The sequence below is a fragment of the Ambystoma mexicanum genome, chromosome 3p (assembly GCF_040938575.1).
Source record: "Ambystoma mexicanum isolate Mex_15411 chromosome 3p, UKY_AmexF1_1, whole genome shotgun sequence".
In the NCBI taxonomy this organism is placed as follows: Eukaryota; Metazoa; Chordata; class Amphibia; order Caudata; family Ambystomatidae; genus Ambystoma; species Ambystoma mexicanum.
In genome coordinates this window covers 443,923,867-443,995,955 of record NC_090925.1, presented here as the reverse complement: position 1 = coordinate 443,995,955, position 72,089 = coordinate 443,923,867, and positions in this window count along the sequence as shown.

The following is a 72,089-nucleotide window of genomic DNA, read 5'->3' as shown; positions in this document are numbered from 1 at the left end:
CCATGTTTAAGGTCATTTGTGGCACTGACTGCACATCAGTATTAGCTGGAACCACCATCCGACATGGGTTCTCCCCAAACAGAGATATAGGTGAAAATCTGCACAGTGAAGTCGACACAGATGGTAAGCACCCAGTGATAATACTCAGCACCACAGAGCCCCCACTCTGATCCAACACAGACAGAATTATTCTGCTTCCTGTTTAAGAGACTTGGCTCATTTGGCTTCCTGCTTGAGATTCTTGGCCCATTTGGCTTCTCAGACCTGAGCACATTCTGACAATAAGTGCTTCCGTCAATAATTCAGGGGTGTCATCCCGGTGGGAGAATAAGGGCAGTTGTTTTGGTATGCATATCCACCAAGACCCGCCGGGTTCCCCCAACCAAGTCCACAGTCCAGCAAAAAATATGGAAGCAATAGCAAGTTGCTAGGTGAGGAAAATGTCAGATAGTGTGTAAGTATAGGATTCCAGATGCAGATATCCACAATGCTAAATCCCAGATCAAAGGGTAACCCCCAATACGGGAGCCCTGCAGGCTCTTGGAAGGCACCTAAGCAGATACTTTGTTTTTCGAAGTAAAGATGAGCCCACTCCCAGGTCAAATGGGAAGCTCAGCGGCAACCCCTGCATTCCCTGAGCATGTAACTAAGATTAGTCAGCTGCCACTTGGCTTCTGTCCTTACGATGGTTTATAAAGGATTAAGATTCAGCAGCTGAAGCAGCACTCTACAGAAGAAAGAGGTCATAGAGACTAATCCCACGCTACTTACTAGTCAATGCCACCTGTTCCCTTCTCGCGTACCGCAGATTCCACGGGTGGTGGCAAGTTAGTAACCCATTAGTATTCTTTGGCTCCTCCTCCGCACTCGGCAATGCAGACTGCAGACTGCTTTTCCTTTGCTTTCCTTTCGCAGTCCGCTTTGCAGGGAAATTCATTTTGAAGTGCACGTAGAACGCATGTCACGCAGGGCACATCTCCAAACCAATGAGAGCAAAAAGAAGAGGTGCTGCCTCAAAGCGTCCTCTGCAATTACTTCAGACTGCTTTTCCTTTGCTTTCCCTTCGCGGTCCGCTTCGCGGGGAAAGTCGTTTTGAAGAGGAAGCCATGTTTTAAATATGTGTTGGCCTTTCACTGGTGTTAACTGTTGGAGGTCTCCAAGAACAATAACATGTTTTCCTCTAAAGAGCTCTTCAAAATCAGTTTTGAGGACTTCCTGCATTCTTAGATGAATTAAAGCAAGAATTAGGTTCGAAATCTGTTAGGAGGACTTTCATTTGTCATAGATTTCTGTAAACTTCAATCGCAGATTCTGGTGAAAATGTGTAATATTCTAATTTGTTTTGGTATTCTTCTGGGAATAGCAGTATCTTTTGTAAAGTTACATCTCCTATGTTGTAAGCAGCTAGACCTGTGTGGGCTGTTACAACAGTTGAAAGGTTGTTGTTTATTTCTCCTCTGCAAATGTCCTGATTGTTTTAATTAAGATGTTTTTTCCAGAACCAGCTTCACCACCTACATACAAGTGCAGAGGTTTGTAATTTTTACAAGTTTAAGTTTTATTTTCATGTTTTAGCCCATGCTCAATTTCTTCAGTGACCTTGAGGTAAATGGTGAGTTGCTCATCATTTAGCTGTGAATTGAGCACTGGCAAATCTTCTTTAGATAGTTTGGATTGAAACATGGTGTGTTCGACTGCATTCATTGCTATTTCTGCTTCATTTTGAATTAATGGTTCTCCAAGTGGTTCTTGGCTTCTTATAATAGATTGTTGACTCCCTTCTGAAGTGTCTTTATCTAGCATTGTTTCTATGCCTTCTTATTGGTGTTCATTGTCCAACATTTCTTTGTACTGTGTAAAATTTTCAATTATTATACTACTTTCATTTGCCTTGACTGCAGCTTCAAATGAGTTATGGTCACCTGACAATTCTGCCTCTTTTCTCCAAGGTTCCAAGGTTTGGATAGTTGTAGTATGACCATGTAATACTGTTCTCTATGTTCTGTAGTTTTAAAGGAACTTTTTACATTGTTAATTCATCTGAGTATTGAAAGCCTTATTAGGCTTCCTTCACAATTTAACACTGGGTATGTGCCAGTTGTCTCATCTGGCCTAACAATATGCTTTTAGATATAGTGTTGGACTACATGATAAAGGCCCATGTTTTCCAAAGCAGAGCTTCGGTTTGGTTAGTTGTTGTTATATCAACTTTTCTCCAGCATGGGGTCTGGCATGGATTCACATGCTCATGAATATTCCCTGTCGTCAGGCTGGGAATCCTCGGTAAAGAAAACATATGTTTCAGTTTTGTTTCTGAATTGTCTTTCTACTAATAACCAATCACTGGTCTCTGGGTCATACTGCCCCCAGCCAATGACTGCCCTCTACCAAAGCCCCTCCTCTGGCAGCCATCTTCAGATTTTTACTGCACGTTCAAGTGTTGGGAGGCCTTGTGCTATAGCTCTCGAGCTTTTTTACTGCGTAATGCGTTTTTTCAAAGAGTTTTCTCTATTTTATCGGTCAATTGAGCCTCAAGCTCCACCGATTCATCATCTGATTAACGGGGACCCGTTTTCGGAAGCTTCTATGCCCCTCAAGGGCAAATTTTAATCGAACTTTGATTCTTGGAGGATTCCAGAAGCTTCTTGAGGCCTACCCTGCGTGGACATGGCTGAAGATAAGGGAGACTCAATGCCTCTGTTCAGGATATGCCCAGGATGTGGACTACGTAACGTTTTCCTGGAGAATGGGCACTCCTGGTGCCTTTTCTGCCTACACTCAGACAAATCGCATGTGGAAGAGGCCTGTGCATTCTGCAAGGACATGTCCACCTGCACCATGAAGGACCATCGCAAGCGGCTCGCTGAGTGGCTGAAGACAAAAGAAATGTTGGCAGGTCACCCCGGCAACATACTTCTCCCAAGACAAAATCTGAGCGGTCTTCTAAGACCTTTGAGGGCGCTTCAGCTACGGGGGCCCAACAGAAGGCAAAGCACCGCGAGTCTGCAGGCACCGGGAGTTCCATTGGTACCCTGGCATAGGCCGCGGATGCGGGTTCCCAGGATACTTGCACCAAGACGAGAGTTTTACTGCCCGCCCGAAGGGAATCGTCATACGTGCCCATTGATAAGACTCCCTTGAAGATGGCAATCATCTCCCCAAGACTGTCGCCCCTGGCCGAGAAGAAGGGGGGGTGCAGTGGTCCAGCTAGACTCAGAGATCTCTTCTGAGGTGGAGCTTTCAGGTCTGACAGTGCATGAGAAGAAGGGCATCGAGGCCGGGCCCTATGGTAAGGACCCCGACGAGTTGGATGGGGACAGCGATGAGGGAACCGACGAGGAACGGCAGGGCAGGGAGGAACCGGACCCCACACCGCTACCAGATGGTCACCCTTCAGCACGTGCTGGGACAGCTGGAGGAAGGAGATTTCCTATTGTCGCTGGACTTGGAGGATGCTTATTTCCACATGCCCATAAAAAAGGGGCATCAAAAGTTTCTGCGCTTCGTGGTCCAAGTGTAGCACTATCAATTCAAGGCCCTTCACTTCAGTTTGAAGTCGGCCCCAAACTGACTGCAGTTGCACCTACAGGGGATCCACATCTACCCCTATCTGGACGATTGGCTCATCCGAGCGAAGTCAAGGGAATTTGCCGTCGAACATGCAGCAAGGACTGTCCGCCTGCTCACGGAACTGTGGTTCTCCATAAACTATGCAAAGTCCTGCTTGGTGCCATCGCAGGACGCTCGGTTCCTGGGGGCAAGACTCAACACGGTGGCACACCTGGCTTCACCGTCGGAGGACAGGATGAAAGCCAACCTGGGCAAGGTACAATGGCTGTTGACCATGGAAGTTGCCAGGGTGAGGTCCATCAAGTCCCTGCTCGGCATGATGTTGTCATGCATCTACCTCGTTCGGCTGTGCAGGCTGTGGATGTGGTCACTGCAGGAGTTCCTCAACACGCATTGGATACAAGTGTCGGGAAGCTTCGAGGACAAGATCGCCCTCAATGAGACATTCCGTCGAGCGATTTGGTGGTGGGGCGTCCGCGTGCATCTAGCAGCAGGCACCGACTTTCAAACCCCAGCGCATCAGGAGATGGTGACAATGGACGCCTCCCTGGAGGGATGGGGCGCACATACCGAAAATCTCCATGCAAGAGGCCTTTGGCTCCCGGAGGAGAAGTCATTGCACATCAACGTCCTGGAGCTGCGTGCCGTGTTTTGGGCCCTCAAGTCATTCCTTCCATCCCTCAAGGGCAAGGTGTTGCGGGTCTTCACCGACAACACCACCACAATGTTCTACATTCGGAAGCAGGGGGGCACCAGATCCCCAGCTCTCTCCATGGAAGTGCAGGATCTATGGCACTGGGCCATAGCCCAGAGGATGTTCCTGGTACCCTTTAATCTGGCAGGAGTGAAGAACACTGTCGCCGACTCACTCAGCAGGGAGCTGCGTTCTTGCCACAAGTGGGAGCTTTGGCAGGATCAGGTGGACCTACTGTTTCGACGATGGGGCAATCCCCAGATCAATCTGTTTGCGATGGCGATGAACATCAAGTGCCAGAGGTTTGCCAGCAGGTTTCCCCAGCTGGGTAGCATAGGGGATGCATTCTCCTTCCCCTGGGATGGCCTGTTCCTCTATGCATTCCCACTGTTGCCGTTACATCTGCGACTCATCAGTCAACTCAGACGGTCCCAGTGCAGGATGATCCTCATCGCACCAGGGTGGCCGAGGTAGATATGGTACCCGGACCTTATGGACATGTCAGCGATCCCTCCAGTCAAGCTTCCGGCGGACTCAAATCTTCTCGCCAGGGAAGGAGGCGCAATTCTGCACCATGACCCGGGGTCACTGAACCTGCAGGCCTGGCTCCTGCAGTGCTAGAGTTTGGAGGATATGAGATCCCGGCAGACTGCAAGGAGGTACTTGCCAAGGCCAGGGCTTCTTCGACTCTTAGGTGCTAGGGACATAAATGGAAGAGGTTCACCGTCTGGTCCGTGCACAGAAGATAAACCCTCTACGGATTACAGCCCCTCAAGTGCTGCCATACTTGCTGTTGCTGGCCAATGCGGGGCTGGTGCACGCTTCTATCAAAATCCATCTGGTGGCTATCTCCTGCCTCACCATAACTCCGGGGCGGTCGTTGCATCGCCTGGTTAAGGAATTCATGAAAGGAAGTTTCTGCTCATTCCCGCCGATGAAGGCTCCGGCCCCGCGTGGGAGCTCAATCTGGTGCTGACTAGGCTTATGGGTCCCCCTGTTCGAGCCTCTGCCTTCGGCACCTCTGAAATTACTATCGTAGAAGATGGCATTTCTTGTGGCCATCACCTCCGCACGACAATTGGGAGAGATCCAGTACCTATCCTGTAAAGCCCGGTACTTGACATTCCACACACCCCCTCCTTCATGCCCAAGGTGCTGTCGGACTTCCATCTCAATGAGCCCTTGGTGTTACCTGTTTTCTTCCCGTCGCCTTTGTTGCCAGCTGAGTGGACTTTGCACTCTCTGGATGTGGCTAGAGCGCTGAAGTTCTACGTGGACTGCACAAAGGGTTTTCGGAAGACATCACAGCTGTTTGTGAACTTTGGCCCTGTGAACCAATGTAAGGCCCTCTCCAAGACTTCTATTTCCAGGTGGCTCTCAAGCTGCATCACCCATTGGGCCTCATTACGACCCAGGCGTTAAGGGCTAACGCCGTTGTTAACCCTTAACGCCTATTCTGATTTGAATGACTGCTCTTAGCAGCCGTTAAAATCCATGGCGCTAACCTGCCATGATGCTAATTACGCCACCGTAATTTACGGTGGCGTAATTAGCGCCTTCCCCACTCACATTATGCCCTATGGGGCAAAAATGGGAATGGGAAGGGAAAATGGGAAATGGGGATTTACCGCCCCACTCACCTTGGAATGGGGCGGTAAATCCGCCATCCACCATGGTGTAAACATTGTTTACACCATGGTGGTAAAGTTGGCGCAATTAGCGCCTGGGTCGTAATGACCCCCATTGTCACCTGTTGGAAAACCGTTGCCTAGCCGTCCAAGAGCCCATTCGAGCAGAGCGATCGCTGCAAATACAGTATTCCTGTCTGGTGTGCCCCTGCTGGACATCTGCAGGGCTGCTATGTGGAGGTCGACGCACACCTTCACAAAATTCTACTGAGTCGACTGGGATTCCAGGGAGGAGTCCAGAGTTGGCCAAGAAGTGCTGCGCAACCTTTTCGCTTGAAGGTGAGCCTGGTGAGGAGGTAAGAGATGCTTAATGTTGAGATGTTGAAATGCTTAATGTTGAGCCTTTCCAACTCCCGTGGTTGTTGTTAGGGAGAATTCTCCAGAATGGCTAATTTCCCTTATCTATTGAGTCCCTCAGCAGCTTTGCTGGATTTCTAGGGTTTCATTTTTTCACCTGGTAAGAGTGTGAACCTTTTTTCCCACTCTTACATGTGTTTTTGCTATGTGTTGTACATTTTTGTGCTCATGGACTATGGAGTCTCACCCACTCCATGGGCATCATATTTTTACTGTGTGTCACACAGCACCTTTAGTGCAGTGACACAGGGTTGTCTTTTTAGACTTCCCAATTTAAACTCAATTTTTTGGGACTGACTACTGTCTCCCAGAACATGTAAAGTTGCCATTGACTTTATTAGCCCTTTTAAATTTACATACCCAGTACAACCTATCTTCCAATAGAGTACTGCAAGGGTGAATAGTTATCCCTTTTTGTCTGATTCTTATGGAACACTATTTCGTTCCCCTTTCTCTAAGATTTGGCTAGTGGCAGTGGTATTTACCATTTTTATTTTACCGCAGGCTATGAAAATAGCCTCGGTAACGTTAGAGGCTATGGTGGTAGCCTCAAACTCTAACCCGCTGGACCCCTTTTATTTTTATTCGGTTCCGGTTGGGTTTATTCGCCATTTCTTTTTGTGAAGGTCTTTCTCGTGTTTTACTCTGCGCACCAAACCAGGTTTGGTTCCTTTGTTTGCCATCCTTTGGCGGGCTTCTGCACAGTATCTGGGTGGACAGGATGTGAGGGAGGGGTTTGAGGCCCCCTGCACAGGGTCTCCTTGGAGACCCAAGTCACAATCTAGTTTGATTGGCTAGGTGACTGTCCTGCCAGGACAGCCACCCTGCTGTGTGATTGACAGCCAGGCTGTGTGAATGGGGGAAAACTGCTTAAAAGCAGATGTGTGAGACTTGGAAGGCAGAGTCGCCACTGGATCGAGAGAGCCAACGAGAAGCTGAAGGAAGACGACTGCTGCAACTACTGGACTCCCAGTGAAGCCCTGCTACAGGTACAAATCGCCTGAAACTTTGACAACAAAGGAGATCCGCAAGGAGCTTCTCCCCTTGAGCCTGGTGGGACCAACCAGCTCACAAAGGCCCTGGACCTCCTCTTCAGCCTGGTTGAATTTGCTGTGCTACAGGAAACCGGATAGCCAGTGAGAGATAGTCAATTTGTGCTTTTAAGGAGCGCACCTTTTATTCAACGCTTTGCTCTGCTGCTGGCTTCTTCCCTGGGCGGTGCAGGACCCTCCAATCTTCCTCCTTCTTGTCACCATGACAGTCGCTTCAGGAACCGTGAGCCTGCAGGAACTGCCAGGAACAACCACCTCAGCTACAGCATTTTTCTTCATTTAAGGTATTGTGCAAATCCGGTCGTTTGTTCAGTCCGACTGCGGTGAAAGTGTTTGAAATCTTTTGCCTCTCCAAAGGCTTGTCCTTCTCTTCTCCTTTAAATGACTTCTCCTCCGACCAACTTCCTTTTGAACTCTTAGCAAAGACTTAACCACAAACTACTCTGAACTGTGTGACCCTCTGCAAAGACTCTGAACCATTAACATTGGCCCAGGCCTATTGATTTGAATCCTAGTTGTAGTAAACCTTTTCTAGATTGCCCTGCCAATCACTTGTTGGTGTTGTTGATTTGGGATAACCTTGTCTTTTCCTCCCTTTTATATTGCTGGCATGCCATTTTGCTCACACTTCATTTTGAGCTTAACTTGTCCAGAATTGATTGGGGGTCATTGTAGTTTATTAAGATGGTGATTTTCTGCTGCTTCATAATAGTGAACTGTTTTATAACTGATGGTGTGAATAAATGTATGTTCTTTTACTCAGAAACCTTGAATCAGTGTTTGCTTGAATCATAGTAATTGTTGTCCTTTGTGTAACTTCTGATACTGCTCACTGTTGGGTATTTTTGTGGAGATTTGGGGTCTGATGGTATTTTCTTACTGCCAAAATAATCATTCAGATTGGGCTATGTATAACAATAACACAGTGCATATGCATTATTTCAGCACACAGACCTATTTAGATGGCATGCGCGGTTGGTATGTATGTATAGTGGTGAGCATAATTCCTTTGGTTTATTTGTGACCCCAATATCCAGAACCCCTTGTTTTGTTTAGATTTTTCGTGTGATCACTAGAGAGACCTCAGGCCTACATTTCAGAAATACCACATCTTCAGTTTTAGTGTGCCACCATGGGCAATTCCCACTGAATTATTTACAACAGTGAGCTATATGTGGTAATTTTCACTACCTGATATATATGGTAGTGAACTATATCCCGGGTCTCTAATTTTTGCTGACTCATGTACCTTCAGCAAAAGGCTATTTTACACCCAGTCACTTATTATGTTCTGTCCAGAAAACACCCACATATATACTGAATGGAATCATGCACACAACTACCGCCAAGCCTTATTTTTTAGTTACCTTAAAAATGACAATTGCACTGTTTAAACATTTCCCCACGTTTAAACATTTCCCCACCACAAAGGAAAGAGAAAAATAAAACACACTATCCGTCTGCTTTCAGATATTTTTTTGTATTTTGTATAATAGAACGACAAGAGCAGTCTAATTCGCAACTTTAAACATGTTGATAAAACACTGGAATTCCCTCTCCTACACTGACTGAAGAGCTTCGCACACATACACTGCCCCCACACGCTGCAGAGTAATTACCTTATCTATTCCGCATGTATTTTTCTCCGGCTGTTCATTTTCTGAATGTGGCAATTCCCTTGAAGAGCACCCCCAGCGAAAACAGGCATCTGTTCTTAAACCGGGGTTATTGCCTGGAACTCCCAGCTTCTGCAATGTAGTTGGGATCTGCTTCTCCCTCAATTATGAACTGCCCAGCCAGCCAAAAAGGTCCTTCTCCCAGCTCTGCCAAAATCGTCGGCCTTCTACCCCTTTTCAAGATTCTACATGAAAACTTGGTTACCGAATGCTTGTCCAATAAGATTCTATCATGTCATCTCCTCCCTCACTACACAATGGCTTATTTTTTTTTACAGTTGCAACTGTAACAAACTGATTTCCTGCTTATTCGAAGTCTTTGCTTCCTGCAGTTACTGTGGACAGAGCACAGAAAGGCAAAAGAAAAAAAAACCTTGAATGTGTGTTTAAAACTGATTTTCAGAGTAGGCCTCATTTTGCAGTGAAGACACATTCTTTTATTAATGAGTTATAATTATTAGTCTTGTTAGTGAGATTAGTTTGTTAATTACCAAATGTGTCACTTGCAACATAGGCATTTCAGGTGAGAAATGGTGTGCATTTTGAAGGTACAGATGTGTGCTTTTAACTGTGAAAAATGTATTTGCATTTTATATGTAAAAATCGTTTTTGACTGAATAACCTGCCCTTACTTATATGTCCATGTTACACTGGCAACACATAGCTTGAAACAACTGCATCATAGCAATGCACCAAACCCATGCAGTGGTGCTGCATGAAAAAAACATGCTACACATTTATCCTGTGCAGTAGTGCTGTACTCTGTGCTGTACTCTGTGCTGTAACACGCTAAATAACCTTACATCACTTTACTATTGAGATAGGTCTGGCTGCTCAGCCATCGCTACCACTTTACAGTGTAGTACCGGCTTGTACCAAAGGTGAAATTGTACTTACACTTGTAGTCTAAATTGTATGTGGTGTTCCCAAAGGGTACTGCATATGATTCTGCCTAACAGTTGTGCATGTGTGTACTGCTATGTATTCTTTATTCATGAGCATGTGAATCCATGCCAGACCCCATGCTGGAGAAGGAACAAGTTACTTACCTGTAACTGTTGTTCTCCAGCATGGGTCTGGCATGGATTCACATTCGAACCCTCCCGCCTACCCCTCTGCGGCTCTTCTCTTGGTCCTACTGCCACTTTACATGCTACCAAATCTGAAGATGGCTTCCAGAGGAGGGGCTTAGTTAGAGGGCAGTCATTGGCTGGGGACAGTGATTGGTCATAAGTAGAAAGACACTTCAGAAACGAAAATTAATCTAAGTTTTTCTTTAGCTAGGATTCCCAGCCTGACGACCGGGAATATTCATGAGCATGTGAATCCATGCCAGACCCGTGCTGGAGAACAACAGTTACAGGTAAGTAACTTGTTCCTTATTCAACGTTAGGTAGCATACAATAGACACAGAATACAGTACAATATAAAAGTCACATTCTAAACATTTCCGACACAAATAAAATATACATATCTTAAGATAAAACACACACAATATATGCCCAAGGGTACCTTCGATGGTGTATCCATTGGTTAAACATTAAAACAGGTTAAAATGTGCCCGAGTTGCACCTCGATTAGCAGGTATTCACAATCAGCCTTTGTACAAATTCCACATCATACATTGTCAAATAAAATAGCAGTTTCTAAAACAAGTGACACTTTAATATTTGTATCAGCAGCAGCCAAACATACCCACTTAAACAGGTAGCTACTTATGGTTTGGCCAGTGGGAGCCTCTTTAGCAAGGCCCTATAAATGTTTCTTGAGATGAAGTAGACACTGTGCCAATTATACGTCGATTTACAAAAGGCCATGGTCTCATTGAGGGTGCGGATCCCATACAATGTTAGCAGTGGCTTCAGATACCTACTCCTCAAGCATATTAAACAATCACATAGGTACACAAAGTGCATCACAGACTCATCCTCAGCCCCACAGATAGGGCATTTACTGTTGTGCATCTCATCCCAGGTCTGTGTGAATATCCAGACTTTTAGACAACTGAGACAAAACTGTCTAAATAGAGCCCACGCGTACGTGGGGGTTAGGATATCATGGTAACCCTCATAACCATGGGCACTTATTTACAGATATTCGAAACCCAGAGATAGAGACAGGCATGAATTTTGCTGATTGGCTGAATTTTGATGATTAATAGTCACTTTGCTGTTATCTAGCCCTCCCTTGTGATTGCCTGCAGGTCATCACAATATTGTCTTAAGCCCAAAGCAATCAAGTGCTGTTTGACATGCATCAACCAAGGGATACAATGGCCACCCTCTGATGTTATTGCATGGCTCATGGCTTCAAGGTATTTGGAGAGCTGTGGGGCAGCTGAAATCCACAGCCATTAAAAAACAGGTCTAAACTTTGCATCCTCATTGATTGGGAACATTTCACATTCAGAGCACACATGCACATTGGGGGCACTTTGTGGCAGCAGCAGAACAGACTTCAAACATGTATTTTCAGCAGTTCTCAGTGTTTTCATGTGTGTACTTCCCAAATCTCAGATCCAAATCAGGCTGGGTCCTTGGCCTGTGCTGTGTAGACTTCAAATGCTGGTCTTAGAGGACCGCCCCCATGCAAAAAGACATTTGTTTTAAGGGAGCCACTATATTTATCCAAGCTAATGACGTCCTTGAGCAAGTGTGAACCCCAGCTGCTATTGCCTGAGAAATACCACAAGAGAAGGAGTAACTGCTACCCTTGGGTGACAGACAGACTGACTTATATAATTGAAAGTCTAGTAGCCTCACCCCAAATCAGACCAACAAGTGATCACACAAAACCTTTGAGTGCCATCATAGGAAACACACAGTATGCCAAACAGATGTTTTTTTGTGAAAATACATTGTATTGTTATATTGTTTAACAAGTTACAACGGGTTATCCAAAAAACATTCCCAATTATGTAAAACTTCCTTAGAAGAAAAAAAGGAAAAGAAAAAAAAATGGCACCTAAGACAATTATTACATATACATCAACAAATAAAACAGAAAAACAAAGCAACAGAAATGAGCACCAACACTAGAAATCAATGTAGAACATTGGTTATAGAAAGTCAAAGATATATATGTATTCAAAATCAATCAAAACATTGGCACAACATTTTAAGTGAAGCACACAATTCAGTGCCCCATCATGCAGGCAATTGTATTGCATATGACAACCTACATGCATATTTTTGAAAAAAGTAGGGAAACAAGAAAAGAGTTTTTTATAGTTGAAAAACAGTAAACTACACATATTTGTTGGTCATGGATTGTTAACCCTGTGGACACAATTGGCATCTCGTGAGTCCATCCGAGATGATATGATGACCTAGCCTAAACAGAGGTCCATTCTCTTTAGGTAGATGTAATATTCGCCTCACACCTTAGTTTGGGGGCATCATGAGCCGACGTGGCAGGGGGCCCAAGACATCAAATAGCTGAATCTTAAGTTCAAAAATATCCAATAAGGCTACACATTAGAAAGATTATAGGAGTTATACATGTCCCCTTGTCGAAATTGTGTTTCGGTGGCAATTCAGTGAGTAAAGGGAAAGGGCAGCCTTCTTCAGGGCGTGAAGAAAAAACCCTGTAAGGCAAAATAAAATGAAACCTGAGAAAAGCACTCAGAGATTCTTTAAACATTTTTTGAAAACATCAATAGAAAAATATATTTTTAAGGCTAAACCCAGTCCCCAATGTGGAAAAGGAAAAGGCTTACCATGAGGGCTGGGGAATCCCACTTCTTGCATAGACAGCGCCCCTATGTGCACTATTGAGTGTAGGGGTTGTGCAAATGCGAGTGCCCTAACTGCTCTAAAACTGGAGCCTGCTTCAACATATTCCATACGCATATCCCAAAAACACAGGGTGAAAACCAGAATACCCCAAATAAACGTAATATGGATGCATGAAACTGATGGATGTGGGAGGGATCTGCTGTGAAGGATATATGTAGGGTGGAGTGTGGACCACCCTGGATCGATTGTGAAGACAAATGTGTGCCTCAGGGGACCGGGAATGCATAGCACCCTCTGCTGGGAGGACCAGCTATGTCCAAACGCCAATGCACTCATGGCAGACAAGATTGAAACAGAGGGGGAAAAAGGGGCATACTTATGGTGGTAGGAGTTGTTCATTAAGACCATGCTCAAAGGAGTCCAATCTATGGATCCATCTGCATTCTAGGTGAAACAGTCGGCCTATTAAATTGGGACCTGGGCACACCCTTTGAAGAACCCACCATTTTAAATCATCGGGGGTGTGATGAGAGTCAATGTAGTGCTGTACCAGTGGTGATGACAAGTTTTTACATCGGATTCGAGAGCGATGCTCTGATATCCGGATCCCTACATTGCAGGTTGTGTGCCCCACATAGCATAGGCTGCAGGGCCATTCCACGCAATATATGACATGGTCGGTTTTGCAGTTCAGTATGTCACGAAGGGTCCACATTCGTTGACCCACTTGGAATTGCCGGATCTTCCAGGTACAGCGACAGATGGAACATGAGCCACAGGGGAAATGTTCCGTCATGATCCGTAGATTCCACAGGCTGGTCCGTTGGGTGCTTTTCTTCTTGTCAAAATTGGAGTGGACCGGGTATTCTTTTAAATTACAGGATCTCTTAAAAACAAAGTGTGGTACTTGTTGATCAGGCATGTTAAGCCTGACAATTGGGCAGTATTTGTAAATATTTTTTTTAATATCAAAGACAAACTGACCATGGGTGACCTCTTGGTTCTGGGAAGATATTGTTTTTGGAATCAGAAGACAGTCATGGTTCGTGAACCTGCCACTTTTTTTGGATTGTGATACAAGTTGCTTGGGGTATCCTCTTTGTCGTAATCTCTTGCTCAGAGATACCGCATTGTCGTAGAAATCTCTCAAAGAGGTGCAATTTCTCCTAAACTGGAGAAATTGCCCTTAAGGCAGGATTTCCTTAATGTCTTTAGGATGATTACTTGAAAAATGTAATAATGCGTTGCAGTCTGTGGGTTTACGGAAAAGATTGCATATCAATTTTCCTTCACAGTGAATGATTTTAAGATCCAAGAAATGAATCGTAGAGTTACTGTATTCCATAGTGAACTGGATGTCACTACTACATGTGTTCAGCCAGGAAAAAAAGGTTTTAAGTGAATCTTCACTTCCTTCCCAGATGCAAACAACATCGTCGATGTAACGTCACCAATGTTTGATGTTACTACACCAGATATTTATTTGGTTGTAAATATATGTTTTTTTGAAGGTGGCCATAAAAAGAATAGCCAGACTTGGGGCAAACGTAGTGCCCATGGCGGTCCCCTTAGTTTGTAAATAGAACTGATTATCAAACAAAAAGAAGTTCTTACACAGAGCTAGTGTCATTAGCTCGATAATGAATGATGGTGGAACCCGTGAATGTAAATTTGTTTCTGTTAAGTGCTCATACCCACAGTCAATTGCAGCTTGTTGGGGTATGCTGGTGTATAGGGACACAATATCCTTGGTTACCATATATTGATTGCTAGGGTTGAAATCCAAATTCTCAAATATTTGTATGCTGTGCAGGGTATCTCTAATATAAGATGGTGTCAGAATGCTCATAGGCTTCAAAAAATGATCTATAAACTTACATATTGGTTCCAATAGAGATCCGCATCCAGAGACTATGGGTCTGCTTAGAGGGGTTTGGGCATTTATGTGGATCTTGGGTAAGGCATACATACATGGTGTACGAGCTTGAGATGTAGTGAGAAAAACAAATTCTTTTTCCGTTATCCAATCACGTTCCAGGGCAAAAGTTACCATTTCTGATATCTCCAATTTAATTTCTTTCGAGGGATCTTTCTTCAGAGGTCGATAACTGTTGGTATCACCTAAGAGTTTCAATACCATGGGGGAATATTGTTCCAAGGTCATAATAACAATGCCTCCCCCCTTATCGGCAGGTTTTATAACCAAATCTTTGTTGTCTGCAAGTTCCTTTAGGGCATCTCTTTCTGGTTTAGTAAGGTTTTGATGTTTTCTGGGTTGTTTCTTCTTCCTTAATTGTTTAAAATCTCTCAAGATGCATCGTTTAAAGGTCAGTAAGTCTCCCAGGACCGGATTTTCCAGTGGAGTAAAGGAAGATTTAGGATGGAGACCTGTGTCTTTTTCTGATGTGCCTTCCTCATTTTCATGAAAGAATGATCGTTGTCTCACGGTTTGTAAAAAAACGTTTTAGCTCTAGTTCCATGTTGTACCAATCTGAGCCACAGGTGTGCACAAAGGATAAGCCTTTAGAAAGGACTGAAGTTTGCACTCTCGTGAGGTCAATTTCTGCTAAATTAAAAATCAGCAGATCTAAGTTGGATGAATATTCCATCTCCGCCGTTATCTCTGTCGTCTGTGGTATCCCTGGTAGGGTGGATTCAATATTGGTGGCCCCCATCCTCCTCCTGGACCTCCTATGCCTAAAAAAGGCGGTGGTAAGAGTTGTAACAAGGGTTGACCAAATTAATTGTACTGGTATGGTCTAAAGTTATAGCCTGACCCGTCGTCGGACGAGTTACTGCTCGAACAAGAGAAGGTGCCCCACCTTCTCCTTGGCCCTTGTCTTCCTGTTGTGGGGGATCCTGAGGTAATCATACCAAGGGACTTGTTCCAGTTTCTCACCACTGACTCTGACACGTGGAGCTGGTTTTTCCCATGTGGCAGGCTGAATACCATAACTTTGTTTTTTGTGGTATTGATGTATAAGCCGAACTCGCCACATTTCTCTTAAAAACACTGAAGACATGCACATAAGTCTGCCAGGGTTATTGACAGGACTACGGCATCATATGCGTAAAACAACACCAGAATCCTGTCATCCCCAAGGCGTGGTGTGTCTTGGTCAGATGCAACACATTCCTCAATGAAGCAGTTAATGTAAATACAGACAATTAGAGTGGCCAGAACATAACCCTGTCTGACCCCTCTAGCTACATCCAGTGGATCAGTTATGTCACCTGCTAGATATGATATGATATGTTATGATATGGCATTTGTAACGCGCCTATACACAGGGGTTTCAAGGCGCGACGAGGCAGGGAGGGGAGGAAACAAGGGGAAACAGACAACGATCCTACTAGGCCAGGTGTCATTCAGATCGCGCAAGTGCAAGGGTGGGGGAGGGGGAAAAGTGCAAGGGGAAGGGGAGGGGGGGAAGTGCAGTAAAGGTAAGTGGCGTAAAGTAATAAATAAATAGGGCCAACTGGTGGCAAGTGTAAGGTAAGTGCAGAACAAGTGCTGGAAAAGGGGGGGGGCTGTAGGGATACAGAGACAGTCCCGCAGTGCAGAGGGGTTCCAGGGCATCAGTGCAAGTGGAGAGTGGCTGGGCCCAGGACCGAGGCCGTTAAGAGTGGTCCAGTTGCAGAATCAGTGCAGTATCAGTGAGGAATAATTGGCTGTTCAGCAGGGGAAAGGGAGAGAGAAAGCAGAGGCAAAGAGGAAGGTTTTGAGGTGCTTCCGGAACCGGAGATGGTTCTCCTCAAGTTTCAGGGAGGCAGGAAGGCTGTTCCAGAGGGAGGCCCCTGCCGCGGAGAGAGATCTACCCCCAGCTCGTTGCTTCGAGAAGCGGCTGACCCTGAGGGAGTTGGAGGCGGATGAGCGAAGGGCTCGGGAAGGAAGATATTTGGGAAGAGAGAGTTGAAGGTATATAGGACAAAGGCCTCAGAAGGCCTTGTGGACAATGTAGACTCAAGCGTACTACCACTGTGTTATTACTATGTAGATATTGGACCGGTTCCAGAAGTTTACAGTGTGCCCATCCAATTGTTTTTTAAAATATCTTGTCTGTTGGGATCATTTGTGGCTATTGATTCACTTTCTTGATATGATTTCAGTACTCTTTTTCGTGATGAAGCTGGAACAATGTTTAGCCAGAGAATATTTTCAGATTTCCCATGTAAGGCTGTACCTGTTAAACGGTCTGCAGCTTTGTAGGACCCTCAATCTCTATGTGACAGCATTTTGATACCAAAGCTGTACAATGTTTGTGAAAGGATTTAGTCAGATGATATGTCATCCCAAAGGTCTTTTAGTTCAGTCTTCTCAACTTTGGTGGGGTAGGCTGTGACATATCTTGCAACGGCAGTTGAATTGTCTGCAATGTATTGAATGTCTACATTAGTATTGCACAAGAGGGCAATGATTGGATTGTAATCATTGATATACTTGGATGCCTCATTTCTTTAAATGTAGGTGTTTCTGGGGGATTTCCCTTTCACACTGTGCCTAGCAGAAGACATGACACTGTTTACTTGGTGTTTGGCAAAAACTGGCCTAGGGAAAGCATAGTAACATTTAGTGAAGTATTTTCCTTTTTTTATCATCACTGGCAGTATTTGCCACACTTATGTCTTTGGAAATGTAAGCTGTGTGTCCATAGGTCATTATGTATGTCTTTAGAAGGGATGTCAGAGATAACGCTGTTTTCAATAAATTGCGAAACAGTTTCATCACTGTCATCACTGCCATGGGCAAATTTGGGAGCACTTTCAATCCACAAAAGCATGTGGCTGTATGGTGCTCCTCTGGATTGATATACTTTTCTCCGAAAGAGGTGTTCTACTTCTCTGAGTGGAGGACAGTTTTTATTGCAGATGAAGTGAAGCATTGCAATACAATGATGGTGAAAGTATCTTGAGACATTGACAGGATCAAGAGAATAGAGTTCTCCTGGACTTTGGGCCTCATTACGACCCTGGCACTAATGGGTTAACGGCGCCGTAAAAGGCTGCGACGCCGTTAACCCATTAGCGCCTAATTACGAGGTCCCTTTGCTGGACCCGACCTTAATGGCTGGTCTAGACCAGCCGTTAAAGTAGGCACCCGCAAAGGGACCTTCGCAGTTAGTATGGTACCGCAATTTGCAGTACCGTACTTAGCGCCTTCGCCATTCCCATTATGCCCTATGGGGCAAAAATGGGAATGGGGAAGGGTCATGTGGAAATGGGGAAATACCGCCCCGCCAACCTTGGAATGGGGTGGTATTTCCCCATTTCACCATGGCGGACACGTTACGATACCGGCACCAACCATGGTGCTAATAGCGCCATTGTTTAGCACCGGTATCGCAATGAGGGCCTTTATATGTCTATTCCTTCTTTATTTTTGTTTTCAGTGCGCAGAAAGTCATGCAAGTTATCCCATACATATTCTGCGCAACTTAAAGTAACAAACCATGTGGGTGGGCCCAGGTTCCTAAACGTGCAATGTACATCAGCATGAAGTTGGAACGAGTATTTTTTTGTACCATGCATATTTGCCAAGAAATGTGTTTTACTTGAATGCAACACTTCATCTGTGTCTTTAATCTTTTGCAGGAGTTGGTTAGAGTTGGTTAATTGACATGATTAGGAGATGGGTGCCTGTTTTTAGTGAGTGTGCAACTACTAGTTCGCTTTCAAACAATACGTGGAAAATGTATTCCCCATTTTACCGGTATCGTGGATCTTCAGAATACATTAGTAAAGAACGATATTCTGATGCACTTATTTCAGTGGGGCTTTCATTGCGTCTTCATCCTTTTGTTGTAGGAAAGAGAAATGGAAAGAAATGTGCTTCTACATTTGTTTCCATATGCTCACTGGAGACCCTTTGTATTGACGCATTTTACATGTTTCTAATGCATCTTCCATGGTGTCTCTGGAACGTAGTGGGTGAATTGCGTACTGGTCTAAAATGTTGTCCATACTAATAGGATAAACATGTTCAAATTGACCGAAATAAGGTGCATTTTAAAATATTTGGGTGGTTTTCTTCTGTGTTTATATCTTTGTTGTATGTCTTGCTGTGTTTAAGATGTTCCAGGACTTCTTTAACTTTAAGTTAACTAGTTGTTGCCACTTGTTTGTCTTTTGTTGGCACTTTATTGATAAAGATTGTTGTACTGGTCACCCTACCCTAGTGTTTGTACATTTGCATTACGGTCTAATGGTAAATACACTAGTTTTTTACAAATTACTTTGAGTAATTCTGATGGTGTAAATTTGGTAGTATTGGGTTGGAAACATATAATAGATTGGAATGTCTGCTATGTCTGAATTATGATCCTCTCATGAAGGTTAAATTGTTGGAGAGTTTATGGAAGTGAAAATATTTGCAGGTTATAATTTATAGCCTGTGATGGGATTTGGTTATCATGAAGCTTAGTATTGCAGTATCTGCATACTATTAGGGGATCAGTTATTTTATATTCATGGTCTGCTGTTAAATATAAAGCTAACCTGAACCGTTGTGATTCCTCATTTTCTTCTATTGTATAGGCCAATTCTACTACTTGTGTACTTTTTTTATAGAAAGTTTTGCGACAACAGATACAAAATCTGTCTGGAATTTCAGCAGGTGTGTTTTGAAACTTTGCTATTTCATGTTGGTATGTGTTTGTAAGCAGTCTACTTTGAAACAATTTTGCTAATTATATAAGCGCCTAACAAATGACCAATAAATAAATAAAAAAAGTTGTTAGTTTATGTTTTCTAAAGTAACTGTATTTTCTAACTCTACTTCATTTCCGAAATATTTACATTGCATGTGTTCTATTTAGGAGTTTGTCATTTAGTCTTTGTAGTTCTAGAGTTGGGCTTTTTGCATTGTACAAACTATGTACAAGGTTTCGGATTGTAGAAAGGTGTGCAGCTAACATTTTTATATAACGGATGGTACTTTTACAACCAGTTTTTAAAAAAGCAGGCTTATGAATGTCTTCAAAGTCCAGTGTGGATATGTATTGGGCATTGAGGAATAGTCATAAACATTTGAACGACTGTCGGTGCACGTTGCATATTGCGCTGTACGTCCATTTGTATTTTGGATGATTTGTCTGAACAAAAGGAACACTTGTTAGAAAATTTGGTGGGAAAGATTTCTCTATTAATGTTTCTTTTGATATAATGATGTCTGCTAGCATTTCATAGACTTGTCCATTAGTGTCTATGGCAATTATTTGTTTTGTTGTTGTTTATATGATTTGTCATTGAAATATTGTTTCATACTACTGGTGTGAACCATTCACCTGCTCAGAAGTTGGAAAAGGTATCTAAATTGACATTCTGCATGTTTAGAAGTTGTTTCTGTAGTTTTTTAATTAATTTAGTTAGTGGTTTCATTCTGTTTAAAGTTTTCATAAAAACATTATTTTTAGTTTGAATCAAAGCTTCAAGGATCATTTTTATATGGTAGTTTTTAAGTGCAGAACTTGCCCTTTCAGAAGAAGGATATTTACTGTTGTTAGTGCTGACTGTTGTAATTTGCAAATGTGCAGTTACTTGTTATGTTGCTTTTACATTTTATATACATTGGGCCTCATTACGATTGTGGCGGCCACAGTATGTACGGTGCCAGTAAGGGACCAGCACCGTTCAAACCGGGCTGCCCCATTACGAGTTCTGCAGCTGGTCCCGCTCTGTACGCCTGGTCAGACCAGACGTGCAGAGCGGCACCCGCTAGCAGAACAGGATGCTAACAACGGACCCGTCATTAATGGGTCCGTTGTTAGCATGCTTCCCATTCTCATTGAGTACCGGGTCCGGGTCCCGCGACTGGGAATTACCATGTTTGGGGGTAGCCATGACACTAAAAATGGGGCCCATTGTTTTAGTGGTGGGTGACTATATGACTTTACCTTTTTATCTGCATCCCTTCCTTGTTTTCTGTGGACCTAACATTTAGTAGGCATTGTTTACTATCTGTTAGAAAAAAGAAATATGTATTTTAAATTTTGAGAAGTTTTATATGGGTGTTATTGTACAGGGATGAGGGTTGTGTGGGTGTAATTGCAGAGGGTTGACAAAGAGTGATGCAAGATTATGTAGTGGGATGTGGAAGATGAACTCATAGATTGCAAAGGTGGTATATCCGTGATATAGTATTATGGGGAAGAGGGAGGTGAAGATAATTAAAGTAATTTGTTTGGAGTAATGGGTATTGTAAAGGAGGGGGGATGGAGGAAGGAATGTATTAGTGTTTGCAATGTGATATGAGAGAGAGAGTGTTTTGAATATGAATATATAGATAAATAATGGGCAGTGTAAGAGGGAGGGGGGTGTTGGATAATGTAGAGTATAGCTCCATACTATGATGTGGAAGAGGAATGTATTGATAATGTGTGGTATGTAGTCAAATTACTCTATTGAAAGAATGTGTTGAAGTGTGGCGTAGTGGTATGAGGAAGAGGGTTTTGGAGATTTTGTAATATAATTTGATTTGAGAAACACTATAAGGATGGTGACATATACAAATATACATATACAAATGAACTTGGAGCAAAGGGCTGCAATACTGTTTTGCTATGATTTATTGCAAGGGAAGGAGGCCATTAGCAGTGTATCCAGAGTGAAGCGGAGAGCTGTTTCCTTAAGGCTACCCATACTGCCTTGAGTACTTTGAGTGAGCACGCCAACGTGCCTATATACATTGGACCCAGTATCGCCCTTGCAGCGCTAAGCCCTGTGCAGAAAGGGCTGCAATACTGTTTTGCTGTTTGGCTGGAGGGCACAGGAAAGTCGGGACTCTAGAGCAGCCCGCATAGAGATCACCAGTCGCTGGGCCGAGGGGTGGGGACGCGGGACTGAAACCCTCCACAAAATAAACAACATCACCGGGTCCATCGAACAGCTGAACGCTGAACACCCTGAAGACCTCAACATACCGCGAGCTGAGCTGAGCCACCACACGGGAGAAGCAAACAGTAAGATAAAGTTGTAAATAGACGCTTGGGTGTGGCGGAACACGCATTCTGCTAAGGTAGAAACTAAGTAAAAGGGGCTACGGACTAACCACTAGAATACTTACAAACTATTGTTTGTATTGCTCACTGTTTACACACCATCCATAGATTGTTTATTATTGGCCGCATTGGATAACAAAGTGGGAAAGCGTTGGTTTTTCTTTTTCCGCTTGTAGGCGGAAATCAAACGCAATTTGAACATAAACTCAGTGGTTCTCATTCTTATTGTGTAAAACAATCTGGGTGCCCTTCTGGTCAAGGGCGAGACATCTGAAGTCGCTTCAAGTGAAGTGGGACCTATACGCTCCTTAACAAGCCCAAAACTGACAAACAGAGTGGTGGATTGGTAATTATACCAGAGTAAGAAGTGATATTCTTCAATTAATCATATAATTAACAACACAATTATTAGCATCAACACCATTCCAATTTCGTTAAGCAGGGGTATTGATAATTCTACCCAAAATGAAACTACGGAGTACAGTACACGCAGACACAGAAAAAGCACCAGAATGGGATGGATCATACTTGGAACCCCTAGCACAATCAACTGTAACCGGAACATCTTTAGTGTCTGAAAGTGGAATTGCACCAAGTACAACGCCCTTGATAACTACGGCACAAATTCACAGAACTAGTATCCAGGACCTAGATGAGGAAGAAGGAAATTACATCCGTAATGAACTGACAAACCAGTGGAGACGAGGTCTAGAATATACAGTCACCATGAAAAACATTCATAAAAAAATCAAGGAGCACTTTGGGAAAAGATGAAACAAAAGCCTGAATGACGTAAGCACTGAAGCAGAAATAATATGTTGCCTGCAAAAATCACCAAGGGAGGAAGGGCGCCACCACCACTCAAGGGAAACGTTATCGCAGGTCACTCCCATAAATGGACAGAACACAAAAGGCAAAGACAAGCCAAATGAGACGACACCAGTGAGGGGTCCAGAAACAACACGAGAGCCACAAATGAAGGAAATCACACCATCATTGGGATGTAAAACCACCCATAATCAACAACCAAATGACGTCACTTTGAAGGCACTCAATTTCTCAACTCACTGGCCTCGGTTTTTGAATTGCTAAAATGAGAGGTGCAATCACAAGCAGGGATCCTCCTTGAGCTATCAAACAAAGTGGCTAGAAATGATTCATCAATGGTGGCCCTGAATAATATAATTAACAACACAATTATACCAACGGTGAATGACACTAGATTGGAAGTGACAAAACAGGGCCTTGTCATCTCAGTCAACCTTGGCCACCTCAATGAAAATAAAACTGAGGAGGAAAAAACAAGAAACCAGTTGCAGGACATACTGAGGGACGTGCACTCACTCTTACCACGTCAAGAGCCCCTTGGGCTAGAGATCAATGTTTGCTCTCAAGCCTTCGATGACACACCGGTTTCAGAGTGTGTTTTGAAAAAGTTCAGGAGGCTAGCCCATGTGATGGAAGAACAACCAGACCTGGAAGGGGTGGCTGTGTCCCCTCAGAAAGAAGAGCATGTAATAATTAGAGAAAAAGACGATCAAAGTTGGATTGCGGCGTGTAATCAAAACCACAGAAGGAAAAAAAAGGAAAACAGAAGGGAAGAAGAACTCAGGAAGTATCCCCGGCAGACAAACACAAAGAAGGAGAAAAAACTAGAAAATCAGAAAGTTAGCAAACAGAGAAGTACTGGTGTACATAAGTTCCTGGATAATATTACAATACCCTCTGCAGAGAAGCATAGGGAGATGAAACAGAAGAACCTGGATAAAAGCTCAGAAGAGATTGAACTAAAAAAATACTAGTCAGGAACACATTAAAAAAAACACACACATGAAAATAACCCATGACAACCCAGAGATTGTGAGAGTGAGTGTTGGACTCCAGACAGAATCTCAAGAGAATGTGCCCACAGACCTTACAGCACAGAGAGGAAAGGCAGAATCAAGAGTAGCAAAACATCTGCCTGTAGCAGTTAGCAATCTCAACCTTATTAGCCCTGGATCTCTCAGTGGCTCTTGTGGAAAAATCTTGCAGCTAGCCCCAATATTCAAGAGGACCAAGGGGGCACATAATAAACACACTGCTACAGACACAGGACCTGCTATTAGGACTCAAAGACCGCATACAAAATAGGCACCGATATTCCTGAAGAAGAATAGTTTGGGAAAGACAACCCCAGGAGTGGAGCAGCCAAAAGCATACACCAAGGTCTCTATGAAGCTGCGGGTAGGGAAATGTAAAAACCTCCCAGGTGAAGTAAATGGAGCAGGGAAATCGAAAGAGGTTGAGCACGGCCAGGGTTGCAGTATTCTGCGACGAGATGAGCTGAGAGAAATAGAATACCTCAAAGAAGATGCTATCACTGGTTTTGAAATACCAAGAATATTGCTAAAATCAGTATAAAAGAATAAAAACCAGACATCACTAAGTAGATCAGTGATTGTATCCATACTCAAAAAAGTCAAAAGTCTTTTTTCTATTCTCCACCGTAGACACAGAATATGTAAAATGTCCAAGTCTCAAAGATCGGTTCTTGGTGGAGGTAGGCTAATTCTCGATGAAAGCCTACTCAGCCATACTAACGGCCACAAAAGATTTAGAACAGCAAGGCCTAAAAATAGCAAAGGACCCGTTTGAAGCAATTGAAGAGGAACTCATTCAGAGCTTGGATGCTGTAAGGAGTTGTATGGAGAGAAACGGAAGAGGAACCACTGGCCCAAGAAATGAAGAAAACAAGAAAGATAGAGAAGGTACCACTCATGAAAAAGTGATAGCTGCTCTGCCGGAGATATTGTCCCAAGTTCTAACAAACATGGGACTGGGGCTACAACAACTTTAGTCGGATAGGCTTTAATATGGCTAGCTGGAATACACAGGGCTCAAGCATACTCAGACTAAGGGAATTAAGGGATTACCTACTAGAAGAAATTGACGGTCTCTGTTACAGGAGACCTTGTTGGTAAACCCTGTAGCACTGGAGGGTGTTACAATATACTGCCTACCAGTTAGTCAAAAGCCAAAAGGAAGGTCGGCTGGAGGGCTGCTTGTGGCAATTAAAAACAGCATAATAAAGAGAATCACTCTGCTCTGTAAACATAGTCTGGGAATTTTGGCTTGCAAAATCCATCTAAAATTGAAGATATATAAACCAGTGTTAGTAGTCATAAACATCTACTGGAACCTGCATCCTCTGAACTCCACATATTTATGGTCGACTGGCTATGCTTCTAACAAGAACCAAACTAGAAACGGGAGCAGCCAACATTGTAATAGCGGGAGACTTCAATGCTGACTGCACTCAAACAAAACGTGGGAAAGGGCCAGCAACTATGAAAAAGACAGCCAAAAAGGGACAGCGTTGTATATAATTCATGGAAGAATGGGACCTTAAAATGATAACTGAGAGTAACAGTGGCAATGAGGACCCCAGCAAGACATGGCATAGAAGTAACTCCTCGTCAACCATAGATTACATATTTGCTAGCCAGGGCCCTCTACAATTTGCCTCCAATCTGTTGGTTAAGCAGGACCAAGGAAGTGACCACTCTCGTCTAGAAATGTCATTCCCAAATCTACAGTTGTGCCCAAGATGGTGTACAATCATAAAGTAAAAGGAGAAAATGGATGAATCAAACTAGTGAAATACAGACATGGAGGGACGGATTTAAACAGAGAACTAAAAGAAATCTCACAACACGGGCTTCAGGAGTGACATCACCCAGAGAATTTTGTTAACTTTGTTTGGTCCATGGTCCCCCCAAAAACAGCAAAAGCGAACATCAAACACAAACACATTCACGAATTTGATGAAAGTACATGGATCAAAAAGCGGGAGCTAAGAAGAGACATACGCAGGATAAAAGTGCCAAATAAAAATGAATAAATATACAAAAAATAAGTAAAAGAAGTAAAAAATAAATACAAGCACTGGTCAATAAACCATAAAATGATACGACTTCACAAAGATGGGGAATTAATGCTAAAACCCCTAGCAGAAACCAACACAAGACGCTTTTGGTCAATAATGGGAGATCTAGATTCACAGTCACACAGTACCTTGTGCAACCTGGTCCCAGAGGAGATCTGGGTACAGTATCTCTCAGAAATCTTTAAGAAACGGTAAGGGTCAGAAGAGCAAAGACCACCAAACCTGGAGTGGAAGTTGTCGATTAAGGAAGACGACATTGCAGAGACTAATGGCCTTAGATATCAAGTCCGAAAAATGAGGTAGTGTTATGGTCCAAACTCCTAAAACAACTATATGAGGAGATACTGAGGACAAAGACAGTTCCCCCATCATGTAAAACAGCTCTCATCATTCCATTCTTTAAGGGGGGTGATAGGACAAAGCTGGAGAACTTTCGACATATCGCCCTCTTGGACATTGAGAGCAAAATATTCATGAAATTGCTGCTAAACGAGTAGCCTGGCAAGTGAAGCAGCTACAGAAAAATGGGGAGCACCAGTTTATGGTGCATGGATAGACTTTGCCAAGGCATTCGACCAAATTGATAGAGCGAAACTCTGGGCCAAATTGAAGGCAGAATATGGAAAGAGGCCTTGAATCTACCATCAAGTACCCCAGGGTAGAACCTGCAGTTTGAACTAGGGCTCAAATCATTGGAATACCTGGCGAAATGGAATTTAGTCTCATTATACAGAGAAATTATAAACCCCAGGAAGAAGTCTCTATATAAGGACATTCAGAAAATGTTTGCCATGGAGTTGGATAGATTCACGTCTGAGCATCTATGGATCTATGGAATAGGATGATATTGGGCCAGGAAATCCTTCTTACATCGGCAGTGGTAGAAATAATGAGGGCTCTTAATCTCATAAGGAGGCCAGACAAACACAGACTGGAAGCAAAAGACGTGAGAAGGATAACAGTGACTGTGATCTAATAGAATACAGCTGATCAGAATCTTATCACGTGGACATGATTACTCTGTTTTTTGTTTGTTTTATCTTCTTGTTATTTATGTATATAAAAGAAAGCCAATGAAGAACATTTTTGTAAAGGTTTAAATGTTTCCAAACTAAATATAAATAATAATAAAAAACAATAAATACAAATGAATGAGTTGCTGGTTGTGCAGCTACATGGGGGAAAGTATTGTGTAGGAAAGAAGATGCAGAATAATATTTATTACTAAGATAAGGAAAAAGGTTTGTTATGGGAGTAACATGAGGCAGAGAGATGTGGATATGATAGGCGTAGTAAGAGAGCGTGTATGGAAGTGTTGTGTGGAATAAGCTTGTGATGGTGAATGTGTGATAACGTGTTTGTTGTAGTTTGTGTTGCACAGTGGTGGTATTAGCGAATAAGGGAGTGGTGGTATTATTGAACATGAAGGATTGTAGTGCTGTAATTGGAAACGTAAATAAAGTTATGTGATGGCTCCTGAACGGTTGTATGTTAAATGGAAGGATGTTATGTTATATTGATTTATACTGTGCACGGCGACCACCTGAGGACAGTCCCCAGGATGTATAATATAGTGACAGAGGAAGGGGTTGTTTTGTTTTGAGAGATGGAATTGTAGTCTGGGTTGCATACAGCCATCTGTAAGCTGAAACTGTTGTATTAGAGTACATATAGGGATACATGAGACTAGCTAGTTGAGACTTTATGTTTATGTTTTTTTTTTGTGAGGTGGTGTTAAAAAGTACATTAGTGATGTCAGCAATTTTGGCTTTATGTATAAGGATATGTTTTTTTCTATGCAGTGGTATGGGATGGCCATTTCGTTGGAACATTGTACAACTGCTCAGATTAAGTGCCATTTAATAGTGCTATGTGACCGTTTGGCACGTGTGTTTAAGTGTTTTGATAAAAATGTAAAAATGTTGTCACTGCTAATGCACTTACGAATTATGTGTCTTTTGGTGAAGTGGTAAAACTGTAGCATTCGTCTGTGCCTCTTTTTAAAAGCACTTTAGAAAAAAGACACACAATGCATTGGTTAATTAGCAGCACTAACATTTTTAAATTGATTGAAATAAGGAAAATGCACTTGCCCAACATTTCTATAGTACTATTAACTAGCACCTGATGTAAGCAGGTGCACAATTGGGCAATTAGATTGCTATCTGATAGCAGTGGTTAAGAAAACAGAATACCCCTGTAAGATTTGATTATATACAGAAAAAGTTGTACAAAAATATGTTAGAAAAAAAAGCATACCTGTAGAAAGTGTTCTTAAATGTAGATTGTGTAATGTAGATCTTCTTGAATCTGCAAATAGAAATCTTCACAAGTTTGCACTGTAGTTTATGACACAGGAGGCTCTTATTCACAGCACAAAAGCTCTCTCACAGTTGAAAAGTACATCTGAACTGTTACACTGCATGACAGGGTTGCATGTAGAGTTTTCGGATGTGATTGGTGGATGGATATGTGAGTGTTCTAAAGTAGGCAATGATGGATTGTTAGAAAGATAAAGGTAAATATGGTAAAAGGGCTGCCCTGAGTGCTGATGTATGTGGATTTCCACAGCTGTTTGTGGACGCATCGCACATGCCAACTGGACCCATTCATCATGCATCGCATGGAAAGAGTACTGCATAGGCTGTGGACCTCTTGGATGTCTGCGGACTGTGAAGGAAAATCCAATCAGGCTTTCGGTTTGTGGGGGAGGAGTTAAGATGAGCCACAGAGGAGGACAGTTTAGGAAGTACTTCATTTCTCGTTTGAATTGCTGCAAGCATGAATATCAAAATCAAGGATATTTGGATGTTTGGAGATTTGTGGGTTCCTTAGCCGGTCAGATAGCACAGCGAGTAGAGCACTCGCTTTGACATCTGTGCAGAGTGTGCTGACACAGGTTCGAAAACCAGCAGGGCCAAACTCAGCCTTTCATCCTTCCGAGGTCGATAAGTGAGCACAACACACTGTGGGTAATAATAAGCAGAGCTCAGATATCTGAGGGTTTGTAGCGCTATATAAATGCTATATTATTATTATTAATATTATTATTAGTTGAAGATATTTGTAAAGCAGCTTGGCACCTCTGAGAATCTTGGATTACAAGAAGTGGTGGTTATGGTATCGAGTTCGTGGAATGAAATTGAGTCATGTGTGAAGATATGGTGCATTTGAACCATACAGAAATGATTATAGTAGATTGTGGAGGCATCAGAGGAGGACAGTTTAGGAAGTACTTTAGAATATGTAACTGGAATATCTTTGCAGTATGCCATGAAATATACTTTCAGAAGGCTAATGGAATTTATTACAGCCACAAAGATTATTTTTTATTCACAAATTACTCAAAGGCAAATGTGGAATAGATTAAACTTCTTTTGTCCACAAATTGCAAAAGGAAGGAAGAATATCAATAAAGCTGAATATGCATTTTTAGAAGATGTAGTTATGGTATGTTTTCACTATGAGAATATATGACATGGTGGAGTGAAAATCTTTCGAAGAGATGGAGGTCATCTAATCAATCCTCACCTTCCCCCAGAAACTCAATGTCTCCAGAGCTCTGATACTCTCTAGGCTGGACTACTGCAAAAGCCTCTTTCATCAATCTGCCTAAATCCTCCCTCTGCCCTCTCCAACTAATCCAGAATAAGACTGCAAGACTTATCCTCGGCCTCAAGCCCAGGGACTGCATCTCTCCAGCCCTAAAATCTCTCCATTGGCTCCCGGTTGCTGCGAGGATCAAGTTCAAGACCCTCTGCATCATCCACAAGGCTTTCTGGGGACTGGGACCCCACTACATCTGACTCACTCTCCCTAAATGCCTCCCTGATAGAGCCCTTCAATCTTCTAGCTCCAACTCTCTGCAGATCAGATGCTTTTCCAAGCAGAACATGAGGGGTAGATCTATTTCTTCTGCAGGATCCTCCCTCTGGAATGGCATCCCTGCCCCTCTCAGACCTGAGACGGATCTCCTTAAGTTCTGCACGTTTCTCACTACCCTCAATTTCCCTTCTTCCTTCCCTCTCGCCCTCCCCTGCTAATGTCCCGCTCTGCCGCATTTGACTGGGTGCCTGGATCCTTCCTATTCTCACAGGGCACCAGGCCCTCCTTGTCCAGTCTACCCCAGCTTTTCGGCCTCCCCTGACCCCCCCTCCCAACCTGCACTTCCCCTACCAGGCTCCCTACCCCTGCACTAGCCGGTCTGGCCTGCATCCCTTTTGAGCCCATTGAACCTCGTGTTTGAACTTAGCATGAGGACCTTCTTTCCCATGCACTCTTTGCATTCCCCTGGCTCCTGTCCACCGGGCATCCCTTTAGGACTCACCTAGCCTACTGTCCCCCTTATCCCTTCCTATTCTCCCCAACACTTGCACGCTCTGCACTTCCTCTCCCTCCTTAGCACTAGCGCATTCCTATCTGACCGGCACATCCCCCTTCTCCCTCTCTCATGCAGTTCTTGTTACTGCACGTGCACAATCTGAATGACACAAGGCCTAGTGGGACCGTTTTTGTTATTCTTAATCCCTGAAACCCCCAGCCCACTATTTTGTCTTGTTGCACCTTGAAACACCATTTGCTATATAGGTGCATTATAATTACCCAATGAATAAATAAAATGAATAAATACATCTTGGAAATTAGATTTTTATAATATTCAAAATGCTTTCAAATAGTTTCTGTGAAAGAAATCAAAAAGAAACCAGAAGAGTATGGAGTTAAACATGTGTTAGTAGATACAGTACGTAAAGAAATTAGGGGGGGGGATAAATGTAGAAAAGGCTATTTTAAGAGCCAACATTATTGAAGAAAGGAAGCAGTACACTGAAGTTAAAACCCCTTTTGTTTACATTGTTTGGTCCATGGCCATGATCTCTATCCGCAGACTCTGGTGGGGCAGACAAGTAGAGGAAGTCATAGTCATAGTGTACGGTGGTGTAATGTGAAGTATGAAAACCTTGAGTATTTCGAAACTCCTCCTATGCACATTACACTTTATGTTTTATATTTTTTGTATGGTAGAGAAAAGTAGTTGGTAGAGAAAATGATTTCTCTCATTTTCTGTTCATCTCTACTATACAAAAGCTCCAGTATTTGCGTTAGCATACAATGTAATGCTAATGAAAATGTTGGAAACTCTGATAGATTCTAACTACTTTAAGTAGCGGTGTCAAGTAAATGGAGTTTACAAGTATATTTTTTAGTTCTATTTTTTAACTTTAAAAGGCAGAACTTTTTTTGTTTTGTTTTTTTGGGTACTTTTGGTGGAGGCTGGTGGAGGTAAGTATGGAGGGTGGGAGGAAAGGGCCACTAACAACTGTAAGGTAGGGACAGATGGACAGCGGAATATGTAGGGCCTGTTGTAAAATCTAAGATAGGGGCAAAAATGTGTTTGCGCCCTCACCACCACCTCAAAGGAGATCTGAAATTGCTACCCCCTGCAGATGAGTACATTACAGCACACACAAAGGATTGTTGACCATGAAAAGGTACAAGTCAACAGCCTCTTGTAGGGCCTGTGATGTGGCAAGAGGAATGAATCCTCTGCCCCATTACAGTGGAAAGAGTGGTGACAGGAGCAGTTGAGGAAGATGTTGTAGAGGAGGTCACTCTACTACAGGAACTGCCTTCCTCAGGACAGTCTGGTGGAATGTGCGGGTGTGGTGGCGCATCGAGGTAGTGCCAAAAGTGTATTGCCACTTTTGGCTGCAACTCAGTGCAGGTACACAGACAGTCTGAGCTTTTGGCATCATCCCACGGTGGTGAAAAACCTCCACACCCCCAAATCCTTTGGACCCCACGACCTAGTAGTCACCACCTCTACTACTTCTTATTCCTACACACACAGCTCCTCTGCTGCAGTGCTGCTGTTCCACTGTCTGGGTCCTCCAGATGGTCATGGAGGTTGTGTTATCCCCTGGGGAGGAGGGGTGGCAATAGCAGATGCCATTATAGGTACAGATAGAGGTGTCAGCTCCCAACATAAAAAGGTACTCTCCCAAACTCTGCCAAGTATAGAATGAGTACGAGAAATGGTTGAGTCCCCTTGGAGGAACCTTCCATAGTCTTTCCTCATGTCTGTGGACCTCAGATCCTAAAAAAGGCATTGGAAAGTTGTGTAAAGTTCACAGATCAACAAAGAATGGTTACTTCAGTTGTGGAAGGAAACAGTTTCAACTTGAAACTCCCTACAATGGCCAGAACTTGCAGTTCAAGATGTCCACAGGACCTGGTCTCGGACGTGTTATTATGCTGCATGGGTGCGGTCACGTGATGATGTTTGCAACATCCGCGTTGACATCACAATGTTTGCGAAAGTCCTAGATGAATAAAGTGTGTAAAAAGTGGAGAAATGTTTGAAGTAACACTAAGAATGGTACTAGCAGTTGTGAAAGGGTAACATTTCAACTTTAAATTCCTTAGATTGCCCTAAAATTGCATTTCAAGATGTCTGTGGAGCACAAACATTAGTCGCAGGCGTGTCATCATACCACATGGGCTCAATCACATGAAGTTTGCGAGTATCCGCAACGACATCATGACGTTCACGAACTAAAACACACCCACATACCATCACTCATATGCAATGCGACAGCCGCGACTGAGTACCAATGTTCCCGAAATTATTTAAAATGTGTGATGGGTTACGGACATGTCAGTTGATTGAGAATGTCATCGTATTGAGTGACGTCACCTGGTGTTCCAAGAGGCACCACAACTGTATGCTGATGTTTGCAAACAAATTAAATGTACATAGATAGCGTCGTGGATGGGGGTGTATTTGTAGTGTATTTGTATTTATTTATTTGTAAAGCGCATCGAGCCCTGGGGCAACTGAGCGCTATTCTTACAATACATAGTTATCATAATTACATAATTTTTACAATTTGCATATTTACAATTTTTCCACATGACACCACAATATATACAGTCAATAAAGTAAGAAATCAAATGTACACAGAGGAGTAAAGAACATACATCGATGCAAGTATATGACTAGAGTAGATAAGATTGCCGACCTATACAAGGTGGACATGGTACGTTTGCAAATGTCAGACACCCACCTGACATCAACATGATGGGCTTAAGCGGACACAAATATCTAGTCTGCAGATGTCTTTTTTTTACCTTAATTTTACACATATATACATGAGATATTTACATTTAGGTAGTTTAAGATAGGGATGAGGAATCGGAGTGGGAAATTATCATGATTGGGTGACTTAAGGAAAGACATTTCATCAAAACATTAATGATAAATATTTTCTGGGAAGGATTGGGGTGATTGTTCAGAGAAAAGGTCACAGGTACAGGTGGCACAGTGAAAATCAGTATTTCATATGACCTGATTTTTGACGTATGTGGATTGTTCTGTAATTTTATTTGTAAATTCAGTAATTTGCACCAATAATTTGATTTGAAAGGTTATGCAATTTGTCATTGCAGTATTCGACTTGATGTTCCTCATGATTATTTTCCTGTGTTTCTTCTTGTTCTACATTCTGGAGAATACGATATACAAGAAAGAGATATTTTAATAACTTGCATTTGTTTGTGTTGTAACATATACAGTCTACCATTAGTACATTCTTCATCAGTTATATCCTCTTTGGGAAAGTACTGCTCCAGCCACTCAAGTGTGGCTTGCCATTTCTATTGAAAATATATAATGCATTTTTTTAGTTACAGTGATAATGTTTAGAAAAAAAGAAGGTATTGTTTACATACTAAGTTTGACACAATGTTATATTCTGTTAGATTGGTGTACTTCAGTGTATGTGAGGTGTTGAAGTGAATTGTTGACATATTGTGTGCAGTTATGTCCAGTAGTTGGTAGAAAGCATGATATAGAGTAATTATGTATTAATTTGTTTTCTATTTTGAAAGATAGAATTTAAATTACATCTTCATTTGTGGTTTTATTAATTGTAGTGTTTGTATAATTTTTGTATGAAAAGAAAAAAAATAATTTTGTCATTTGCCCTGTGATTTTCGGTAATAGAGATGCTACCTGTCCCCAAGGTACGTCCGTGGACCTGTGGTACTCTCTGTGGTCCTCATATGTATTATATGACAAGGGAGAATGATTTTAGTTGAACAGATTAAATATAGAAATTAGGAAGTTACAATAAAGTAGGGTATAGTGCTAAAAACCTATGAAATTCAGTGAACAAACTTGAGTTAAAGGGACGTTATGGTTAAGTTGCATACAAATAAATTATGATATTCAGTTAAAGGAACGTTAAGTTTGGAAAGTAAAATCGAATAACCCAAGAAATCTGCCAGTTATGGTAAGCTTTGCAACCATAACTCGCACCACCGCCATGCACTACTAGGACTAACACCCAGGACATCAAAGATGACATCACAAATGGCATCATCAATGACATCACTGATAACATCACATATCAGTGGTTCTTTTTGTTCAGTGACAGTGAGCATTTTAAACAGAGGACTTGATCAGGCCATCCTGCATTGAAAACAAAATGCACATATTGTAAAAGTGCTGTATATATAGACCTTAACCATGTGCTGAGGGGTAATATGCTATCACACACAGCGTGATACTGTGACAGAAGGGGTATAATGGGGATCCCATGGTCAGCCTCACCATTGCCCATCTCTGTAGCAGAGGACTGTGACTATGAATGTGCATATACTATGTTCATACCTTTTAAAACTTGCTATGATATGGTTTTAGGATTTGTCTTGAAGAACGTGTGTGTGTTTGGGTAGTTGGGAAGAGGGGGAAAGGAAAGAGTGCAGTGCTTTGCATTGAGGTTGCAGATTGGAAGAACACTGAGCAATGCATGCTTGCACATTATGTAGGTGACAAGTGCAGGGCTATCAGAGGCTGTGTGTCCTGATGGGTAGCCTCATGCTAATTGTGTGTGCCTGTGTTGGACATGGGCTGAGTATGTGGCATGTAGTTAAAGATGTATGTGATTTGCAAAGTGGGGGGAGGGAGTCATTTATTAAAGCTCTGTGTGAGTGTCAGGTTTGCATGTCTGTCTGGTGAGTAAGGGGGAGAGATATTAAATGGTAAAAAGGGTGATGTCCCATTTGTTGGCCATTGGTCTGAGTGTTGCCCCTTCTTCCTTGATTGAATACCATTTGGCAAAGATTTAAGACAAAATGTGAATCTACGACTGCGCTCTGAGCACTGATCAATTGGCACTACGTCCTAGATATGTACAATACACTCATCAAGGTCTATCTGGGAACAGCCAAAGTAGTTATCTGACTAAATACTATTCTCTTAGATTGGTACAATTCGTACTACATCTAAGGTTTGATATTCTACCGGTGCTGTCGTACACTGGGGTCTGGACGGGAATACCACGCAAATTTAGAATCTGCAGGCTCTGTGGTGACACAATTGAGACTACACGACACGTCCTGACTCAGTGCCTGAGACTTCAACCTATGTACGACAAGGGGTATGCGCCATACAACAATATAGGCTATGATCAATTCTGGAGTCTTCTGTATGGGGTGGATGCTCTTGTACTTACTGCGGGGGCTTATTATAATTGGGGAAAAGTGAAATTCAGTTTAAGTGATTAGGCTTCCTTGTTTTTTCAGATTTTTTTCTGATGAAAATGATTTTCTATTTTAAGATTTCTGTACCTCTTTTTATATACTATAACTGAATGTGTGTCATTTTGTTTCTATGTTTTATAATTTTAAATGTAGTGCAAAAGGTTAAATTTACCATATGCACTTAATTAAACAAAGAAACTAACAAAAACATATCATGTTTAGTCTAAATATGGGGGGTGTTATTGAGGTTTCCATACTCCTTTTCAAATTATTGATCTTGCTGTCTTCTGCATTATGGAGTGATTGTTGATGCACGAAGATGTCCTGTGTTAAGGTTTAGAGTTTGTGGGAGACAGTGCAGGCACTCTCTTATGATTTTGGCAGTGCCTTGTTGTGAATGTTTTCTGAGTGTTGTGTGTTGTGCTATAGGCAAACGGGGGAAGGTGGTATGGCGTCCCTTCAGTTGTGCCTGAGCGTGAATGTTGTAATAAGTGTTTTTTCTGCTTCTTAATGGGTGTAGGTTAATCCTCCCATGTAATAAGCACTGAAGATCCAGGTTTTTATGTCCATTTAATCTGAGTTGACTTTTAGGAAGTTGGCTATCAGTGGATTATATGTACTTAAATAATGATTTGAGACAAATGGGAAATTCTCTTGCTGGTGGATCTTGATCATGAACCAGAATTATATTGTACCTGCCCCTATGACATCTTATTGCCCCTTTGCCCAAGACCTTTAATTTAGATATCCCCCACCCCCATCTTGGCTTTGCTATTGCTTGAATAAATAATGGACTATGGATATGAACTGTGGACTTATGGACCTTCACATTAAGTACAGACTAATATTCACTCCCCAGTCAAGGCAAATGAGTCAAGTTCGAAGGTCCTCACTCAGCGTACTCAACATGTATAAACTAGTATGACAATTAGACCTCTCATAAGCAACCAGATGTCATCATGGGGTTGGTGGTCTAACACTCCTCTGCCAGGATCAGCAGACTGGACTGGAAAGCATCATAATACATCACTACTGAAAATCGGAAATGAAGCAGAGAGTAAATTAATATATTCATTGTTTTGCTGAGAGGAGGGATTAATATGCCAGAAAGCCTAATAGTTGTCTTTCCTTGATCGTTCGGAGGTGAGGTGACTGGTGCTCTATCAAGGTAAGGAATCTGTAGGATAAGTCTGGGAGTCGGGTGGAGTCCCATTATTTTCTGAATGCAGGTTTCCTTGACTTGCAAGCCAATGAATAAATGACCCTGTTTGCCGTCACCTGAAGTTGAACTGTGAGCATGGTTTCTCTGATAATTCCAGCTCTCCAACTCGAACCTGTCGCACAACATGGGTGCACAGCCAAGCTTGTGGGTATCTTCCTCTTCAGTGCTCCAGTGCATGATTAATCAAGAGGTAAGGAGTCCTGAGCAAAAACTCAAAAGGTTGGGTGAAAGAGGGTTGACCATATCTGGCACAACAAGGGTTTGATGATGCAGACTTGTTTCAGGATTATGATAAAATGGGTTTTTGAATCAGTTATCTAATTTTGCTGTTTATATTTACCTGGCTCAATATGATGATTAAGGGAGTTATGTATTTGTTGTGTCCTGGTATAAATCTCTCAAAGCATTTGCAGATTTAAATTTAGATGATTCTGGTTTTCTAAGAAACAGTAGTCTCTCTGGTACAATCTGGTTTCTCGTATGGTTAAAGTTTGTGGATCGCAAAGAATGTTGGTTGTTCTGGTGTAATGAGTGTTTAAAGGGACAGATGGGGTGAATTCGAGTACAATCACTGTATAAATGGCACAGGGGTACAGTATATTGTATGAATGGCACTAAAACAAAAGACAGACATAGGCAAAAGGCAATCTAAGCAGGTGGAGGCACCACCAAAGATGTCACTTGGTCAAGTTAATGTTATTTATGCGACTACAATAGCACTGCATGTGAATTTTTTGATATCTACTAACACAAGATAATCAGCATGCTCAGTTTCCATTAAATGGTGCAGTTAGCTGTGAACAAATGGTGGCTATGAAAACACAGGCGCAGAAGGGAAAACAGTCTGGGGTTGGTTAAAGGAGCCGACAACTAGACAGAATGCATCAAAGATCTTTGGACTAAAGGACTCCAATTAGTGTCTAAAAGTGTGAATTCAATTTTTTAAGGAGGAATGGAGCAAGTGAAATGGAAGGTCATCCACTGAGATATGTTGCAGAGTAATAGATGTGTAAGAGAACAGCTCGGTGTGCCCCTGTTTACAACCTCAAATACTAGGGCTTGTCATCATAGTAGTTACATAAAGGTGCATCTAAGGTTGACAAGAAATAAATCACACAATGCATTGTAGATAAAAACATATTATATTCATCCCGAGCCTAAATAATGTAGCTATCACCTAATACTACAAATGTCATGCATGTGTAAATCAATGCATACAAACAATATTGATCCCAAAATAACAAAAACAATTTGTGAATGCCATGTGCTTCCCCTTATGTATCATCATGGTGAAAGCATTGTACAATACGTAAAGCGACAATTTATAAAAAACAACAATCAATACAAATCTGGTTCTTATTGTGTCTAACAATGAAAGATACTCAACCAACCAGGTAATGTATACAGGTGTAAGTCCATAACAAAAGTACAAAGAAAGAAAAGATTTTCAAATTGTGTATTAAAAAACAAAAGTCTACAGAAGCGACAAAAAACAATGTTTGTCTTCAATACTGAGCTCTAGCAGGGTCTGGAAAGAAAGTTTTCAGTTTGGCCCAAGATATATTTTCCTACTGATCCTAGGAATATGAACACATTAAAAAATGAGTGTGTTAGGGTAATGATAAATAATTAAAGTGGCATCGACCTAACACAATTAATTAAAGGGATGCCCACTGTTCCAAGGCTGTTGAGAAGATAATAGTGTCCAGTGCACTTTGATTTAAAGTGAATACAGTCCAAGTTCGTAACGAACAGCAGAAATGGGAGCAGTATTTTGTAGACTCAAACTGTTTTCCAGATGAGACCTTCTAGACATTTTAAAAATTTTAAAATCCACAAATTAAATGTTTCAATTCCTTATAAAAGTCTAGGTAATACCTCTTCTTCATTACATTTTACTAATGGGCTTACTGAGAAGTTCCCAAATTTAGAGTCCACACAATTCATTTCATTTACCATGGCAATCCTGCGTGCTCTGAAGCATTCGTTAACTTTTGAAATGTTTGGTTTTGAATACACTGAAATACCTAAATAAATAAAATTGTCCACCCTTTCTAAAACCTCGCCTCCAGATCACCATTAATATTGAGATTCTTTAGTCTTGGATGTATACTGCATAATCTTTTGTTTTTGTGAGTTAATGGCCAAGGAATTTGCACTGGGTAGCTGTTTAATGCGTCTAACAAATATTGAAGGCCCTTTTCGGTACGATCAAACAAGAGGAAATCATCTGCGTAGCTAAGGCAGATTACTTTCAAATGGGATAATTCAGGTGAGGCAAATATTACATTTGTCGGATGTTGCCTATGTCTGAGGTGTATAAATTAAAAAGGCATGGAGCAAGGACACAGCCTTGTCTAACACCTCATTGAACGGGTATCCTGAGTGAAAGAGCACCATCCTGGTTCATTCTCACCTGCATTACAGAGTTCTTGTGTAAACCATTTAACAGCCTTAAAAGACCCAATGAAATTCCCCATCCGTGCAGCGTCTTGCAGAGAAGGTCCCTATTCACTCTGTCAAAGGCTGGGGTAAGGTCAACTATTGCAATGAATGCTAAACAATGTTTTTAGACCATTTGGTTGGCTGGAGACATTTTAGCAAGAAGCCATTTAATGATGTCCCCATCAACTTTCTGAATCCAGTTTGCCATTTTTGGATTCTGCCCGTATCCTGTGACCACTTCTCCACATGAGACAGCAGCAAATCGGCAAACACCTTGCTATCTGCATCAAGAAAAGAGAACAGGTGATAATTCCTTGAATCAAATGTGGGGCCTCCTTCATTCATAGGGATCACAAGAGAAATATGCCAAGTGACAAGAAATCAATTTGTTTCTATCACATCTTTAGTTGGGTCAAAATACCTGCCCATAAAGAGGGGTTGCCACACAAGACCAAATTAGATAATTTATTTGTCCGGGCCCGAGATGTACTGATTTTTCTCAGAGTTTCCAAGATTTAGTTCTTTGTCAACTGGTAATTGGTAACTGTCAGTCAACTAAATTCAATTTGAAATTAATGTTTACATTATCCAAGGAATATATCTTTTGGAAATAGGATACCCAAACTGATTTGGCCACTGCATTTAACTGTTTACAAGATTACTGTTTAAGACTAATGCAATTTTACTGCCCAGGACCTCTAGCATATGCTCACTATCCTGCTGGATTAAATGGGCTATTTTCCCCCCAGCCCAATTTCTATGTCTTAGCTGGGTTTCCTTAATTAATTTAACTGACCCACTTAGATATTTTCCATGCAGTCTTTGTTTTACTCAATTTATTTTTCAGATATCTTTATTTTATTTTTCATTTTTATTAATACCAGCAAGTGTTTTCTAAGCACGGAATCAGGATTCAAACCTGTGTTGCGCTGCATTGTCTTGCTTCCAAGACAAACATGTTGCCCCTGATCTATCCTTCCTCCCCAGATAAATACTCTTAACAAATGGATTGAAAGATTCTACAATTAAAGTATTAACCTTCAATTCCCCGGCAGTCATTCAGCACCTTTTCTCAAACGCATGATTTGCCTGAGAGACTTCAGTACGATTCCAAAAAATACAATTACAGGAACCCCTGACTTCAATATCTTGCAGACCACCCCCCACATCTTTTACCCACTGTACATTAATTTCATTACTCAACATTGAGGGGTCACTCAGTGGGTTTCGGGTGATTAGCAAGGGCATACAAAGAGCGGACATCCGTAAAGATGTAGTCAAGGGTGGAGGCGGCAGTAGCATTGTGCCAAGTGTGGTAGGGAATGCCAGGTTTGGCATTCAGTTGACCCAATTTAACATACCCAGACCAAGACCCTCCAAACGTACACACCATCTCCAAACAGCCATGCTCCATTCTTTTTTAGTCAGGCACAGCTTTTGGCAGACTTGACCAAGGAGTATTCTAAAGAAGGACAATTCAAATCTCCTGCCTGAACAACCCTGGGTTCAAGTCACGCCAACCATTCACACAAAAAGAAATTGCATCCAGCATCATTTCGAGGGTGCAAATCCACACGTGCCAGTAAACATTTAACAGTGATACATTTACCACTTGATATCCAACCAACAACTCGACATGGACACTTAGAAGACCTTTGGTAGTAGCATCTGTAGAAATTATCTTCATGCCCGTATTGTTATTTTAACCCCTTAAGTGCCACGGGCGAGGTATCTCCTCCTTGGGATTACCTCCCTGTTGCCAAGGACGTGATAACTCGTCCTTGGCATTTAAGGGATTAAAATATTAAGTAGACTGCCTACAGGGTGACCTATTAAAGTGGGTTTCAGAAATGTTGAGATTGAGAAAAAACATCTGTGTGTACTTCCTTGATTAGCCAAGATGCATGCAGGCAAATAACAGTGCATTGTCTAAAGTAGTTCCCCAGGCCAGGATCACCTAGTAATTTACAATGGCCTCTGGTGTTCCAGGAGAGCAAACAAAGGTGACCGTTGTTACTAAAGAGGATGTTGATCTACGGCCATTTAGGGTACCTCCCACCCATGTCCAATCACACTCTGTTTGTTTGTCATTACTTAGGTGATTAAAAGAGGTGACTAATTGATCTCCTTTTTTATAAACATTTGTAGAGACCAGTAATTCATTTGGTCGAAGACTCAGGACTATATCCCGACTCTGAAGTCCTTTCTTTTACTGCATCTGGGCAATGGAATTATGTCAAAGCCTGCCTGGCGTAAGCAAAATGTTTCTCTCACAATTAGATCAAAGACCACTTTACAATTAATAAACAACAAAACACGATCAGTACGGTAGAGGTCAACAAAATCAACCCATGCAATTGCACTCAGGGCCGGCACTGTACCAAAATGTTTCAGGATATTTCAGCTATTTAGGATCACCTCCCTATATTCAGGTAAAAGGCCGGTCCACAGAGATTGTTGGTAAGCTCCTGATAACGAGATTAGCTGGGCTACTTGTGAGTGGGGTAGAGTCCTGGCGACTTCCCCTAATGAGGTAGTAACAGATGATCTGAGCCTCTTGCTCCCTTCAAAATGGAGTGGACTTCTTTATGGTAAGCTGAGTTGACGGTATTACTAACAAAACTTTGGAGATGATTGAGATGACACCTCCATTAAAAACTGGCGGGGCAATAAAGGCAGCCTGTTTATGTTCAAGACCCCTCATAAGAACATCCATATATAGGCCATTTCCAGACATCTCATATCCTGCACCAGAGCTGCAAACAGTACAAAGGAATCCCCAGCAGGTCTAAGGGCAGACATGGGGCCGTATCCTCTATGTGATAAATTACCTGAGGGGTTTCCTCCTTCTTGCTAACCCATACCCATGTGCTGCAAAAAGGGAAGCATAGTAGTACTCATACGTTCTGACTGATCCCCACTCCGCCCATCAGTATATGCGGTCTCATCTACGAAAGGCATAGTTTGCATCCCTCTACTAACCTGGGTCTCTATTTCTGCCACCTCAATAGTCTCCAAAGCAAAAGCTGTCAACCTTATTTAGAATATCAGGTATGTTTTTTTTGGGCCTGCATCTTGGGCAACACCTTTTCCAGATTGAGTAAATTGTCTTGGTTTCTGATTTGTAAGTGCTGCCATAACTGAGGGCTGATTTGTTAGAGTTCATAAGAAATTCCTGGAGGATTGTTTATAGGTGTTTTTCTTTGTTTCTACTTGACCCGTGTAATTGCACCTTTATGGCCGAGGGCATCTTTTGAGTCTGTTTCGTTCTTGCTTGTCTAAGTGGGGAATTTTGAGATTGGTATTCCTCACTCGAAGTAATTAAATTGTCATACGCTGCATGTTCTCGTCCTTTGTAACAGTCTCCAGCTGTCTTGGAGAGACCTTCTCTCCTAGACGTTGATATTTTCTTTATGTACTGTTTCTTCTGCGCCTCCCTGGCCCGGAGGTGCACCAATTATCAGACACCAGCCAAGCCGGGTCGCCATGTGGTTCACAGGGTCACCCTTGAGCAATCAGCATCTCCGACATCCTGTGATAGTCTGTGACTTTGTATTCTGATCCAGGAAGTCTTTAAGTTTAAGTTTGTTATGGAGGCACACATTATTGAATTTTAGTATTAATGACTCCAATAGAGTTGATTGAGCTTTTACCCCATCTTTTAGACCTTCACATAGAGAAATCAGGATGCTTAACATCTGGTTAATTTCTTCCAGTACTGGTTGTGAGCTTGTGTCCTCCCCCCAGTAACGCAAGCCTCCTGATTCTGTGGTTGAGCTAGTTTGCGTCGTGGGTGACCAAAAACTGGAGTCGAGGCATGAGAAACATATGAGTCTGATTCCTGTAAGGAGATTTCAGTTAAATTGGGTGAGGTGTGTGCCTCTTCCTGCCAACAGTCGGCATCCTTCAAACTGCCAACTGAAAACTCTGTGTCAGTCCCAACACTCTCAACTGTAGCAACTCTATGCCGTATGGCTGGGGCTTCATGTCCTTCTGTTCTAACGTGAGACGCTTGCCCCATCTGTAATTGTGTGGACATCGTGCACACAGCATAAAAATAATACATGATCTTGCTGCTCGCTGTGCAGCTGGTATGTTATCAGCCGCAATTCCCATGATTTCTGTTTCCTCACATGTGGAGGAACAGAGCACTTGCCCAGACCCTGCGCTTCAAGTCCATTTCCCCGGAGATAAAGGGATCAGCAGATCAATGTCTAGTTGCTTTGTCCATTACCACACAATCAAACCGATCCTGTGCTATGACTAAGTGACAAAATGGGGGGAGTGTCTTGGCGTCACTCCTCAGATCATATAGAGGTGTAAGACAACCGGGCAGTTGTGGACAGACACATGCTCGCTCAGGCAACGGATGGAAAGACACTTAGTGTGATGGTAATATTAGTAGTACAAAATATCTACTCAGCAAGTCTTGATTTGTGTCAATCCTCCAGTTGCATTTTTGACATAATTTGCCTGGTCGTGCCCCATGCCCCCCTTGCTGAACTGCTAGACTGCCAACACACTGCACACAGCGCACATGCTCCGCAGTGTGTGTAATGTTTTAAAGGACTTGAAAACTCCATCTCCGGGCCAATGAAACACTGTAGAAAGACACTGAGACTTGTGCTTGGATGCCGTAGTCTCCTGCCACACTGACATCCCACTGCACATACACTGACAGAAGATATACTGGTAATTGTTTGCCATCATTCTGAAGGCATGTGACTGGTGCTCTACAAAGGTAAGGGGTCTGCATGGTGGGTCAGGTCAGACGGGTGGGATCCTGTTAGGTGCAATATACTTTGGCTTGCACGCCAATGAATACATGTTTCTGTTTGCCATCACCTGAAATTGAAATATGAGCCTTGTTTATTCACTTGGGGTTGTTGCTGAGAGGGGTGCTGAAGTTTAAGCTGTCAGTCATTTTGTATATGCTTTGTGTGGCATCAGAGTCAACATCGCCAAACAGCATTGTTCGGTGACTTATTTGCTACTTATGAAGAACTCTTATATTATCAAACCAAATAAGAACTGATTATATCTATACACCAACTGGAACCACTATAGTCTTGTGTGGCCACTTGGAGTAATGTAATGGCCACCCTCAACAAGCTCATCCTCCAAAATCTAATGGCCTTTGCTAATGTTCAGAATTCTGATTTGATTGTATTGCTGGTGACTTGCCTGGCGAAAGTTAGGAATAAAGTTTCTTTGATAACATTATCTCCCTACATAAGAAATCGGAATCTGTTTTTACCCAGACATTTGTACAGGGATGGAAAACCATCTTCTTATGGGTAACAGGGTAAGAGTACTTTCAAAGCACTCTTCATGTTGATGTTTTGTTTCACTTACTTTTGCTAATTACACATCGTGTTTATGCAACATGATAACCATGATTGCTACTGTAAATGAGATGAGATCTCTAGTAATCCAATGTGCATGTGTTGTTTTTATTTCCTTTTGGTATTAAGGCACTCGCAGAAGATATATCATCCAATTGATCAAGAATTTGGACTTCGGGCAATGGCATGTTTCACATGTTCACGTTAGGCAAGCTCAGGATGGCAGAGTTTGTGCAATCCAGAAAAATGTTTTACTCCTAGCAATGACAATCAGAGGGACAGGTATGGCTATTATTTCTTTAGTTCATTAATAAGGTAACTCCTGTGATGGTTTGGAGAGTATTTGTATTACAAATTACAATATTGTTTAGCCATATGTTCAGTGTCAGAATAATATTGAATTCGGTGCCCGTTAGAATGCTGTCAGTTGTCTGCAACTGGTTAAGAGCAATATGCCCAGATGGATAATGAGAGTCTACTCCATTTACGGACCATGTACCTCATGTTTTCCAAAACTTTATCTATATTGAACCCAGCCATACCTTTCATGTCCCTAGACAAAAATACCCCTAAATATTTCACCTGACAATTTTCCCATTTACAATTCCAATCTAATAATTGTCTATGCACCGGAGTGTCCCGAGCGGGGATACAACTGTCTTCTCTCAATTATATCAAAATGTAATAAAAATAAAAATATCAGGGTAGCAGATCAATAATAAAATGTTATGTTGGCGGAGTTGGATGAAAAAAAGTATATTACTTATAAGAGATGTTTGGGGTGAAGAGGATATGATATCATTTGAGTTTCTGAAGATGAAGTTTGCGCTACATAATAGGGAATTGAGGAGATATAACTTGTTGAAAGATTTGATTTCTGAGATATTAGTAATGCTTAATGATACTTTGTTACAAAGACCGGAAAGGTGTAGTTTTATTGTAGTTGCTCCTCGTGAAGTGTCTAGTTATTTGAATTTGTTCCCGGAAGAGGAAAATATCAGATCTTCATGGAATGCTTTACGTCTTGCGTGGTGTGATGAATTGGGTGGGGACATTTCTATGAAGGATTGGGAAGGTCTATGGAAGGTTCCAGTTGGGATGAAGATTGATCTGAATCTACGGTATATTCAGCAGAGGGTTCTGAGAGGTCTTTTTTGGACTCCAGTTAGAATGCCTAGATTTGGTTTGAGAGAAGATAATAAATGCTGCAGTTGTTCTAAGGATGAAGGCACTATGCGCCGCATGTTGTGGGATTGTTTAAGGGTTAAGGATATTTGGAGTGATGTTTTGGATAGAGTTGATTTGGTCTGGAACATATCTTTTCCAGGGACACCGTCAACGGTACTTCTGAAATCACAAATTGGCACTCGTCTTTTAAGTTATGTGATTCTGTGTTGGGCTACTAAAGTGTTTCTGGTGGTGATTTAGCAAATTTTACGCCTCTGGAAAATGAGAAAAAGCCATGTATTGATGAATGGTTATTGCAGGTGCAGTTGCTTTCAAGGTTTGAAAAGATTAAGTATTATACTTTAAATAGAGGAGAATTTTATAAGGAGCAATGGAATGCTTTTAATGAGCTCTATGTGTGAGTTAAGTGCTAATAGGCTCTGGTTTGTTTTTTAATTGATTTTACAGTGGTTAATTTGCTATAGTATTTGTTATGTTTGTCTTGTGTTGTGTGCTAGTGTGTTTATGTTTTTTATTATTTTTCTCTGATTTTTGACTATGTGTCATTTCAAATTGTGATTCTTACATTTAGTGGGGGTATTTGATTGATTTTGCTTATTGATTCTGTTCTATTTATATCAACTTGTATAATACTATTCCGTTCCGTTTAAATTTTCATTGTTATCATAATTGTTGTTTTGGAATGATATATTTCTTTTGATACAATTTTAAATAAAGTTGTCAAAAAAAAGAGCAATATGCCATCGTATTTCAGTACTGTAAAGTTGTGCTAGAAGCTTGAATAGCATCCCTCGTCTCAACAACATGTGTTGCCATTTGTCATTTGTAAGAGTACTTGTTACATGATTTATTATCTTAACTGATGATACATTTTTTTTTTTTATAAATCTTTTTTTATTGATTTGTTAAACAGAGAACAAAAGAAGAAAAAGAAAGGCAGCACGCACAGTCAGCGCACAAAAGGACATTAGGAGACCTATCATCGAGAACACAACAGATACCACAGCTTAACATATTCCTTGACATAAATCCGCACCCCCCAACCGGCAGCTGCGTAGGGCGTCGCCGCTGTCCCTTGTTTTAGTCTTAGCATTTATAGTTCCCATTTTCCCCATATTTTCTGGAACTTACGGGGGGAACCCCTTCCATTGTAAATTCGCCTCTCCAGGGAGGCGCATCCGTCCATTTCATTGGACCATCTGTCAATGGATATCCTGTCCCCCGATCCCCATGTGGCTGCCGTGAGTCTCTTTCCTGCACCAAGTGCTATTCCCAGAAACAATCTCTCATACTTGTTAACGTCAGTTTCACCTCCTATACCCAGCAGGATAAGCTTAGGGTCTCTCGGGATTGTGGAGCCAAGTATTCTGGAGAGGCGGAGTAAACACGCAGTCCAAAACTCCTGCAGCACCCCGCATTCCCACACCAAATGGTAGAAGGTGCCCTCCGCCCTTTTGCATCGACTGCATTCTGCGTTTCCATCCCCACTCCAACTGGCCATTTGCGTTCTGGAGTAGTAGGACCTGTGCAGGATTCGGAGCTGAATCAGCCGGAGTTTGGCATCTATCCCTATTTCCCTCGGGGACATCAGGGCTTCCACCCACTCCTCCGTCTCTAATGGCCCCAGTTCCTGTTCCCATTTAGCCCTGAGGTTGTCAAGCTCCCTGGATCCAAAGGAATTAATTGCCTGATAGAGGGTGGAGGTTACCTTGTGGGGGATGGGGTGTGGAAGTATGTTTGTTTCCAGGGGAGAGCAGGCGGGTATATCGGCCAGGTTCGGGAGTTGGGTATTAATGGCGTGTGTAAGCTGGAGGTATCTGAAGCGGTCCATGGGTGACAGCCCGTGTCTCGTTCGCAGGGTTTCAAAGTCTGTTATTCGCCCCTCCTGGATAATGTCCGCCAGAGTAGATATCCCTTTCCTCTCCCAGGTTTCGAAGTGGCCCATTTTTTGTATTTCGGGAAGGTGTGCATTACGCCAAAGGGGTTGGATCAGGGTTGGTCTGTCTGCCCAGCCTAAGTATTTGTGTATCTCCCTCCAAACTCGCTGTATATGACGGGACCCGGTCGGGGCTGCTCTTAGGTTCCTTGGGCTATCATATAGTACGTGCAGGGGGGGTGGCAAGCCAGTGTCCCCTGTCTCCACGCGGATGTGTGGTAGCAACGGGTCTCTGTGTAGCCATTCATTTGCCACTCCCGCTTGTGCCGCCCAATAATATGTGCGAATGTTGGGCAGTCCTATACCCCCATCCCACACAGAGCGATAGAGCGTTTTTAGGGCAATGCGCGGCTGTTTCCCTCCCCAGAGAAGTGTACGGAGAGTCCGGTTTATATCTGCGAATATTGTGGCCGGGATAGGGAGTGGGGCATTTTGGAGGACATACAGAAATCTCGGGAGTGCCAGCATCTTAACAGTGCCGCCCTCCCGAGTAATGAAAGTGGGAGGGAGTGCCAGTGGGCGACATCGTTCTCCAGTTTTTGCATTATCGGGTGTAGGTTCAGTTTGGGGAAGTCCTGTGTTTTGTTAATACGTATGCCTAGGTAGGTGAAGCCCAGAATTGAAACGGAGTATGGACAGGGATCTGGGATTGTTTCCTCCCCTCCCTGTACCGGGAAGTAAATTGTTTTCTGTGTGTTGACCCGTAGTCCCATGAAGTGTTGGTATTCCTCCAGGGTTCTGGTCACAATCGGACAGGAGAGTATTGGGTTGCTCAAATATATCAGAAGGTCATCCGCGTACAGCGAGACCCGTTCCTCCCCGCCCCGTGGCCAGGCGAATCCTGTCCATCGTGTGTCCGTTCTCAACCGGATTGCCAGAGGTTCAATGGCGAGGAGAAACAGCAGGGGAGAGTAGGGGCATCCCTGCCTGGTCCCCCTACTCAGCTGGAATGTGGCGGATGATGTCCCATTGACTCTTACAGAGGCCTCGGGGAGGGAGTAAAGGAGTTTAACCCATGACATGAAGTATTGTCCAAAGCCCATGCGTTCCATTATGTCCCACAGGGCTTCCCATCCCACCGAATCGAAAGCCTTCTCGAAGTCCACCGCCAGGAGGGCTAGTGGAGACTGGATCTCGTCAGCTCAGTCGAGGGCAATCTGGACCCTGCGGAGATTCATTCGGGTGGACTTGCCGGGCATAAAACCACACTGATCTGGGTGAGTTAGGGATCCAATCACCCCCAGCAGTCTATTGGCGATGACTCTGGCTAGCGTTTTTGCCTCCCCATTTATTAAAGAAATGGGCCTGTAAGAGGCGCAGAGCTCCGGGGGCTTCCCTGCTTTGGGGATCACCACTATTGTCGTTTTCCGGAGGTCTGGGGGGAGGGTGCCCTGTTCTCTGCTACGGAGGAACATGTCATGCATGTGTTTCGTTGTCGTTGCGCTCAGTTTTTTCCACAGTTCTACCGGGAACCCGTTGGGGCCAGGGGTCTTCCCTGTCTGTAGTTGTGAGAGGGCTTCTCCTACCTCATCCTCAGTGATGGCAGTGTCTAACTGTTCTGTCTGGAGTTCAGAAAGGCGGGGGATCGTGATCTCGTCCAGGAAGTTCGCGACGTTTATTGTGGGGTCTCGTATTTGTGGGGAGTATAGTTCTCTGTAGTAGTTTGCGAATTCCCCTGCGATCTCAGCGTCCCCCGTTAGTGAGTTCCCGTCTTGGGTTTGGATGGCCCGTACTTGTCCTTTGCTCTGTTCCCTGCGTTCCAGCCAGGCTAGTGTTTTAGTGGCTTTGTCTCCTCTCTCGTATATCTGGCTCCGGGCCTGCCAGTGGGCAGTTCGGGCATTATCTAAGGCCCTGTCTCTCAGGATTATTTGGGCTATTACCAAGGCCTCATGCGCCTCTTGGGTTCCCTCTTCGAGGAATTGCTCCTCCCGCCTAGTTACCTGGGCTTCTGCTTCGGAGATTGCCTCGCTGTGTTGTTTGCGGTGAGCTGCCACCAAGGATATTGCTTCCCCCCGTATGACGGTCTTGTATGCCTCCCACCTTGTTATTGGGCAGTCTACTGCCTCCATATTTAAATCGAAGTATTCCGATGTCTTGTTTGCAAGCCCTTCCAGTATTTCGGGTATCCCTAAGTAATAGGTGTTTAGGCGCCAGGTGGGTTCTTGTTTTGCTGATAGGCCCTTGAGTTTTACCAATAGGGGGGAGTGGTCAGAGATCCCTCTCGCCAGGAATTCTGCGGACAATAGTCGATGGCCCATATTCATTGGGGTGAGGATATAATCAAGTCTGGATAGGGACCGGTGTGCGTTGGAGTAGAACGAGTAGCCCCAATCTAGTGGGTGGGCTGCCCTGCATGTGTCAGATAGCCCCATAGCTTCTGCAAAGGTGTGGAGTTTGGTCGGGACGTCTACCGCTCCGCTGCCCACGCGTGTTCTGTCCCGAGCTGTCTCCATGACTTCATTGAAATCCCCCCCTATCGCCCATGAGTCCGCCCGTTCTTCCAGTATTATATCCTGGAGCTCGGCCAGGAGTTCCGCTGTGAGCGTGGGAGGTGCATACACTGCCACGAGGCCCCAAGTCTCCCCCCTCAGTTCACCCAGTACCATCACAAACCTGCCCCGAGGGTCTGCTTTAACTTTCCTCGTAGTAAACAGAAATCTCTTATGTAAGAGGATCATTACACCCCTAGAGCCTCTGGAGAACCCAGCAAGGTATGTGTGCGGGTAATTTGATTTCCTAAAGAGCCCACAGTTGGTACCGATCAGGTGGGTTTCTGTTATGAATGCAATGTCTGGGGAGTGGCGGTTAAGGTATTGAAGTACCAATTTACGCTTTATGCCCAACCCCAGGCCGTTCACGTTGCAGGTCAACAGGGATATTTGTTTATTTTGTGTTATATCAGCCTGGGATTTGGATTGGGGTCATATGTAAGGATGCGGAGTGGTTCCCTTTTTCCCCCTATCTTGTCTGCCGTTCTAGGGTGTAACAGACTCCTGAGCCCTTCTGTCGTGTTCATTTGATGATCTATGTCGTGTGCTTCATGTGCAAACTCTAGAGCCCCAACCTGTGAATCGTAGGCCACGTCCGTGCAGGTGGGTATGTGCTGGCCAGTGGGGGGGACGTGTCGGTCCCTCTCGTATCTCGTATAAGGATTTCTGTGAACTACTGTTTTGCTGCCCACTATTGCTGGTGGTTGTGACATGAGGCCCGTCTCTTCCTTCTCTAAAAACCCCAAACTCCCCCCACCCCGCACTTCCCCCCAACCTGAAGTACCTGTTCCCCTAACCATTTAAACTACTTAAGAGGCGAAGGCCCCAACTCGAAGGCGGGGGGAGGTCAGGAGGACCCTACCCCGCAACTCGTGTGGTTCAAGAACCACTGAACTTAGAGTAAAGCTAACAGTGAAGGGTTCCCCTCCGGGGGCACAGAGGTGGTAGCCGGCCAGGGCCGCCGGACGCAAGGATCTCATACTGTTCCTTATTCCTGTCCCTCAGCAGCTGCACATTTTCAGGTGTGATCTGTGTGACCTGTGTCGATCGGGGGGCCGAGTCCTCCCGCCTCCCCACGTGGTGGGATGCCCTGTTCAGTAGGGCGGTTGTTGTCTCCATCGTTGCTGCGGGGTGTGTTTCCATCCGGTCTATTCGGGCGTGGAGTAGAGAGGACCTGTGTTTCCAACCAGTCCCAGGCCTCGCGGGGTGTGTAGAACACCTGGACCTTGCCGTTGTGGTACACTTTGAATGTTGCCGGAAAGAAGAGTGCATATTTGATGCCCAGGGGTGACAGTTTCTTTTTGATGGAGTCGTAGGACTGACGCGACTTCTGGACCTCCCTCGTGTAGTCGGGGAAGAGCCCGATTCGGTGACCATTGTAAGTGATGGGGCCGGTCGCCCTTGCCATGTGCAGTAGTGTGTCCCGGTCCCTGTAGTTCATGAGTTTTGCGATCACCGTTCGTGGGGGGGCCCCCGGGACTGGTCTGCCCGTCGGAACTCTGTGTGCTCTTTCAATTGAGAAGAATTTTGAGAGCTGCTTGGGAGCCATCAAGTCTGCCAGCCAGTGCTCCAGAAAGAGCTCCATAGAGGGCCCTTCCTCCTTCTCGGGGAGGCCGAGTATGCGGAGGTTGTTCCGACGGGACCTCCCCTCACTATCTTCGGCTCTGTTTTCCAGTGTGGTGATTTTCCATTCCATTTGCTCAAGGCGGCCTCCCAGGTTCTTAACCGTGTCCTCTGTGTCTGATATTCGTTGTTCCGCTTCTCCGACCCTGGTAGTGAGGTTCCTTAAGTCCTGCCTCACAAAGGACACCTCGGAGGCCAGCCCGTCTATTTTGCTCTCTACCAAGGTTCTGGAGTCGTTGATTGCTGCCATGATGTCGGCGAGGGACAGCGTTTGGGCCGCACCCCCCTTCATAGCCTCGTTGTCCACCCCACTAATTGGGTCCGGGAGAGCCGCCGGGGTGCTCGTCGTGTATTTGTCTATTTTGTTTTTGGTCGCTCCCCTACGGGGCTGGTCCTTGCCCATCCTGACCCTGTGGGGCGGCTCTTGGTGCGGGTATGTCTCCTTGGGTCCCTTCCTGGGTGGTCCTCCGCCTCCCGCTCCGTCCCTGTGGTCTCCCGTGGGCCGCCGGTTGGTGGCCCTATCACTGTTTGCGCCGCGCCGCTCAGACCTTCGTCGGGCCTTGGCCTGCGCAGTTTGGTTCTATGTTCTGTATAGTCCAGCTCTGGGCATGCTTTGGCGTGTGGTTCCGGAGGTGCGGGAGGGGGGGTGATCTGCAGGCAGAGGGTGGTGTTGGCCTGTGCCTGGGGGGAGGGGGGCGAACCCCTAGTTTCTTTCCCAGTGCGTGGCGGGTGCTTTTTGGGTTGCTCGACCGTTGGCAGGGGACCTCGGTTGTAGCACCTGGGGCAGACCCCCAGCAGGTCCGCTTCGTTCCGCTGGTAATTGTCACCTCTCCCCTCCAGCTGCCATGTGTGCCTCCCCCGCACTCGATGTTCCCCCTCGACCCAGGCGGCCTGCGCACAGCGGGGGCCGGGGAGGGAGAGCCCGCACGAGAGTCGTACCGGAGCAGGGGGGGAGGAGGCAGCCTCAGGTCTGGCGGGCGGCCCACGGTACCGGCCGATCCGGCGGTGACGGTCCGCGGCGGCTGCAACGGAGGCCCGGGGGGGGGGTCCTCACCTCTCGCTTCGGTGGGCGACGACTCCGGTCCCGCAGCAGTAATCCCACAGGCCCTGGGGGGGGCGAGCCCGCAGCGATCTCCGATGCGTCCTCTACGGGGCAGCGCCGGTCGCGGCTGGTGTTCGCGCCGGCTCGCTTGCGCGGCCTGCCTCGCGTCCGGGGCTTCACGCGGTGCGGGAGGCTCAGGCAGGTCCGATTTTCCTCCGGATTTTTCGGAGGGGATGCTGGTGCATTCCCCTACCGTGATACGTGGTGCAGGTCAGCAAAATGTTCAAAGAAACGGCAGGATTATGGAGGATTTAGGCGGCCCTGGCGGAGCGACGTGAAGCTAGGTCTTCATTCGACGCCCCCTGGTGGCGAGTGATGATACATTTTTAGATATCTGCGAAACAGATACAATGGACATTAACGGCTGTGAAACGCTGTCTCTAAAAGTAAGGACAGATCTATCCGTAAACATAAATGTGCTCCTCCTTTACCATCCCCGCATCATCATGCCGCGCTTCATACAGGAGTTACAGAGCTGTATTCTTGCCAAACTCGAAGACATGACCAAATTGATAATTCTGGGAGATTTAAATTTGTGGAAAGGGGAACAATCAGATTCAGTTGCCATGGAATTGAAAAAAAAATGGTTAGCCAGAGTGGACTTTTTACAATCTGAGGATGTACCCATCCATATTCAAGGGCATTTTCTTGATTAGGTAGCTGTCTATAATGTGCCTTTAACTAATTTGAACACATCTGGGTGTCCGTGGTTGGATCATTGCTTTGTGGAATTTACCATTATCTAAATACAGAAATAAGATTTTTAAGCACATGTGGGCTACTTCCAGAAACTTGAAGGAACTTACCCCAGATATAATTAAAGAGGCAATGATTTTAACTAATAATCTTATTTCACGGCTGGACTCCACAGATGAGATGACCAACCACGTTCAGGATACATTGGAGGATATAACTAATCGTGTGGCTCCTGTCAAAGCAAGAAAGGTTTTGGACAGATCGAATAATGCCTGGTTTTCGGATGAACTCAGACTCCTTATGATAAAGAAAAGGAAAGATTTCTATCTTTGGAAATCATCTCAGAGTGCCTCGGACAAACAAAAGTATAATGCCTCAGCAAAAAATGATAGGATTGCAACTGTACAGTGAAAAAAAACATGTATAATGATAGAATTGACAAAGCACAACAAGAATCTAGAGAGATTTTTAGAATTCTGAAGGAACTCTTGAAACCTAACTCTGGTCAAATGGACAGTGTTACAAGAGATGTAGATTGGTGCACTGAAATTCAAAAAGCTATGGTAGAGAAGCTTGAAAAAATTTGAAGCACCATTGACAAAGAGAAGATCTCAGAATTGTCACCACCGCTTGACACTGATGCTATCCTGTCTTATAATAATGAGATGGATACTCCCGGTGAATCCCCTATTTTTAACTTTAGAACGGTTTCAGTAGTAGAGCTGGGGTCAATCCTGGCTAAGCTCAAAGCCTCTTCCTGTAAAAGAGATATTTGTCCGGCCACTGCTATAAAATCATGCTCAGACTCTCTTGTTAATTCTTTGACCAAAATTGTGATTGCCTCACTCAAAGAAGGTTGTGTCCCCACCCGTCTTAAACAAGCATGGATGACTCCTCTGTTAAAGAAAGAAGGCCTTGATCACCTGAGTCAGGCCAACTATAGGCCTATTACGAACTCTCCATTCCTTCTCAAGATTTTGGATAGGGTTGCCTACGAATAAGTGCTGCCACACATAGTTGGCAATTCCATCCTAAATAAATATCAATCAGGCTTTCGTCCGGGTTTTAGTACGGAGTCAGCACTCTTGGATCCTAAATCCAATATGTTTAGAAGGATTAATGAAGGAGAGAATTCTGTGTTCATGGCCTTATATTTGTCTGCAGCATTTGATTTGGTGGTTCACCCGTTGCTCTTTTGAAGACCTCAGGAAGGCGCCAATCTTAGTGATGAAGTCTTAGCCTGAATTGGCTCCTTTCTGGATCATAGAACTATTAGTGTATGCAGCAACATGGCAAAAGCCCAACCTATCCCATTGAATTGCGGAGTGCCGCAGGGTGCTTGCATTTCACCCATTTTCTATAACATCTTTATAACCCCCCTGTTCAACTTACTTGAAAAGAACCAGATATGTTTGTCAAACTACGCAGGTGACACCCAATGCCTTATCCCCCAGAAAGGCGATTACGCAGAGGATACCAAGCAGAGACATGAAATATATGATCTCATTCATAGTTGGATGTGTTGGAATGGTTTGCCCCTTAACTGTGACAAGACGGAACTTATGATTATAGGATCCAGTCGGAGACTGAAAAAGCTGAACATGCACAATTCATGATAGGAGATTGTGTATTTATGTCAAAAGATAAAATAAAGACTTTGGGGTTACGTTCAACCAATGTCTTACCATGAATGCCTAAGTTAGTATCCTTGTATCTGCTTCAGCAAGGGCCATTATTGGCTCCAAGATGGACTATTGTGGCGGTCTTCTGGCAAGCATAGGGAAGAAAGAAATAGTGAGACACCAAATGATTCTAAATAACACAGTTAGGGCCATCTTGGGCTGAAGAAATGTGCTCATTCTCCGAGGCCAGGAAAAGCCTGCACTGGCTGCCCATCGAGGCTAGAATTGAAATGCCTATCCAAACAGTTCCCGGCTTATGTGGCAGATAATTTGCACGATAAGAGAGTCACTATGGACTTAAGATCTAATTCCCTCAAATTACTAGAAGTACCTACAATCAATCTTGTCTGCGTCAATAAATGTGCGTTTTGGGCAGCAGCACCCAGGAAATTGAATGCCTTGACTCTGGAACTCAGAAGGTGTGAATCCATTGACATTTTTAAGAAGAAACGTAACACTTATCTGTTTGAATAGGTACCCTGTGCCTTCAGGTTGGAAAACTGCTTGGACCTTTGTTCTTTGTCTGTGTTTGTGTTCAGGACTCCCGTCCTTGGCGCCCGTATGCCTCCAGGAGTTTTGGTTGCGCCATAAACAAATAAAGTAAAGTAAAATGATAATGTTGTTGTACCATTATGGTTATATATGTGTGACTTTATCTTAAAAAATAATCTCCTTCTTTGGTTCTTCCTGCCACCAATTCACTGATAGCACCCAAATCTAATTATTTCCTTCCTCTGCCCTGCAAGCAAGGGACACATCACTTCATCATAATTCATCACTGTTGTATACTGTGCAACCTCACGGTAAACACAGTCACACCATGTAGGATATACTTACAACATGACTATGTCTTCCATAACATGTTTTCTGCCATCAGACTTTGTTTGACCACTCTGTCCAGGATTTTCTGAGTCATTTGCCCATACATCCTAGCTCTTTAGAGACAGTTACCTTTGTATCTCTGCCATGTGCTACATCCAACAGAAACCTTAGACTCCGCGCTAGATTAACTAAACTGCATGAACCTCTCCGAAGATCTCTACCCCCCCACCAACCTCAAAACTAACTATCAGCATAATAGGAAACCGAGTCATACTAAGCTGTCACTGCCACACTCCACATCTAATTCAGATGGCTGCCTAACAAATAATAACAAGCTTAATTCACCTAATACATCTACAACTAAGCCCCTCCAAGTTAAAGCTGTAATGAAGACCCCTTCCATCAAAGGAGCACTCCTTAATGTGAGATCGCTCATCGCCCATGCCCTTAACATAGCCGACCTTATCACAGAAGGCAACCTTGACTTTCTTGCGATTACACAGATATGGCTTCACAATGCCGCAGGACCTTCGCTTATGCTAGCCATCCCGGATGGCTAGACGATAGTCAGACAAGACCGAGAGGGTGCAAGAGGAGGCAGTATCGCCATTATTTCCAAAATGAGCCTCTCCCTCAGACTAGCTCCTACCCAATTGTTTCAATCATGTGAAACCCTATCTGCCAAATTCCTAATAAATAACTCACAATCACTATTCATCTATTATATAGACCTCCTGGTCCTCTAGGTACCTTCAAGGAGGATATCCATAATCTACTCACCAACAACCTCAAACCATGTTCTCAATTACTCCTATTAGGGGACCTCAAACTAGGTTTTCAATACCTCACGGATCAAAATGCCTTGGTGGTAGCTAATAAGATTAATTTGCTAGCCCTGAAAAAAGTTAACAAACCTACTCATTTGAAGGGGAGAACGCTAGACTGGATAGCAGACTATAACTGCTCAGCCACCATCTCCTCCATAATGCCCTTAACTTGGACAGACCATTCACTGGTGTCCTTCAACGTAGCCACCTCCAGACCTACTCCCACGGCCCCTTTACTAGCACCACCATGCTTAACTAGAAATACAAAGTGCATTACTGTAGAGAAAGTTATCCCAGCCATCCTACCCACCCTCAATGCACTGCCAGAAAATCTAGATCCCAGTACCCTAGTGCACGAATTCAATAATATCATCCTGTCTACACTAGATAAATTGGCACCTTTCAAACTTAGATTGAGCAAACCCAAAGCTCATCTAAACAAATGGTTTACACCACAGCTAAGAGACCTATGTAACCTGAAAAGAAAAAGGGAAACCACTTGGAGGCTCTGCCCTTCAAACGATAATTAGGCTAAATTAACCTCTCTCTCCTCGCTTTACACAAGAGAAGTTTGCCAGGCAAAACGCAACTCGTATGATGATCGCATAGCGAAATCTAATTCCAGTATGAAAGAGCTCTTCTCCATACTAAAGGAACTTGAGTCACCAATAGCAATACCTGACACCTGTACCAAGGACAAGTCTTGGTGCACAGATATCCAATAAGCTCTAGCAAACAAAATGAACACACTCCAAAATAAAATTCAGCTAAAAAAACAAACTCTGAAAAAAATTCAGGATCCGCTTAAAATCCCTCTCACCAAAAATCCTCCTTTGGCGCATAACAACACTTTTCACTTCACCAAAATGTCTACCCTGGAAGTGAAAAAATTATCCTTTTGCTTAAACCCTCCAATTGTAAAGGTGAAATCTGTCCTGCACAACTAATAAAAGATGCTGCCAGAGAACTGTCTCCCTTCATCACTAAATTGATTAATGCCTCCTTTTGCCTCAGGCACCATCCCTGCCAACCTTAAACAACCATTGGTGCTCCCTCTCCTCAAGAAGCAGACTTTAGATCCTCTCATCCCCACCAATTACCGTCCCATCACTACGGTACCTTTGCTACTCAAGATACTGGACAAAGCTGCGTACAACCAGATTCAAAAACATCTAGAACTACACAAACTCCTAGGACAGAGACAATCTGGCTTCCGCCCTTTACATGGAATGGAAACCGCCTTAATTGATTTGAAATCCCAAATCGACGAGCTCAGAGATAAAGAGAGGACAGTACTTCTGCTACTTCTTGATCTCTCAGCGGCCTTTGATTTAGTGGATCACAAAGTCCTCTGCAGACATTTGGACTCTGCCGCTCACTTCTCCCCTGAGGCCATCAGATGGATTGAGTCATTCCTGAGCGAAAGAACTATGAGAGTCTTCTCTCCATCAGCAGCTGCAGATCCCACCCCTATCTCGTGCGGTGTCCCCCAAGGCTCCTGCGTCTACCCAACTCTATATAACATCTTCACCAAGCTCATGTTCGATGATCTGGACCATCTAGGTATCACCTACACTAATTATGCAGATGATACACAGATCCTCCTCCCGCTTTCTGGGGATCATAGAAAGGACACGGAACTGGTGAACAAGGTATATCTTATCATCCAGGCATGGATGGCCACTCATGGCCTCTGCCTGAACGATGATAAGACTGAATTGATAATTCTGGGCACTCACGCTAACATTAAAAAAAACTAGGCCAGGAATTCTCCTCCTTTAACATAGATGGGAATATCATCCAAGTTTCCAAGAAAGTAAAAATCCTTGGATTCTACCTTGATTCCATCTTATCACTTGATAAACAGGTAAAATCCTTGGCCTCCACCACGGCTTACACTTGAAAGCTGTTAAGAGCCGGTAAGCTATTCCTCTCCAATGACAGTTGTTTAATACTGGCCAGAGCATTAGTACTCTCCAGAATCGACGACTGTAATGCACTATACTGTGGAGCCAATTAAACAACCATTCAGAGACTACAAACACTACAAAATAATGCTTTGAGAGCCGCACTTGGCATAAACAAAAGAACCCATATCTCCTCCATCAGACGCCAACACAAATGGCTGTCTACTGATAATAAAATACAGTTAAAGATGCTATCTCTGACCCATAAAGCCCTCAATGACTCCACCCCTAGTTCCCTGATTGACACACTTCACAGGAGAATCTCCCTCAGACCTACCAGAGCTGGAAACTCTAACTGCCTGATAATACCTAGTTACAGACTCACCACGATAGGTGGAAATAGCTTCCCAGTTAAGGCTGCCCAAATCTCGAACCTACTGCCACGAGACTTGAGAGTAGACCAACCCTACCTACACTTCAGAAAAAATGTAATTCAAGACCTCACTTCCATTGACCCCTAGTTGACCACTGGCTGTAACTACTTAGCGTCATATCTGGTAAATTATACCTTGTATATTGTATATTCTGTAACTTTGCATGATGTAACTACTTAGCATTATATCTGGTAAATTATACCTTGTATACTGTATATTCTGTAACTATGCGTGATGTAACTACGTAGCGTTATATCTGGTAAATTATACCCTGTATATTGTATATTTTGTAATTATGCGTGATTTATAGATGTCTATTGTATATTATTCTATGTTGTAACTATGTAAGCCTTTTATCTTCTTATTGCTGCGCCCTGCTACCCACGGGTCTGGTGCGCATAAAAAGTGAATAAAACAAACAAACAAACAAAGAAACAAACTGTAGTCAACATTGACTTCAATGTGACTGGGGGCTTGCTGATTATTTATCACTCATTGAGCAACTCTTTTCTTTTGTTAAACACAATGGAATGAGGCTGCATTGAATTCTGACTGAGGCTCTATGTGTCTTACCTTTATGACGCCAATCAGGTTGCATTAGTACACTTTTTTATGTTCGCAAAGCAGCGTTTATTGATGGTGCTGGAGAATTATGTGGAATATTTGGGGATCATCAGCATTACTGGCCCTCATTGCATTCAAAAGAGCGAAAATACATTATTATTTGCATTGTGCATCCAGGTTGGATTAAGCCGTCTGTGCCTCGTTTTGAAAGCTGCTCGTTACTTTCAAAGGAGAAAGGGAAAAAGAGGCGAGATCGAAAGTGACACTCAATGGCACCTTAAATGAGGTCACTTCAAGTCCGTTGCTACTTTTGGAAAGGCCTCTGCCATTATTATTTTGCATGGCCATTGTAACATTGGATTGTGGATCCATTCATATTAAAAAATAAACATTATCATGTTTATATGTGTGTACGATTCACAAAGTATAAAATTCAAACCCTGAATTCAACATAATTAATTCAGAACCATAATGACACATTTGTATTCATTCAATTCCAATTTTCAAAATTATTCTTATTAGCCGCTCACCAGGCTTTTGGCTGAACATGGTCTATTTTCTCACAGTCCATTGTGTTATGGTCGCAATGTGCTACAGATTTTAAAATACAGTGCTAATGAACGTGCTTTATCTACTAAATATAATGGTGCAATTATATTTTTCAATAGCATGCATTAACATCACTGCATTAAATGCACGAGCGTTCTTGGAAAACGCATTGCCGTCCTTCCACATTTAAAGCTACTTGACTTCTCGACTTTGTGAACATTTAAATGCACAATTTGCAGTCTTGTAGACTAATCTTAGCAGTGTCTTATCACCTTATGTTGCCATAGGTATTGTTTTTTACATGTAGGTGAAAAGTCCTGCTGCAATATAATAGGCCTCAAGCCTCATGCCATTGCCTACATTTATGTCCTATGTGGATCAGGGGACAGGAGGCCCCTTTTTAATTTGAGCTGAAAAAGCAGAAATACTCACCAGCCACTCATTCGCCAAGATATTTGGGACTGATGTGCGATTTTAAAGTGGACTTGTCATACTAAATCACGGACAAGGATGACAAACACTGAAAACACTCGGAAAAGGGTTAAAAACAGGAAATACTGCTTTGCTACATATCTAAACTGCACCTTTCTATCTCCAAAATCCTGGACGTCCTTGCCCCTGTCATGAGAATCCACCTGAAGTCTACCTCCAATGGCAACTCTTGATATGACTCTGACCTCGCAACCCTGAAATTCAAGTGTAGGGTGGCTGAGATGAAGTGGAGGGATTTGGGCATATCCTCTGACAATGTGGTCTGATGCCTGCTCCAAAGGCAATACAGACACTCAGCCCACATCCAAGCCCTAATCTCTGCGCCCTCTAATAACACAGCGGAACTCTTTCAAATCTGCAAGGAGCTGGTCAATCCTTCTGCAGTCTCTACCTCTCCTGTTCCCTCCAGGCCCTCTGTGCAGCTCTGGCTTCTCACTTGACCACTAAAACTGAGGACATCCTGTCCTCTCTCTCCTCTTCCTCTCCCTCTATGTCTCTCAGCCCCCCTCTGGCCGCCTCTCCCTATGCTCCTCCTTTCTCCTCTTTCTCTCCGACTACACCTGAGGAGGTTTCTAGACAAGTCTGATCTAAGAAAGTTTTGTCCAACCAGGTGCTACCCTGCTCCTCCAGAACCATCAATGACCACATTGACACCCTCATTACAGCCTGGGACAAATTCAGCAATCACTCTTTTACCACTGGAACTTTCCCCTCTCTCCTCAAGCACTCTGTTGTGCACACCCTCCTTAAAAAGCCTTATGCCGATGCTACCTGTCTGGCAAACTATTGCCTGATCTCTATCACTCTTTTCCTGGGCAAACTCCTGGAAAAGCTAGCCACTGAATCTGTGGGTTGTCTTCATGACTATCAGTCTGGCTTCACAGCAGCCAGAGTCACGGAAACTGCTTACCTGAACACCCGTGAAAACCTGCTCACTAATCTCAAATCAAGCCATCCTTCTGTCCTCATCCTCCTTCAACTTTCCTCTGCTTTTGAATTGGTCAATCATGCTACCCTGATCAATTGACTTTGTGAGAACCGGGGCATCATGAATCAAGCCCTGAAGTGTTTGACCTCTCCACCACCTCTCTCTCCACATCTACTGTCCCCATGGCTCTACCCTCTCACCCTGGCACTTCAATGTCTGCTTGGCTCCTTTGGCCCACGTGAGCTCTACCTTCTCCTCCAAATTTTCACTGTTATGCGGATAACACTCAGCTCTCTTTCAGGCTCCCCTCAGTCTCCTCTCCTCTCTCGCTCATTCCTGACTGTCTATCTGTGATTCAGGAGTGGTGCACCTCCAATGATTTATGCCTTAATGTGACTTAGACTGAGATCCTTCTTGTTGCGACCCCTGCTGCTGCTTTCCCTCTCTCACTCTGGCCACCCTCCTTGGGCCCTCCTCCTTTGCCTTACTGTGAGACAAGAAACCTTGGTGTCGTCTTCGACTCCACTCTCTTCTTCGCTCCTCACATCACAGACCTGTCCAAGAAGCAGTGGTGTATTTAGGCGTTCTGTTGCCCTAGGCCCAACAAGGTGCTTGCCCCTCCTCCCCACACACACACACACACCCACCCACCCACACACACACACAAACACACACATGCACACACACACACTTTAACACTTTCCTTTTCCAGAATCTGCCCATTCCGCAGTATCCACCTCTTTGTCAACCCCTTTATGTTTAAGGGTTTCTGATGACAAGTTTTATCTATTTATTTGCTAATTCACCAGATCACTGTAAACTATGTTTTCTCCTTGATTTTGGCAGGAAATTATATTGCATGAAAATCAGTGTGTTTGCACAAACACACAATTTTAACTGTTAGTCATCCACTGTAGATTTGCAGGCACACTGGTTGATTGAATTAGCAGATGGGTGAGATCATGTGAGCAGTAACACCGCAGCAAGGCTTTAACTATTGTTACTGACAATCACATTTAATAGCTCCTTTCAAATACACAATCACAAACAATTCGCTCTGTTTTTACCTTATGAAACTCTGTGCATTTTTTTAAGTTAATGGTTTGGATGGATAGTCGTAACCCCTGAAGAATTTCCTAGCTACAAGTTTGACAGTGAATAGGAGTGAAACATGTCGGGTATGGTATGAATGTTGTATGAGATAAGGAATGAGTGATACGAACACAGTTTTTTAAAAAGAAATGCATGGACTGGGGAGTGTTTTCCTATGTGAGAGGACAGCGATTTATTATTTATTTATTTATTCGCATTTGTTAAGCGCACATCAGACCGAAGGCATCGTGGCGCTAGTTACAGTGTTGCTTATACTTGGTTACATACAATTCATGTCCGTGCGGTTACATTGGACGAGATATACTTTTTTTTACAGACATGCAAGATCAGCATAAAGACACGTGAGAATGGGGTTAGTTGAAAAGGGTAGGTTTGAGCTTTTTTCGGAAGGAGAAGAGAGAAGCATCAGCTCTGAGGTCCATAGGTAGGGAATTCCAGAGCTTAGGTGCCAGGAAGGGGAAGCCTATGCCTCCTGCTTTGGTTCTGTTGATGCAAGGTATTGCTAGTTGGTTTGTGTATTGGGCTCTTCTTGGTCTTGTGGATTGATATTTACCTATCGTGTCAGATAGGTAAGAGGGAACTGTGAGGTTGATGCATTTATGGGTGGTTGTGAGAATTTTGAAGGAGATCCGGTCTTTGACTGGGAGCCAGTGAGCTGCCTTTCTGGCTTGTGTGATGTGTTCTCTTTTTGGTATGCTAAGGGCTGCTCTGAGGGCGTTGTTTTGGGTTGTTTGGAGCCTAGATGGGTGTTTTTGGGAGGTGCCGGCTAGGAGCGCATTACAATAGTCTAGTTTAGCTCCTATAGTTGCTCGGGCGATGGAGAGGCAGCCCTCCTTGGTTAGGAAAGGTTTTATTGCATTAATGAGTTTAGTACTCAGTGCTGCGGCCGAGGCTATGGCGCTGACTTGTTTGTCCATGGATAGTGTTGCGTCTATGTGAACCCCCAGTGTTTTGACTGAGGATAGGACTGGGATGATACAATTATCTATATTGAAGTTGGTATACAGTGGGTTGAGGTTGGAGAGGGTAGATTTCTGTCCTAGAATGAGGATTTCGGTCTTGTCCCCGTTCAAGCAGAGGCCGTTAGTAGCCATCCATGCTTGTATGGTAGAGTAGATTTGCTGAAGGGTAGAGGCGTCTTGGTGATAATTCCCTGTCAGGGGGAGGAGAACCTGCGTGTCATCGGCGTAGTTTGTGTACGTGATTCCCAGCGAATCTAGTTTATCAAATAGTGGCTTCGTGAAAAGATTGTAGAGCGTGGGGGCGGTACAGGAACCTTGTGGCACACCACAGTGGATGATGGAGGGCGCTGCATGTGCTATGTTGGAGAACACTTTCATCGCTCTTCCCTCTAAGAATGATGTTACCCAGGATGCTGCGTCCTTTGAGAAATGTGCGGCGTGTGTCAGGTGACTGGTAAGGGTAGTGTGGTCTACCAGGTCAAATGCAGCTGAAAAGTCAAGGAGAAGGAGGAGAGCGGGCTTGCCTTTGTCTAGGATGTTGGTAATTTCATTTTTTAAGTCTAAAAGGGCGGTTTCAGTTCCGTGTCCCTTGCAGAACCCAGATTGTCGTTTATCTAGGATTGCGTTCGATTCAAGGTAAAATTGAATCTGTTTGTGGGCGGCCTTGTCGAGTAGTTTCAGGAGGAACGGGACTGTGGTTATGGGTCGGTAGTTATTGGGGTTAGCAGGGTCTAGCGTGGTTTTTTTTAGGAGGGGGCGTACCCAGGCCTCTTTGAGGCTGTCCAGGACTATGCCCGTTTTGAAGGATGCATTGATGAAGGCTGTGAGAAGAGGGGCGAGTGGTTCTGCGCAGTCTTTGATGACTTTAGGGGGGCATATATCACCCTTACATTGTGAGGGTTTGAGACGTCTGAGAATGTCAGTGACCTCAGTTTCGGAGATTTCGGTAAATGCAAATTTGGGCACTTTTCTTGTTTTTACATTAGGTTTTATCTGTGCATTTGCACTTTGCTTTGGTAAGGTGTTGAAGTGGTGGGATATTTTTTTTTGGAGGAGGGTTATTTTTGTAAGCATGGCTGATTGAATGCCTTCACACCATGCCTCGTCTTTGACGATCTCATCAGGGCATGTAGGTGGTACGGTTAGCTCTTTGAATATGTTGAAAAGTTCTTTAGAGTGGGAGTTGGCATTAGAGATACGGTGGTTGTAGGCTTCAGATTTGGCAAGGAAGATTGCGTCTTTGTATTTTTTTGCTATAGATTTAAAGTTAGCTTTCGTAGTATCGCATGGGTTATGCTGCCAGTTTTTTAGGGCTAAGCGTTTGTCTTTGCGCAGTGTCTGGAGTTCCTCTGTGAACCATGAATTGGAGTGGAAGGATTTTTTTTCTTTTTGTTTTCCAATGGGGCAACAGAGTTGACAGCCATAGTGATGGTGTCTTTGAATATTTCTGCGAGGGCGTTGGGGTCGGCGGAGAACGGAGGCGCTAGGCAAGGTAGATTGAGAAGTGCGCTGATGTTGTCTGCAGTGAGTTTTTTTGCGCTTCTGGCTAAGGTCGCTGGTGCTTTAGTAGGCACTTTGGCGCTTAGTACGACAGGGATGTCAAATAGGAGAAGGTTGTGGTCTGTCCATGGGAGGCTCGTATTGGATGTGATGGTTGTGTTACAGTTGTGGTCTATAATACAGTCTAGGATGCGACCTTTAGCATGAGTAGGCAAGGTGCTCTTTTGGGAGAAGCCTAGGTCTTGGAGGTCTTTGGCTAGAGAGATAGCAATTTTGTCCTTAGGGTCGTTGAATCCTAAGTTAAGGTCCCCTAAGAGTAGTGATTTTGTGGATTTTTTAAGGTTGTTTCCTAGGAGGTGATTGACTTGACCTATGAAATTAGAGGTTGGGCCCGGAGGACGGTAAATGGTATGAATATTTATTGTGCTATTTGGAGAGAGTGTTAATTTGACTGATAGGATGTCAATATTATCTTCCTCTTGGTGGGGTACGGTTCTGATGGAGAGTGTTTCTTTATGAATAATGGCTACCCCCCCTCCTGTTCTAGCTATCCTGTCTTGCCTAAGGATGGCATATGCTTGTGGTAGGGCTAGTGAAATGGCTGGGCCGGAAGCTTCGTTGAGCCAAGTCTCTGTGATCGCGAGTAAGTCTAGATTTTGGGTAGTTATTAGGTCATTTACTTCTAATGCGTGGGCATTGAGTGATCGTACATTGATAAAGGCGCATTTGTATATCATTGGGCATGGGCAAGAGATTTTTTTGGGTATGTAATGGGTGTCTGTTTTAGGTATAGTAGTACAATGAGAGTCGGAGTTACTGTTCTGTGTCGTAGGTATGTGTTTGGGTTTGTGGCATATGTAAGTGTTATCACGGGTGTGGAGAGTGTGCACTTTAGGGGTGCGTGAGCTAAGTCTGCAGTTTCTGTGTAGTAAGTGAGTAGGGGTGGCATGGTGGTGGATGGGGGTAGTGCGGACTCTAAGTCTATCTAGTCTGAGGCTGAGGTTGGGTATCATTAGTGCTGTGTTATTTGGAGTGTGTGAGGGCTTGGGCGGGTGGTCCATCGTGTGAGTTGGATGATGCAAGCTGGTTTGATAGTGGGGGATGTGCTTTAATGTAGAGGGGTGCAGTGTGGTCATAAATGTGAGTAGCGTGCTAATTAAGCAGGTGAGGACGGACAGCGAATACATAGCAAAGTGGCAATGGCAATCTGCCTAGATTCCACTATCAGAGAATGGCGCAGAAATGCAGTGTTAGGCAGTAAACAATAGCAGTCCAGCTTTTTCTTACCATAGGGCACAACACAGTCTAAATGAGGTGTACTAGTGACCATAGGGCACAACACAGTCTAAATGTGGTCTACTAGAGACCATAGGGCACAACACAGTCTAAATGTGGTCTACTAGGGACCATAGGGCACAACACAGTCTAAATGTGGTCTACTAGGGACCATAAGGAACAACACGGTATGAATGTGGTCTACTAGGGACCATAAGGCACAACACGGTATGAATGTGGTCTACTAGTGACCATAGGGCACAACACAGTCTAAATGTGGTCTACTAGGGACCATAAGGCACAACACGGTATGAATATGGTCTACTAGGGACCATAAGGCACAACACGGTATGAATGTGGTCTACTAGTGACCATAGGGCACAACACAGTCTAAATGTGGTCTACTAGGGACCATAAGGCACAACACATTATGAATGTGGTCTACTAGTGACCATAGGGCATAGCACAGTATGAATGTGGTCTACCAGTGACCATAGGGCATACCACAGTATGAATGTGGTATACTAGTGACCATAGGGCACAACACAGACAATGAGGTCAGTTGGCATTCATGACCCGAACAGGTATTAGGCTCTATGGATCAACAGATCCTAATTGAGAAAATACCATCATGAATTGTTAGATAATTGGAGTGCTACAAAACATTGAATTTGTACAGTAGAATTGATGATATTGCTGTGAAATGTCTGTGTCTTAGATATTATGTATAAAGATTCTAGATGATTGTAGATGTGAAATATTTTGAACACATATTTGATACATAAAATAAATAAATAACTATTTTTTGATAGAAATCCAAGACATATGTGATAATTTAATGAGTGTGAATTGCATACACAAAAGATAAGAAAACCCGAATGGAACTGGGGAAGCAAGTGACACTGTGAACATTGTGTATTGTTATTGTTTTTCGGTAGAGGGCTTTTCATACGGGGCGGACATAAATATTACCTCTAGTCTCCCAGGAGTTTGTTGTGGATGGATAGTCAACCTTCTTAAAAAGTCTATTAGAGGCACAAAGGGATGGCTTTCAGATGGCTTAATTATAGGGATTGATTACTCCCTTGGATTTACCCCACAGGGAATGTCATCATGGCATACGGATTGAGATGATGTCATGGCCTGAAGTGGATGAATAATCTTTTGTTGATTAACATTTCTTGGAATCTTGTCAGTGCCAACGAATAATATTATTTTCAATATTGGAAAATATGTTCAAAGAATAGTATAATGTCATGGGTTCCAATCCGGTAATTGTGGTTGGGAATCTTAATTGCAGTGGTCTGGATACTTTACACTCTGGAACATTGGGTTTGGAGTTCCCAACTGGAGTTGTATAAACATGTGGGGTGTTTTCCTGGGCAATGTTAATGGGAAGATACCGACTTCTCAAGTTAAATAGCAACATTCCCATTGAAATACCCGGCCATACTTCTAGGAGGAGAGGAGCATGTTTTACAATTGATTATTTATTTTTTGGAACACAATATATTGTTAATATATCTAGATTATTAAAAGAAACAGTTAAAAGTGATAATGCATGCTTGATTTTAAGTTTGGAATTATAGATACCCAACCTAGCTGTGGCCAAACACTTAGTGGATTTAACATTTAATAATAAATGTAATGATCTAATGGTTCTGGAGAAAGGTTGACTAATCGATTGGCTAATTTGTTAGATCAAAGAGTATGGAATGAGCTGATTGGTACATTTACAATTAGTAATTACAATATAATGTTTGATGTATTCTTCTTTTGACAAAATACACAAGTCTAAGCCTGTGACCTTCATTAGACATCTTGACTTCAAAAGGGAGATAATGATGAAGAAGAGAGACTTTAGAAGGAATGTTAGGAGGTTAAGGAAAGACCTCTCACAATGTGAGGAATATAAGGGAACAGATAGTGATTCTCAGACAAAACTATAAAAGATTGATAAATCAACACTAGGCGGTTAGGAATTTCACAGACTGTGACCAAATGCTAAAAGCCCTGGACATCAACAACCCAAAATCATTTTAGGATATGGTATTTTCTTTTGGGTATATTCAGAATAAATGTCAGACCAATCCCATCACAGGCACAATTTGGGTGGAGTACTTTAAGTGGAAATTGATATGTACAAAATAAAATTTTGTTTACGGAAGGTTGCCATGTTATAAATGGTGTTTTAACAAGAATGACATTGAACACAAAATATTAACATCAGAGAATTTGAGAGGAAAGAGTGCGGATGGGCTATCACATTTTATTCTGAAAGGAGATCCTCCTTTTTGGGCAGAATTATTGTTGCCATTGTTTCTTCAAATAGAAGAGTTTAGACTCCAACCTATGTGGTACAAAAGTTATTTGGTTGCTATATATAAAAAAACAAGATTGATCAGAGCCAGAGAATTAGCAGCTGTAAGGAAGGCATGGTATCAAACAGTGAGACAGACGCAAGTGATCACAGTTCAAGGGTGATTATTCAACTTCAATCAGGTTTGAAAAACGCCTATCTAATCTTAAATCTAAAGATGGGACCAAGCTACAACCATCAAATAATAATAACACAGTCCTAGTGGTGTCTTACCAAAATAAAAGGGTCTATACTAATAAAACTATAGCCAATGCTTAATGCTAAATCCAAATAGTGTGGCAAACAATGTTATGCAAAAGTAAAGTGTTCAAGAAATGACGTTTTTCAAGCTGTTGGCCTCCCACCTCCACATTTTCAGCATGGGACAAGGCAGCATACTCGAGTTTAGCACAGTCTCTGGATTCTCTAGCACAAGGATGCAGTTCAAATCTCACTATCAGGGCCTTCTATGTCAAAGTCTCCTTGCCATTCAAAGTCTCTTACTTCAGATGGCCAGATGCAACAAACAAACATTAAAAACTTCCTTTCTCTTCAGGATTCTCATGTACAACTTATTGGATGATTTTCATTTCCCCCCTAAACCCTTCTGCTAGGCTCAACCCACTTTAACACAAAGCTTTCCAATGATCTCCGTCTGTCAGGCTCTGACCAAATGTATGTACTTTTCCAAACATTTTATACTTCATCGAAATCGAAGACTTTCGACTATACGCAGGATTTGACTTGACCCATTGTAGGACCACTATGATTCACATATATTCATTTGATCTCCCTCTGTCGAACTGGGACCAAATCCATCTACTTTTATCACTTCTCAGCTGGGTACCTTACAGAGACCTTCGATTGACCACCCACACGGTGCCAGAGCACTCTGTTAAAGGTATTGTAGCTTACTTTAAAGTTCAATCACTCATCAGCAGTTCAACTTCATTTGCGTCTTTTATCACACGCATTTAAACAATGTTTGTTCCAGCACTCGCCATACAATGTTGATGCTTGCAACCTTGACTTCAACACAGACTGGTATTGTATTGGGATCCCCAACTCACCGGCTGTGTTGCTTTCCCTGAAGCAGCTTTGTTCTTGGAGCCAAGAACATTACCATGGTGGCTGGATATTCTCCCCGCCTTGATTGCTGACACTGGAGGCCCAGGGTACGTCTGAGACACAATGCAGGAATCTTCCACCTGATTTATTAGTCTTAGGTTTTCTCTCGAGGTTTCGTGGAAGTAACAGTTCCTTTTCAAGACAACAAGGGAACTTCCCTCCTTGCGACCCCTTTCTGTTTTGCCGCCTTTCTCCTCTCATTAAACTGCCATCTTGGAACTGCTGTTTCCTTGTGTGCTTTGCCTTGCTCAGAGTGTGTTCTCGTGCTCCACTTTTTATCTGTGTGGGGAAGTGTAATGAAAGTTAGGTGTAAGTGACTGTCGATAATTGCCTGACCTTGCCTGACCATAGTATTGGGACATGTCAGGTATACGGCTGGGGTGTTAGTCTGTTTTCCCTTAGAGTGGGCTGTCAGTGAGACAGTACTCGTTTTGTAAGAGGGCAGGGGGTAAAGTTCCTAAATATCCTATTGGGTAGGATGGGCTAAAGGTGTTACAGGGAAGGGGACACTGTGTCCCACCATCCGGTGTCCCACTCCTACTCCCCGAAGACCCCTCACCCAGGTGATCATCCCACACTGGTCCATCCCCAGGAACTGGATCCAAAAGTGATGGCCGTGTCCTGGCCACCTGAATGACAGTTCCCCAGGGACTAGTGGATGAGACACTTTCTGGTTTCTCACACAGCCTATTGCGTTTTTCGATTCTACAAGTACCAATTTTGAATCTCTAATATTAGCTGATTTGGAAAAGATTATCTAAATTCAAAACTGGTTTCCGAAAAAGCACATAATTGAATGGTTTATTTTGAAGATGCTCCTGGCTCAGGCCTCGAGAAACAGGAATCCACCTTTGTAGGCATCCCAGATCAACCTAAGTGCTGAAGTTAACTGTATTAATTGCCACAGACTTATAAACTAACTACGGAATTGTGGGGTGCTCACGGGCCTCTTGAAAAAATGTATACATGTATAAACATATACAGTTATACAAGTATGAGTAAATATGGGAGGGATATTGTAAAGAAACTACAACTAGTGCATGATTGTGACAGGGCTTTGTCCTATCCCTTGCTTTGTAACTCATATATTTCAGACCTTGTGGAGGAAACAGGGGGAAATTCAAACCTCCTACCTAAGATTGAACACCTTCACATTGTAATATTGGCATATTGTGATGACATTGTTTTATTTGAAAGCACAGAAACTGGTCTGCATCATGCTCAAATCCAATTGCATAGCTACATACAAGCAAAGCATCTATGGTTAAATGCAAATAAGACCACAATTATGATCTTTAAAAATGTTTAAAGGGTGGCAAAATATAACTGGTTTATTTAAAAGAGATGTCTAGTGACATCTCATTACCTAATTTATTCAGGCTATGCTGTACATAGTAAACCAATCACAAAGACATTTCTGGATTATTACCTAAATTGTTTCCCCTAATTGCTCAAACGAAAATAATTAAATCCAAGTTTTGTACCTTTTCTTTGATTCTGTTATTGAACGTTTTTAAATAAAAAAAAAAATATCCAATCTACAATGTATGGTTTGGAGATTGTGAACACCCCAGATGAGAGAGTCCTGAATATACTTGTAATTAGGGAAATACAATGTACCTACATTTTTACTTGTTGTCTAATTAGACAGGAACTTTTTTTACAATAGATCGACTATAGTGTAATTTTAAGAAACCAATGATCCTAGATCCTATTAAAGGCACTCTATATAAAGATCTCTCATACCTTTTAGGTAATCGGCCATTGTTTGCACTTAATATCTTTCTATTAGAATGTGCACTGGTGCTTTTTAAACGAGGTTGCCACTGTGACTTGTTAGCAAGCATTCCAGGCAGGGTGAAAGTAAAATGAAGGCTGTATGATTGGATAAATCAAAATAATGCACTGAATACCTGTTTTACTGAAAGAATACAGGAATATGCCTAGGATATTACGGCAACATTAAATCCTCAAGTGCTTTTTCTGATGGTGACATCTCTCTTCTTCCCAACTCCTCTGTAACTCTCACTCCAAACTCCTTAATGTGGTTCTTTCCAAATGTAATAATTATCTCCTTTGAACCTCTCCAATAGCCCTCTCTAGATGGTAACTCTGCTCAAACAATGTTACTTCCTTTCCCCAACCCACAACTATCTGCTCCTAGCAGTCCTCAATTTCAGCCTATGGCTGGCCATTACCCACCAGGCACCCTCCTCCAGTTCCCTCTCAAACACCCAATCTATTTAACTGAGCAAGCTGG